Source organism: Pleurodeles waltl, chromosome 3_1 (genome assembly GCF_031143425.1).
Source record: "Pleurodeles waltl isolate 20211129_DDA chromosome 3_1, aPleWal1.hap1.20221129, whole genome shotgun sequence".
Lineage (NCBI taxonomy): Eukaryota > Metazoa > Chordata > Amphibia > Caudata > Salamandridae > Pleurodeles > Pleurodeles waltl.
In genome coordinates this window covers 1,100,847,737-1,100,919,825 of record NC_090440.1, presented here as the reverse complement: position 1 = coordinate 1,100,919,825, position 72,089 = coordinate 1,100,847,737, and the positions used below count along the sequence as shown (strand labels likewise).

Here is a 72,089-nt window from a genome sequence, read left to right as displayed (position 1 = left end):
TAACCCTTTTGTAGCTTGGCACAAAAGCAGTCAAGCCTAATTTACCAATCCCAGTCTTAATCCAATTCAGAAAAATAGAGTTATTATTTATAAACACAATTGACAGATGAAATCCAAGCAATAGAACTGGAGTTATGAATCTGTAGTTTATGGTGCAAAATAGTGCCTGAAGGATCAAAGAAGGAAACCGTGGGGATCTGTTCACGCAAGACCAGGGCAAAGACAAAAGTTAAGGCTGACTATAATGGAGAGCGGTCAGAGCCAAAAATCCATCAAAGCGGTGAGGGATATCCTGTCTGCCAAAATATGATCCCATTATTTCCTACGGGATTTATATCTGTCACCGTTGTTATGGAGTAACCCATTTGCCGAAATCTAAATCAGTCCTTCCATTATGACAAAGCTGCAAACTGTGACTAATGAGAGCTCCATGTAGCCTGATACATTCACTTAGAGGTACCTCTGAACAGGATTTGTGTGGAGGAGAAAAACATAGTGGGAGATACTGCAGAGTCCGAAGGACCGGCAATGCACCTTGGGCAGATTGGCTGACAGGTAGGCCCCAGTCTTCTGGCCTTTCGCCAGGCAGTTTGTGATGGGACATGTTCTAAGGGCTGAGTTTTAGGGTTAGGCAGGAGTAGCACCTCTAACATCACCTCCAAGGGTCCTGGACCTGGGGGCACTACTTTGAGGAGTTTGACTCATTACAGCAGAGGGCAGGTGCATGGTCAAGTTCTTTAGAGCTTGTTATGTCTCTGTAGCCCATGCAGGAGGCCAACTAACTTGTTTTTGGCGTTACCTCCGGTGGTTCTGGGCTTAAGAAGATGGTCCATTTCTCCTTCAAGCAGCAGGGCAGTCCTCTGGTGGCAGTATGCTAGTCTTCTTGGGGCCAGGCACTCATTATGAACTATTCCACAGGTCCAGAGGTGTACTGGAGTTGTGTTCTGAGTGTCCACTATTTATACTGATGCCAGCCTTTGAAGTAGGGGACATCCTAGGATACCTCCACAAGTAGTTATGGAAAGTCCTTCTCTTTCCCCTTCCAGGACTCCAAGAAGCCTTGTCTGACAAAAGGCTGGTGTCAGGTGTGCTGGAGGCTTGAAGTGTCAGCGGGGCAGGGGACAACTGGGCCCCAGCCACCTAGGAGGATGGCCTATTCTGCCTACACCTGGTTAGCCCTCTTTGTCTTACTGTTGGACAGGAATGCAGAAACGCAAACAGCAGAGCCATTCCTGGTCGTGCAACCTGTAGGAAAGTACCATCTTGCCTGGCATGTTACCCCCATTTTTCACTGTATATATGTTGTTTTAGTTGTATGTGTCACTGGGACCCTGCCAGCCAGGGCCCCAGTGCTCATAAGTGTGCCTAAATGTGTTTCCTGTGTTATGACTAACTGTCTCACTGAGGCTCTGCTATCCAGAACCTCAGTGGTTATGCTCTCTCATTTCTTTCAAATTGTCACTAACAGGCTAGTGACCAATTTTACCAATTTACATTGGCTTACTGGAACACCCTTATAATTCCCTAGTATATGGTACTGAGGTACACAGGGTATTGGGGTTCCAGCAGATCCCTATGGGCTGCAGCATTTCTTTTGCCACCCATAGGGAGCTCTGACAATTCTTACACAGGCCTGCCACTGCAGCCTGAGTGAAATAACGTCAACGTTATTTCACAGCCATTTTACACTGCACTTAAGTAACTTATAAGTCACCTATATGTCTAACCTTTACCTGGTAAAGGTTGGGTGCTAAGTTACTTAGTGTGTGGGCACCCTGGCACTAGCCAAGGTGCCCCCACATTGTTCAGGGCCAATTCCCCGGACTTTGTGAGTGCGGGGACACCATTACACGCGTGCACTACATATAGGTCACTACCTATGTGTAGCTTCACAATGGTAACTCCGAATATGGCTATGTAACATGTCTAAGATCATGGAATTGCCCCCTCTATGCCATCCTGGCATTGTTGGTGCAATACCATGATCCCACGGGTCTCTAGCACAGACCCTGGCCCTGCCAAACTGCCTTTCCCGGGGCTTCACTGCAGCTGCTGCTGCTGCCAACCCCTCAGACAGGTTTCTGCCCTCCTGGGGTCCAGCCAGGCTTGGCCCAGGATGGCAGAACAAAGGACTTCCTCTGAGAGAGGGTGTTACACCCTCTCCCTTTGGAAAATGGTGTGAATGCAGGGGAGGAGTTGCCTCCCCCAGCCTCTGGAAATGCTTTCATGGGCACACATGGTGCCCATTTCTGCATAAGCCAGTCTACACCGGTTCAGGGACCCCTCAGCCCTGCTCTGGTGCGAAACTGGACAAAGGGAAGGGGAGTGACCACTCCCCTGACCTGCACCTCCCCTGGGAGGTGCCCAGAGCTCCTCCAGTTTGCTCCAGACCTCTGCCATCTTGGAAACAGAGGTGCTGCTGGCACACTGGACTGCTCTGAGTGGCCAGTGCCAGCAGGTGATGTCAGAGACTCCTTCTGATAGGCTCCTTCAGGTGTTGCTAGCCTATCCTCTCTCCTAGGTAGCCAAACCCTCTTTTCTGGCTATTTAGGTTCTCTGTCTTTGGGGATTCCTTAGATAACGAATGCAAGAGCTCATCCGAGTTCCTCTGCATCTCTCTCTTCACCTTCTGCCAAGGAATCGACTGCTGACCGTGCTGGAAGCCTGCAAAACTGCAACAAAGTAGCAAAGACGACTTCTGCAACTCTGTAACGCTGATCCTGCCGCCTTCTCGACTGCTTTCCTGGTGGTGCATGCTGTGGGGGTAGTCTGCCTCCTCTCTGCACTAGAAGCTCCGAAGAAATCTCCCATGAGTCGACGGAATCGTCCCCCTGCAACCGCAGGCACCAAAGAACTGCATCACCGGTACCCTGGGTCTCCTCTCAGCACGACGAGCGAGGTCCCTTGAATCCAGCAACTCTGTCCAAGTGACTCCCACAGTCCAGTGACTCTTCAGTCCAAGTTTGGCGGAGGTAAGTCCTTGCCTCCCCACGCCAGACTGCATTGCTGAGAACCTCGACTTTTGCAGCTACTCCGGCCTCCGTGCACTTCTGGCAGAACTTCTTTGTGGACAGTCCAGCCTGGGTCCACAGCACTCTAACCTGCATTGCACGACCTCCTAAGTTGTCCTCCAGCGGCGTGGGACTCCTTTGTGCAACTTCGGGTGAGCACCGTTTCACTCCACTTTGTAGTGCCTGTTCCAGCACTTCTGTGGGTACTGCCTGCTTCTGAGAGAGCTCCTTGTCTTGCTCGATGCCCCCTCTGTCCTCAGACGCAATTGGTGACATCCTGGTCCCTCCTGGGCCACAGAAGCATCCAAAAACCCTAACTGCACGATTTGCAGCTAGCAAGGCTTGTTGGCAGTCTTTCTTCAGGAAAACACTTGTGCACGACTCTCCGCGGCGTGGGGGATCCATCCTCCAAAGGGGAAGTCTCTAGCCCTTGTCGTTCCTGGAGAACCTTCAGCTTCTACTGTCCAGTAGCAGCTTCTTTGCATCCACAGCTGGCATTTCCTGGGCATCTGCCCATCTCCGACTTGCTTGTGACTTTTGGACTTGGTCCCCTTCTTCCACAGGTACCCTCGACTGGAAATCCATCGTTGTTGCATTGCTGGTTTGTGTCTTTCCTGCAGAATTCCCCTATCACGACTTCTATGTCCTTTGGGGAACTTTAGTGCACTTTGCACTCACTTTTCAGGGTCTTGGGGTCAGCTATTTTTCTAACCCTAACTGTTTTCTTACAGTCCCAGCGACCCTCTACAAGGTCACATAGGTTTGGGGTCCATTTGTGGTTTGCATTCCACTTTTGGAGTATATGGTTTGTGTTGCCCCTATCCCTATGTGTCCCCATTGCATCCTATTCTAACTATACATTGTTTGCACTGTTTTCTAATACTATTACTGCATATTTTGGTATTGTGTACATATATCTTGTGTATATTTGCTATCCTCATACGGAGGGTACTCACTGAGATACTTTTGACATATTGTCATAAAAATAAAGTACCTTTATTTTTAGTATATCTGTGTATTGTGTTTTCTTATGATATTGTGCATATGACACTAGTGGTACTGTAGGAGCTTCACTCGTCTCCTAGTTCAGCCTAAGCTGCTCTGCTAAGCTACCATTATCTATCAGCCTATGCTGCTAGACACCCTATACACTAATAAGGGATAACTGGGCCTGGTGCAAGGTTCAAGTACCCCTTGGTACTCACTACAAGCCAGTCCAGCCTCCTACACAACCCATGATACTGGCAGGGTGCACCACACCAAATGGTTTGGGTTATAAAGTGCCAACTTTCAAAAAGTGGCATTTTCAGAATGTGGACATAAAATCTGAATTTAGCATTAAAGAGGATTTTATTTTATAATTTATTTGAGTCCAAATATGATGTTTCTTGCTGTTCCTAATGAAAAGTTAGCATTTATTCAATTTAAAAATGGAACCTAATGTTATCCAGTGGGAGAGAAAGGCTTTACAGTAAAGAAACACTAATTTAGGGTTTTTTCCATACCAGGACATGTAAAACTTAAATCTACATGTCCTGCTTTTTAAATATAAATTCACCCAGCCCTGTGGGCCTTTAAGGCTTCTTTAGACATGACATATATGTATTAAAATGATGTTTTAGGTCTGGGAAAGGGTGTATTTTGCCAGGTCGACTTGGCAGTTTATAACTGCACTACAGGATGCAATGGCAGGCCTGAGACAGACAAAGTACTACTTTAGTGGGTTGCACAATGAACATTGGAGGTCAACTGGTAGAAGTTAATTTACAGGCCCTGGTTAAATGCAGTACCCCTTAACAATGGTCAGTAAATAAAATGTGCCAATCAGCTGCATGTAAATTTGACCAGGTTTAATGGAGTGAGAATAAGCACTTTAGCACAGGTTATCAGTGGAAAGTGCACAGACTACTAATTTCAACAGAAATACATTCCGAAAACAGGAAGAGTGAAGGCAAAAAGTTAGGGAGAAGACCAAACAAGGATGTCAAGTCAAACAATAACAGAAGAAGAAGAAAAAATATCTGACTAAGAACAGCGCAATGGAACAAGTGATGCTGCACCAGCCTTTCTTTGGTTGTTCTTTATTTGCCAGGTATGCCCATGGTCAACACTGATTTTCTTTCATTGTGTAAATTAAGGGTCAGTTTTACAACAAACTGACGCAGTGTGGTGCTGCGCCAAAATTCAGCAGCGCCGCACTACGGCAGTTTTGAATTGCAGAGATGTGTCATATTTACGAGAATACAGCGCACCCCTGCGTTTCCCCCTGATCTAAATTTAGGGCCCGTATTTATACTTTTTTTAGCGCCGCATTTGCGCCGCTTTTTGACGCAAAACGGCGCAAACCTACAAAATACAATGGTATTTTGCAAGTTTGCGCCGTTTTTGCGTCAAAAAACGACGCAAATGCAGCGCAAAAAAAGTATAAATACGGGCCTAGATGCCTTGTGCCAACTCAGGCATCCTTGCAGCATTGTGCAAGGGTGTCTGTGTTGAGGGGAGTGATTGTTTCTGTGCAGAAAGGTGTCTCGTCCTGCCATCAGCAATCTATAATAGTGATTTGGCACTTCTATGTGTGCTGTAAAATGCAGCACACATAGGAGTGCCAAACGTAATTTTTGAATGATTATTTGTGTGCAGGAAGCTACAACTTCCTGCACATAAACAGTCATTCATGGCGGTTTCATTCTTTCTAAGTGTGCTGCAGAATGCAGCACACATAGAAAAAGCAAAAACGAGGAGAAATGAAAGCATGGGGTGGCGCTAGTTTTCGGCACTGCCACAGATTCACAGATTCTTGTAAATCTGCTGCACCATCAAAAGCAATGGGTGTTGCGATGGAACACCCCCAGCAACACCCATTACACACCCCTCTGCCACAGAAAATTGCGTCTAGCATATTTACAAGGTGGTGTTAAGCCACAAAAAGTGGCTTAGCACCACCTTGTATGTATGTGTAATGCAGAGCACCAAAGGAGCGTCACAAAAAGTGATGCTCCAATGGTAATATGGGGCTTGTATCTGTGCCCCTAAGTCTTTGTCCCATCTTATCTGCTGCTGGACAAATCACTCAGACTCACTCATGTGTTTTTTAAAAGGTCACATTTTTGATGTTACAGATTAAAGCTCACATATCCTTCTTTGTGTCTATGACTGACCTACGTCCTAAACCTACTAGATAGCTCACTGAAGGTGATGTACAGAAATCTGAGAATGTCACACACATTCTGTGTTTTATTTTACTTTCAGATTAATTGTTTTTTTATTTTTTTTATTTTGCATTGTAAATCAGTTGCCCTTTCTTTTTCTATTGTATTTTTGTAATTTAGTTATTATCATATAATCATACCCCTCTTGATTATACCATACATTTCCCTTCTTTGCAAACTGTTTTGATTCTCATGCAGGCCAATAAGCTCTCAATAATTTGGCTTTTCCCTTTCAATTCTTTTGATGCAGAAAAACACCTCAATACCATCTTGTCTTTAATATTACATGAAGCATTAACATAAGTTGCTGTTCTAACTGAAGGGGATGGGATGCATCTATTCAAATAACTCCTAGTACTTTTCCACATTAAGATAACATCAATAAAACCCACAGAGAGCTAAAATAACCAAATATTTAAATCCTGAAAAGGAACACAATAGCTGCTGTCTATATGGGAAAAGCAGAGTTGATTAACACCACTAACAATACACAGCTCCTCAAACATGACCTCCTATTTATTTGACAAATACCATCAACTTTTACTAAGAGGGTAAAACGATGTCCATCTTACAAAAACGTATCTCCTAAAGATTACAAAAGTACTCCTGAAAAAATGTATTTGTCATATCCTGAGAAAAGCTGAACACTGTCATTATTGAGCGAAAGTAGACTAGGCAGAAGTTACTATAGCCATTCTGGGTTCACAACTTGATTACTCTAACAGGTTATTTGTTGCAAGAGCAGAAAAATTGATCACCAAAGTTCAACAGACCCCAAACCAATCATCAAGCACAGTGGTATGGATAACAAGAACTTAGCATATATTTTGCTCACCTTGTGATGATCTACTCAATGGGTTCCAATTATCTCCTTTACTTGTGCATTTAGAGTACTGGTGCACACACACAGAGCATTGCATCAAGGAGACACGAAGAAGGGATTGTCAGGGTTCTGTCGCTCACTATGAATAGGCTCTTGAAATCAGATTGGCAAAGCTAGAATGGCATGTGTTTGGCCTTTTAAGAAGCCCAAGATGTATAACAAAAATATGCAGGCCACATTTACCCAACTGTGGTACAACCTTTCACTATCAGGTACATGTTAGAATAGGGTTCTGAAAAGTCGGTCCTGGAGAGCCGGGTCCATGCCAGATTTGAGCATATCCACATTTAGAAAAAAGATGTTTCAGAAATCTACATTTTTCTAAATGTGGATATGCTAAAATTCTGGCATGGATCCGGCTCTCCAGGACCGGCTATGCAGAACCTCATTTTAGAACATAAGCTTGTCAAGGAAAAAAAAAAAACTAAAAAACTAAATTTTTCCTCACTGGTGTCAGGACCATGGCTGCATATTCTTCTAACTTGACACTGGGTTACCATCAGGTATATCATAAATGAATTTGGATTTGGACTAACAACCAGCATTGTAGTGAACCTCACACCAATCATTTGTGACTGCAGTGTTGCCAACAAGGCCAAATAATCCTGCTGCCTTTTTATATGACATCCATTACTGCAGAGTAGAGTTAAGAGTTAATGCTTTGTCTAGACCCCAATGGTACTACACTGAAGTGTAGATCAAAGGTTTGCTGTAATAGTGGGGTGAAAAATCTGCACTGAAATTAGTATATGACAGTACACGTTTTTGGCCCGGAATTGGGACTAGCACAGGTAAAAAAAAATCCACTGCTGTTTCTGCATATTTCTCCCATTACTGGGTCATATTTCAACTACTTTTGGCAGGTGGAACTGTGTCCAGGTTTTACCATAGGATGTAATCCTTGGTGTGGTATGACAACACCACTTTTCATTTGGAACAAGATTGGTGTTCAATTCATTATAGGCCCCTGAATCGTTAAGTTATATTTAAATGTAATTCATTACTATCCCACCCTCATCACCACATACCCAGTAGCTTAAATTAAATAATTATCCTTAATGTAATATTAATACTGAAGTTAAGAAAATGATTATCAATAAAAAATATGTTATGTAATACCGCATATCCCAATCTTAATATTTAAACTATCATCTGTACAGGCATTCATTGTAAATAAATAGTGGTCTTTACACCAAAACATCTATAACCCTAAAATGTAGTAACATTTAATTAATTTAAAAAAAATGTAAAAACAGTTAACTAATTTTAATCTAACCTTAAAATGAACCTTAAAGCAACATTTACTAAACAGTTAATCCTGTTCGGTCGTAAATTGAATTATTAATTTTGTATTAATTTAATCTTACCCTCAATTCAATGAAATACTCTAAATATATTATGCTTGCAGTTAAGTAAATACATATAGTAGTAACCCTGGAGGGGCAATATATGGAAGTGTTACATCAATTTACTGGCATTGATGTAGTGACAGTTCTGACTCAATAAGAGTGTGTCATCAATGTAGTAGGTTTGTATTCCTTTAGGTTCGAGTTCTCCTAGCTTGCCCATAAAATCACTGCTTGTTTACAAGGAGGATAAATGGCTTAAGCAATGGAGGGTAAAGTGTGTTTTTTGCTCTTAGGGATGACTCAGCACGTCCATCCTTTCAGGGACACCAAAGTGAGAAGTAAATTCTATCTGAAAATAAATTATATTATAGAATGGTACTTTCATGAAGCAAAACCCCCATCCTCAAGGTAAATGAATGTGCTTCACATGGGAATTGTGTCCTGATGAAGGCATACCATGTTTTTGCAACTTTGCCAACTTTCTACTGCTGAAGTGTCTTCACCAGAATAACTATGGCCATATTGCACATAGTGCCCTGGGGGGTGCGACGGGCATGTGCAGCTGCTTTTGGCACCTCGTGAAACACTATAATATTACATAAGGGGCTGGAGATGCATTCGCAACCCTTTCTGTAATACTGACTGTTCAGCCACACATGTAATGTCAGTGCTATCCTGACATGCAAACACTTTGCATTTGCTGTTGCATAGTATTACCAATGTGTGAACGTAGAGCCAATCATGCCCTTAGGAGGCACACTAATAGTGTGCTACAAAAAGGTGGTACGCTGTCAGTGACCCACCTGAGTACAGCTCTCTCAGTAATCCAAAGGTGCTCCCATGAACACCCCAGAAATCGCCTTTCAGGCAGGTGCAGTCACTCACTGCACCCGCCTGCAACTTCTTGTATGTTCCAAATTCTTTTTAGATCTGGATGTACACAGCTTTAGCTGACATTTAAACCTCATATCAGATTTTCTTGGATTGCCATTGATTGAATGGACTGCCCATCAAGACTACAGCATTTTGTGTTTGTAATATTGTCTCAGTTGTAATCCTATTCACTTTTGATGCTGGAGCATCAAGTTGTCCTTGTGCTAAATTTTAGATGAGACATGTGTCACTGATATTGATATACTTACTTTACTGTTTTAGTTTGCTGTCATGATTATATTTTGTGAGATTTACAGTTCACTTGCTCACAAAGTAAAAACTGATTTAAAAAAACACACTTGTGGCAGAATTAGTAACACTTTTTGCTATGTTTGCTTCACAAACATGATGCAAACTGGTGTGAAGTGTAGAATTGGGATTTACTTTCCAGTGCAAAACTTTAAGGATGGGTCCCATTAATGGTACATGGGTATTGCCATGCATGTACCATTTTTTTAACACAGAACCGGATCTACTAAAAAAGGCAGATAGGGCTTTGTAACATAAATGTACACCTCCTCGAGGCAGGCATAATGTTGGAGAAAATGTATTTTTCTTTTCTCCAATCATTTTCAATGTTTCATGTGTGCCGTACTGCATAGCACACACATACTTGGATTCATGAGTCTAGAAATAGTATTGGTACTGGACGGATACCCTTCCAGAAATTAAACCTATGCATGGGAAAAAGACAGACATACCTGGAAGTTGAAACTCTTCTGGACCAGGCCGGAGGCATGCAGTAGGCACCCAGAGAGAAGTAAAAAGAAAGAATGAACAGGGTGCTAGAGAGGAAAGGGAGGCAGATATAGGAAAGAAAGGAAAGAAAAAACAAGAGTGGCAATACTTTCTTCCATAGCTCCATAGGAAATTCACGCAAGCACGAAAGGAAGAGGAGGCAGCCAAAGCTGAGTGGAGCAAGGAAGCACTAAAAAAGGGAGGTATCTGGAATGTGGGATCCCAACATGCAGGAGACTACAAACTGAACCTGCAGGAGACACCAGGGAAAATGACAAGCATTGCAGGATATATCGGACACTGCTGAAAGTTCTGGGAGTCAGAAATCAGCTCCCAAGAACCCTCCTGCACCATTAAGGGACAGGGTCTGTGCTTGGCCCGAGGTTCCCAGAGAAACGTTGACAACCAAGGTGGGTTCCTAGATATGAGGGCAATGAAGCAACATATAACCCAGGTCTGTAGGAGGCAGAAGGCAAGATCTCTAAGAGAGGAGATGCCCCAAAGGGACCAGCTCATAGAAATGCTCTTTGAAGGGGAATTTAGAACAACATAACCGAGAAAAAGTCTCTGTGAGCACAGTACTAAGAATAAACTTGCTGTTCTGAGTTAAAATGAAGTATATTTCCAGGAAACAGACCCTATAAACAGGAACGAGTCTCTAAGTGAAGCATGAGAAAAGGGAAATGGACGTTACCAGGCCCAAAAGTAGCAGTCCTGAGTGAAAGAGAAAAGAGAGAGAGAGAGAGAGAGAAAGAGAGAGAGAGACAAATCACCAATAACCACTACTTCTAGAGCGGGAGAAAGCCAAACATGAATAAGGAGAGAAAGCAATGAGCACGAAAAGAGCTGTGAGGACGAGATCTCAACAAGCCAGAAAAATAATATCAAGAAAGGGAGGAAACAAGAAGCAAGAGAAGTAGAAAGTAAGGAGAGAGATCAAACGCTACTTACCTGACACATATTTCTTGTTCCTCCAAGCCTCTGTATCCAGTTCATCTGAAAAGACCTAGAAAGAGGAAGAAGTCAAGGATTACGGACCAAGCCTCATCCGAAAAATTCCATCTGAATGTTTATAAACAATGTCCAGATATAAGAAAATGAAAGCAAAGAACTGAATTTTTTGTTTGCAAGGGGTTCAAAAAGCCCACCCTTCAAAAATAATTGAGTATACAAACAGCAAAATAAAACTATTAAAATCAATCATACGGCCTAGCTCACTGGTCTCTACAACCAAGCCCACAATACTATGCTAGGCATCACACAAACATCTTGCCCCATGGTACAAGTTTATTTGTGTGACACAAGAAGCATAAAGTGCACCAAAGCAGACGAGAGTACAATTGTGGCATATCGTAGATGTGGCACTGTTTTTCTCTCCCGTTTCACATAACACTAGTTGCTGGGGTGTGTTACATGAAGAACTAATAGATTTGACCCTAATAGTACAAACCAAAAGCAGAGTTTCTTGGTTTGGATTATTTCAATAGAAGGTTTCTTCAATACAAATCGCAGTATTTTATTATTTTCAAAACCATCAATTCCATCAATTACAACATTGAAGATGCGATGAGAATTTCCATTTTCTTTATTTTCAGTGTTTTTTGTTTATTTGTATAGACCAATGATATATAGCAACAAATGTCTTAAAACACTAGAAGATATTCACCGTGACTATTTCGTTGGGATTTCTCACAACATTGTTCATCCGCACACCGCCTCCCTTTTGCGATCCAACTCCATAGGTGCAGCTTTGTGCCATTTATTTCAAATGAAGACCATTTTGTTTTACACTCGGTCATGAACAAATGGCGTCTACAAGAAGAGACGCCTTGTTGGCGATGCGATCAAATTCACTAGGCTGAAACACACCAACTCTTATTGATGCTTTAAAGCTTCAGGGAATTTCTTGTCAATAACATTTTTGAACAATCTAAAAACTGGAATCGTGCAGAAAGCTAAATCTGAACACAGATTGTGGATTTCAGTTTTTTGTGCATAAACAATGCATTCATCCGTTGCAGGCAAGTCCCCCACATGTAGTACTCTTAAAATGACTACATACTCTTTTTCAGAATATGGGATACATGGCTTATCAATATTTATAGACAAACTTTGATAAAACTGCTTTTGATTAACCACAACAGAGGTACCTCTTCCACGAGAAATAGAAAAGTTTTGGAATGAGCAGCAAGGCAAACTAACCAGGTAAGTACTTCATTACAGTAAATATATGTACTTAATTGACCAAAAGTCTATGATCAAAAAGAAAGTGTGACACGTCTTTCAGTTTCTAGAGGACATCACACATTAGTCCCCAACTGTTAAACAAAAAGGACAGGGTGTAAGTTTCTTCTAGAGCCCTTCATACCTACTGCATCTCTTATAGGTTTGCAAGTATCTTTGGAGGGTTTTCAAATTTTTTACAAAAGGCAGGGATGCAGTTCCAAGTGGCTTTCACAGGTCTGTAACTTAATGCTACCCATTTAATGTAAAGCATTTCCCCAAACATTTAAAGCTGTAAAAACAGCTCTGCAAAAGCCAAGTTAATATACGTCTGTTTTCTGGGTGGCATACAGAACGAGACATAAAATGAGTCTCAACTACATATTCGACAGCGAGTTCTAGTTTGTGGGCTCAACAGTGCGACAATAATACACGATTTGAGATTCCAGCAATGCCATTACTATTGCCTGTTTTCCAAACATTGCTGCTGCTCCATCAACACACATGTCGGTGTGTCAGCTACTTCTGTTTCATGCCAGGGTAGGTGAAAAAAACAGGAATATCATTGAAATACTGTACTTTTTCTGTTTGAATGACATAAACCTAAAAAATCAAATACAAGTTGAAAACATGCCAAAGTTAGTTTAGAGTCGTTTAGATTATTGCCAAAGATATATAAAGTGCATTCATGTAGAATTGCTATACTGGAAAAGAGTATATAGCACTTTAAACAAACAGTTATTTACCCATCATCTCCTTGCCTTTACACAAACATATGTAAATGGGCAGTAATTTTCTCTGAGAAAGGTTGCAACCCTAAAAGAGCTGCACACGTCTTAAGCTTGGGGCCGTAGCAAAGCATGCATGGAAAGCCAACCTAAAAGGGCACCTGACAACCAATTATTTCATCTGTGTTCTGTGCTTCTCACATGCTCTACTACCAGTCTTGTTACACAGAAATACAAAGAAAAATAATGCTTGTGCTCATTTAGAACTGAACAGCCAGTCAAGACACACGATACCATGTTTTCGTAGGTTCACTCAGATATAAATAACTCCGAAGATATAATTGACAATTTAGTAGATAAAAAAAAATAACACCATGTCTATTTACTGACTCTGGGACCAGCAACTGCTTTGTTTCTGCATAGGCCACAAAACGGCCACTTGAAGCTGCTGTAAAAACTTAAATCCTTCTTGTATCATGTTCATATACTCCTATGCAATGTTCACGTTATGTAAAAAAATGGGGTCTTTGGTTGGTAGTCAGGTTACCCCCTGTCCAAGCAAGGACCCTCACTCTAGTCAGGGTAATAGAGAATCACCCTCAGCTAACCCGTGCTTACCCCTTTGGTAGCTTGGCACGAGCAGTAGGCTTAACTTCAGAGTGCTAGGTGTAAAGTATGTACACCAACAAACACAGTAACTTAATGAAAACACTACAAAATGACACAACACTGGTTTAGAAAAATAGAGAATATTTATCTAAACAAAACAAGCCCAAAACGACATAAATCCACCATACAAAAGTCAGGTTATCACTAAAAATACAAAAAGAGTCTTTGTGTAATTTTAAACACAACGCTAACGCTGTTAGCGTGAAAATGTACCTTGGGTGCATCAAAAATAATCCTGCACGGGTGAGTGAAAATGGGCTTGCGATGCGTCGATTCCCTCAAGCGTAAGACCTTGCGTCGTTTCTCATCAAATCGGGTCGGCGTGTGTTGTTTCTTCTCTCCGCAGGACAGCGATGTGTCGACCCAGTCAGCACTCTCAGGTGCAGGCAGGCCTTGTGTTGTTTTTACACGCCCAGCGGAGTTTGCGTCAGACAATCAAACACACAATGATCCGAATACCACGCAGCACGGGTTGCAATCTCACCAGGTTCCGTCAGCGGTGCTGCACATAGTTTCTCCAGCCGCGGGCATCGATCTTCTGGTCACGTTGCAGGCAAGCGTCTATTTTCATCTGCGAAGCCAGCGGCGCATCAATTTTTCACCCGCAGATCGGAGTTGCATCTATCTTTTCCCCGCACGGTGGCCATTGCGTGGATTTCTCACTCTTGGGCTGGTAGCTTCTCCTTTCAGGGTCCCAGGAACTAGATGGGCACCACTTGGCAGAGTAGGAGTCTCAGCAGAGGCTCCAGGTGCTGGCTGATAGAAGTCTTTGCTGTCTCTGAGACTTCAAATAACAGGAGGCAAGTACTAAATCAAGCCCTTGGAGAGTTCTTCACAAGATAGAAGACAACACAAAGTCCAGTCTTTGTCCTCTAGCACAGGCAGAAGCAGCAAATGCAGGATATCTCCACAAAGCACAGTCACAGGCAGGGCACCTCTCCTTCCTCAGCTCTTCAGCTCTTCTCCAGGCTGAGGTTCCTCCTAGTTTCCAGATATGTTATGAAGTCTGTGGTTTTGGGTGCCCTTCTTATACCCATTTTGCCCTTTGAAGTAGGTTTACTTCAAAGCAAAGTCTCTCTCGATTGTGAAACCCTGCCTTGATCAGGCCAGGCCCCAGACACACACAAGGGGGTTGGAGACTGCATTGTGTGAGGGCAGGTACATCTCTTTCAGGTGTGAGTGACCACTCTTCCCCTCCCTCCTAGCACAGATGGCTCATCAGGAAAAGTAAACTACACCCCAGCTCCTTTTGTGTCACTGTCTAGTGAGAGGTGCAACCAGCCCAACTGTCAAACTGACCCAGACAGGGAATACACAAACAGAAATGGTTTAAGCAAGAAAATGTTCACTTTCTAAAAGTGGCATTTTCCAACACACAATCTTGAAATCAACTTTCCTAAAAGATGTATTTTTAAATTGTGAGCTCAGAGACTCCAAACTCCACAGGTCTATCCGCTCCCAAAGGGAATCTACACCTTAATCTGATTTAAAGGTAGCCCCCATGTTAACCAATGAGAGGGACAGGCCTTGCTACAGTGAAAACGAATTTAGCAATATTTCCCTGTCAGGACATATAAAACACATTAATATATTTCCTACGTTAACCATACATTGCAACCTGCCCTTGGGGCTACCTGGGGCCTACCTTAGGGGTGTCTTACATGTAAGAAAAGGGAAGGTTAGGCCTGGCAAGTTGAATTTGCAGTTAAAACTGCACACCCAGGCACTGCAGTGGCAGGTCTGAGACATTATTACAGAGCTACTTAGGTGGGTGGCACAACCAGTGCTGCAGGTCCACTAGTAGCATTTGATTTACAGGCCCGGGCACCTCTAGTGCACTTTACTATGGACTTACTAGCAAATCAAATAAGCCAATCACGGATAAGCCAATTACATACATATTTTGTACAGGAGCACTTGCACTTTAGCACCGGTTAGCAGTGGCAAAGTACCCAGAGTAACAAAAACAACAAAAACAGAGTCCAGCACACATCAACAACCTGGGAAACGGAGGCAAAAAGTTAAGGGAGACCACGCCAAGGATGAATAGTCTAACAATGTATATTACCAAGAATGTACCAATAAGTTATAATCAAACATGGGCATTGTTTTATAGTAGTTTGGAGCTTCCTATGGCATTGAATGTGTTTCCTAGTTTTCTATTGAGAACCCTGCTCGGTTACAATTGTCTTTGATTCTTTTTCTTTGCTGTTTGCTATTTCGTTAAAAATTTTAATTGGACTTTAGACTTCCAAATGTGCCCTCTTTTACTTTTAACTGATGGTGCCTGTGGTGTTAGGAAACGCCTCAATAGAAAGAAAGAAGGGGAGAACTTGATCAAGCTTCACATGATGACCTAAGGTGCCAGAGGATGAGAGAAGTTTATCCTGGTGGACTCAGGTGGAGAACATCCCAGCACTAGACCTGTCAAAGTGGCTAAAATTATAAGAGTGAATTGAGCCAAAATTTCAGATAAAGTCTTACAGTGCTTTCTATTTCTGTTGCTTATTTGCATATCATACATTGTTTGGGGCTAATGTATTGCCAAAGAGGGTGCATACAAATGTCATCTGATAGGAGACAATGGGAGAATATTGAGAGAAAACGTTTTTGGGCAGGTAGGATTAGAATAAGGCCTAAAGAAAGGAAAATGAGTAACCCTGGATAGAGTAAGTGGGTTTTATAAGTAGTGCAGTAGCAGGGTGTTGCAAATGACAAAAGAAGCTCCTTGATAATAGAATAAGCTTTATTCACTCAAGGACTCCTCAATACGCCACCTTGCCGACCATCTCTTCACACACCACTCCTCTCAAGAGACCACTGCCAACATTCTAAATAAGCTTCGGAACAATCCAGTTGCAAAATAGGAAGGGGGAAGGGCATAGGAGGCAACAAGGGGAAGAACCATTATGTACAGTAGTATACAACAGAAGAAACCATACATAATGTTTATAAGGTGAAACCTTAATGTCTTAATATACAAATTAGTTATTGATAAGAAATGTATGAGACAAGACAGCTTGTGAAAAGGAACAATTACAACACAGGGGAATTAGGTATGAGTGCCAGGACCCAGGGAGGATACCCTTGATGGATGCACATGTGAGAGAAAGGGACCCTCTGATCTAGCTTCCCGACCCCCTTCACTAGACCCTAAAGGTGTTGACTGAAGGTTAATCAAAGGTAAGAACATCTTTGGGTATAAGTGCGCAATACCTTTCCTACCTCTTTCCAGAACATCTGTTAGAAGAAATATAACTGAAGCGAACCCCATCCCATTTTCTGTTCTCTTCCATACCTGCATTCTAGAGATCAGCTGCAGGTAGAAGGCTGCAGACCATTTCCCTGGTATGTGATTGTGAGTGAATCATATGAAAAGGAAATGGAGGGCAGACTGTCCAAATATAGTGAGCCTCCATCCTGCAATATGTAACAACAATATGGGAAAAACGAGTGCTATTATTTACACGAGTGGCTGGGACTCAATATTGAGGACAAGAAGAAGTCCTTTCTGGTGCGCTTTTGATATAGAATGATTAGGTAATGTGCAGAAGATGTTGAAAGACCCTAAGAATAGAATGGATGCTGAACAATAGCTGTTCTTTATACAATGGCATAAGGAAGCATACAGACACAAACATGAACCCCAAGTCTGAAATATGAATGATACTCTGGAAGAATTGGAATTTCACACAAGCCACCTTAGGGGCCAGGTTAGGGCTTGTACTCCAGTGGCTTGTCCTCCCCACTATATATTTCTCCAGACTACAGAACCACAAGACAAAGATATCAAAACCAGGAGGATTTGTTAAAAATGTTCCTCATGCCAACCAAAGGGGCTTGGCGTGCATCTGGTGATGTACCTGGAAAGAGAGCAGCTCCTCTGAGACCACGGGAAGTTGGAGCACAAGAGGATAATGTGTAGGCGATCACTGTGATGTAATTGGCTAGCAGTACAGCAACCAGGGGCAGGCTGATTCTGCTACTGTGGCTGGATCTAGAGCATGCATTTGTTCTGCTCTGGGTTGTGGATACCACTGAAAATGAAGTCCTATGTTTGCCCTCAAAATCTTGTGACAGACTGCAAAATGGTTGTATTGAAGGTGTTTCTCTTCTCCCCATCCAAGTAAACTGATGATGAGAGTCTATTTTCTTCCACCCTTCTCTCTATGAATGACTACCAAGCAGCCGGGGGTAGAGTATAGTTCCTGGTCTGATGGCTCTCTTCCAGTTTGATGAGCTTTAAGAAACAATTCCTAAAAATTTGGAATAATCCAAACCAGTTCCCAGAAGAACTACAGAGTGTATTTGAGTTATATGTAACTGACTTTACAGATGTGAATCAGTTATTGCTATCTGTACTACAGAATATGGTGGGAGAAAGACTGATGAAAAAAACACCATTGCCAAGAGTGCCACAGCAAACGTTGCAGAGTTGAGTGCTGTGAAGGATGCAATGTTGAATGCAATTACAGACGTATGCCTTACTAAAACGTACTGAACTAAAGTCTTGAATTGCAAGGAAATTAAGGGTGAGACACCTGGTGATTATTTGGACAGACATAGGAATGTGTTTTATAGGTATTTGGGCATAGCACATCTGACAGAGATGGCTAAGGAAGCTGTTGAGTCTCCTTTTGTACAAAGACTTTTAGCAAATGTTGAGAATAAGTTGACCATTATATGTATTGGATGGCAAACAAACAAACTAGCAGAATTGGTGACAGTTGCCACTGGGTAGCTTCACAGAAGAAAAGGAAAGAGAATGTTGAATCAAAATTAATGTCTTTGAATTCGCAAAATATGGAGCAAGCAATGAAATGGGTGGGGCAAGGAGCCTCACAAAATGGAGGAGGGCAAAGGAGGGCAGAGGAGGGCAAGGAGGTGCAAAAGTGGAAGAGAAAACAGAAGTATAAAAGGAGAGGCCCCAAGGGAAGAATACTCTTTGTTTGTTGTCTGCTAGGGCGTTTGAAATCAGATTGCTCAGTACTGGCTACAATGCACCAGGGTCTTGGACAAACATGAGTAACATCAAATTGTTCAGACTTTAACCCAAATTTTAGAACAGCCCAAGAGGTTCCAACTGTGTTATGTATACCTTAATACAAGTAGATCAGAAGGATGCTTATGTGAATAGTGGCATTAAAGGTAAATGCACCACTTGCCTTATTGACACAGGTACAAGCCGCTCGCCTATCACAATCTTTAAATTTCCTTCTTTACCTCTCTCGGGCATGTTAATTCATAACCTACTTATTTCCAATAAGGGAGTTCCCTATAATATTACTGACCCTCTGCTTAATTGTATAGGACCTATTAGTGCTAGCATTCCTTCCTGTTTAGTTCAACTTCTCCAAGAAACTTGGTAGGCATAGACACAGCACTTTATTTAGCATTTGGAAGAAGGGATTCTCAATTATAAACACATCAGATATCCTGACTTCGGAATTACAAGTGCCATAGGATAGAATGAACTTGTAAACAATTTGATGGGACATCCATCAGGTTTGTGATGGAGTACCTCATCTGCCAGACTCTAAATCAGGCCCTTATTGTGTAAATTAAATTGTAAAGTAATTTGTACCCCAGAAGGGGTATCCTCTTAGTATACCTCAATGAAAAACTAGTAAAGGGCTTGCATTATCCTATTATCCTGTGAAAGCTTCACTTGTTCTGATGAAGGTGACAAAGATGCAATGTCCCTTTATTTAACAGGATTACCTTCACAGGTACTGCCCACATTGTGGTTTGCAGCAGCCAATGATGTGAGATTCATCCTTTCTATGGCACCCATCAGGAGAAGGTCGTCCCTCAGGAGAAACTACTCAGAATACAGAAGTACCTCCTAAAACCTGAGGTGAAATTCACCCTGTAAACTCAAATTTGTTTAAGCAAGGCGTTTTAGTACCTATTCTTAGAAGATGTAATATACCAGTTCTCCTGATACTCAAGGCAGGTAAAGTCAACATGTACAGGTTCACCTGAAATCTGAGGGCTATTGACAATGTGGTAATCCCAAGATTCCCTGTCATCCCTATTCCCACTACCATCCTCTTTTGGATCCATACTAGCACCCTATGGTTCGCTCTGGTTGACCTTGGTTCTGTTTTCTTTTCAATCCCCATACATGAGGATAGTCAGAATCTCTTCTCTTCACAGTGTGGCACTCTTTTCTTTGGTGGGCCAACTCCTTCAAAGATTTACAGTCTCCCTCAATCTTGTCTTAGGTTCTAAAGAAGGGTTTGGGTATGTTGGTTCTCCTCCAGGGGTTTTCTATAATCCAATATGGAGTTGATTTATGATTGTCATCAGTTACTCCAGATCAGTACAATTACCGTACCTAATTGGCTAGGAAAAGTCACAAGGCTTTAAAAACAGTTCTTTCTTCCAGAGTGTGATACCTTGGTCATAAAGTTTGTATTGGCAAGCACCAGCTGTCTACTCAACAGGTTGAAGCAAGCCATTGATAAGTTACTCCATTCTGTAACTGATTCCAAGGTATGCACCTTTTCTGGGAAGGGTGTGGTAAAGCAGGACGTGGACTCAGATTTATGCTGAAATGACCAAAAAGTTGCAAGAGTGTGTTTGAAAAGACACACGTGAACCCTTTCAGTGGTCTAGTGAAGCCAAAAATGCATTTTTAAAAATTAAACAAGCATTCAATTCTGCACTCACTTTAGGTCTCCAAGATTACGCCAACTTTACAACTTTATATTCTCATGAATGAAATTAAGTTGCACTTGGGCTATTGGTACAGAGCCATATGGATCACTAAAAACTCACAGTGTATTATTATTATTATTCCGTTTTGGGCCCAGTTGTAGCTGGGCTCCCACCATGCTTACCATCTATTTCAGCTGCTGCAAATTTTGTTGAAGCTTCTGAAAATATTGCCTTAAGTTCCTCATTAACTGCTGCTGTGTCCCATTTATTTGTTGCACTCCTCCTCAGTACAAAAACTCAGCACCTCTCCACTGTTTGATTGCCTAAATATGAAATAATGTTGTTGTTTTCCTCTTATATTACTTTGATCCCCTGTCACACTTTGAAGTCTGCCTTTTAATGTCCACTAGTGAGCATGGATATCTACATGACTGTGTTCTAGCCAGTGCTCATATTATTAAAATCCTCTTTGATTTGACTGATATGCCCCTCCATTGACTATTAGTTAACGTATTTTGTGGATAGCTCATGTCTCAGAATGATGAAGGTACTGTAGTTGCTGGTTACTCTGTCTGCACATCTTGTAAATTGTGGAAAGCTTCCATTTACCCACTGTGAATACAGCTCAAGTCGCCGAGCTCGTTGGTTCATTTAAGCCTGCATCCTAGCTGTTACTTTATACAATGACTCAAAGTTTTAAGTGACGCATTAATTTATGTTCCTCTGGATGCAAAAAGGTTTCTTAACCTCAGCAGATCCTCCTGTTAAGAATGGACAGTATGTTCTGAAACTTTTAAAGTCTCAACCATTGCTAGAAATGTGACAGTGGTGAAGTGCATTACTCTACAGCCCCATCATGACATTGTTTTGAGCTTAATGTTCTGGCTGAATAATATGATAAGAATGCTTTATTGTCTAAAACGTTTGATGCCGCTATGTAGGTTATAGGAACAAATCCATTTCTTGTGCCAATTGCAGGAGCAAGCCTTTAAAAATGCAAACCTTTCTGGATCAAGGAGAAATGTAAAATAGACCCTGTAGTGGGATGAGAAAGAGAGCGTAGCATGTGGTTGCAGTAAAATGTCTACACACTTAACCATGCCTGGTTGTGTATAGAAGGTTTAGCAACACAAAAGGATGGACAGAGTGCTGAAACATTTGTTCTTTTGCTCATCATGCCACCCCAGTTGGGACCCAGCCATATGCAAATCAGTCTTGACCTTGTCCCCCATGGGAACAGTCCAGCCCAAACTGCCAGGCCATGTCCTCCATGCAATAGAAACAAGCACCCTAGGACTGGTTTTGGGATATCACCCCTCATCAGCCAGGCCATCTTGAATCCAGTGACACAGTGAGCAAGGGACCTACGTCTGGGCATACCTAGGCCATCCCTGCTACTCACACTCCATTTATGGGTGTCTGTGATTATGCAGATAGACAAAAATCAAATACCTAAATATTCAAATTATTCATATGTCCATGTTGTTGCACTTATGTTTCCTGGCTGGGTGGAAGCATACCCATGTGCAGATGCTATTACAGTAGCTAAGTGGTAACAAAGAGATTTTATCTGCTGGATCTGATCAAATACCTAAATATTCAAATTATTCATATGTCTATGTTGTTGCACTTATGTTTTCTGCCTGGGTGGATGCATATCCCTGTGGCTTTGCAAATGCTATTACAGTAGCTAAGTAGTTACTTTTTCTGCTTGATCTGTGTGCCAAGCCAAATAAGTAATGACTCTGGAACACACATTGGGGTTCATTACAATGTTGGCATTTCTATGACGGCCATGGTGGTGGTGGCGGTTGTACCGCCAACAGGCTGGTAGATAAGACCGCCAAATTATGACCATAGTGGTATTCCTAACATAATACAGCCAAACCACTGCCATCACCGTCACTGTGGTCAGATCACCACAGATGGCAGGAGGCACCTTCAGGCAGGAGGAGAGACACACCACGGGCAACACACACTACCAAAACACATACGAGCCCCAGACACACTGCACCAGCACTGTCAAACATAATATACAACACCACCAAACCACACAACTACACAACAACCGCAACACCTCAAATGAATCGTCAAAACGCCACAACTCATACCACCACCTGACAGTTCATGTATACAACTCAATGTTACAACACCAAAGCACCAAGACATACAATCACGCAGCCACACAACGAGGCATACGTCACACCACACAAACATACCGCACAATGGTTCCGACATACCAATCAGCACACAGATGCACACACACACTACAACCACACAAGGGAACACACAGCCCAAACCACAACAGCCAACACAACCATTCCACACAAAGCAACCTAAACGTATGTTCCACACACATACACGCCCAACACACTATACCAGCCATCACTATGGGAGAAATGCAGAGCACACAGCCACACAAGCAGCTCAGACACAACAGGTAGCAGAGCCACCACACACACATGACACACTCAGACACAGTATGAAGCAGGCAAGACCATACCAGCCATGAAAGGCAGGAAAAAGGTGATAACGTTGGAACCAGCAACTGGCTGACCCAGATGTATGTTAATAAATAGAGCAAAAAAACTTGAAGATACCATAATATTCAAATGTAATAGTCAGTAGGCCGGTCCCATAGTCCAAAGTGCAAAATGCGCAGCAGGCATGTCATACTTCCTCAACTTGGCTCCTGACTGCTAAATACCTCCACTGGTAGAGTCATGAAGGGGGCAGGCAAGTAGGCACCTCAGGGATTGGTGGGTGTTGGTGAAGGTTTTGGTGTAGGTTTGGGAGGGGGGTTTTGGACTTGGGTATGGGAGGTGGGGGCTTATGACGTGGCTTAGGGGAGGGCTGGGAACACTTAGGAGGGGTAGACTTCTTTGCATGGCAGGGGCATGGGTACTTGTAGGGGGGTAGGGGAGGACTTTGGAGGTGGTAGGGCTGGACTTGGGGAGGGATTGGGAGTTAATGGGGAGGGAGTGCTTGTACAAGGTGTTTTTGTGGATATTTTGGGTGCAGGTGCCAGGAGGAATGCTTGTGTGTGCTGGGTGTCTATTGGATGGGTGGGTGTGGGTGTTTAGGTATCCTGGGAGGAGCGGGTGGAGGGGTGACTGTCTATTGGGATGCTAACTGTAGGTATGGTGGATATGCTGCATGTTGTGTGTAGGTAGTTGTGGTGGCTGCGGATGTGGTGACTAGGGTGGATGTCTACCGGTCTGCTATTGTGGTGGCTGTGGTTAGGACTAGAGTTGTGGCTGGATCAGTGAAAGTTGGTGTGGCATCTGCTCGTGTGTCAGGCGTAGTGTCTGAAGATGGGGGAGTCAGTGCAGGTAGTGTCTGTCGGTGTGTCTGCAGGTGGGTGTTGCTTGTGTGCATGCTAGTGGTGAGTCTTGTGGTGCTTGTGTTTGACAGTGGTATCCTTAGCTGTTAATGTAGATGCATGCTTGTCTGTCTGTGTGCTCTGGCTGGGATGGGGAAAAGGGGTGTAGGAATGGGTTAAGCAAAATGAAGGGGTGATGGAAGACAAAGGGTGATTGGCTGTCATCAGTGCAGAGGTCAGAGGCAGAAAGGATCTCTGTGGGCCAGCCAGTGGGCCGTGAATGTCCTCCAGGTACACATTCCTCTGTTGTACTTGAGCTGCAAGTTCCTGGATGGCATTCACAGTGGTCCACTGACCCACAGAGATTGACCTCAGGAGCTTTCTCACTGACAGGGCTGACAGGGGCAGAGGTGCCTGCGGGGAAGGAGACACCCATCCACTTAGGTGAGTGGGCATGGACAACTGGGTAGGGAGCTACAAGAAGGGTGGAGGTAGTAAGGGGGGTGGTGGACAAAGGTGGTATTGGGGTGGTTTCAGATGGGTCCACCACGGCTAAGGAGTGTCCACTGGAGGAGGACTCCAATGTTGATGATGGTCTGGTCTCCCCATGGCACTTCCATCGCCCTCCAGGCCACTGGGTCCCTCGCTGTTGCTGGTCACAGCACTCCGGGTCCCATGGCCAGGAGCATCCCACTCACCTGTGCCCCATCTCATTCACCTGCCGATGCTGATACAAACAAATAGAGAGAGAGAGAGAGAGAGAGAGAGGGAGAGACAGAGAGTGACAGAAAGGCTCATCATATTCTTTTCAAACATACAGTGCTGTAGGTGAACAGGTCCAGTCTAGGCCATCTCAGTTGGCATGACACATATCTTATCCCATGTCACATCATGTTAATACTATCCACCACTTCAGGTCATCCCTCTCACCAACATCAAAATTTGGGTAATCAAGCACAACTGGATTAATCCATTTGCTCACCTGTAAAGCCATGTCTACATGCTACTCATGCCCTTACTGAAATAGCTATATCGTGCATATACCACATCTTATTTCTCCATATTCCCATCACCAATATAAAGAACAGGTGAGTTAACCATCACATCATGCATGTCCTGAAACTGCACCTGACCACTCCATCTACAATACTAATGTCCCATCAAAATATAGACTACCCAAATCACATCTCACACAGCACATGCCATATATATCACATTGCTGGCTGACCCCGTTACAAATTTGTCACCTGGGGTACCTGAACTGATCAACCCATAACAAGTGGCACTCCCATACAGACGGCAACTGAGGTGTAGAAACCATGTCTGGAGAACAGCCATGTTATGGCATTCACAAATTTACAGGGGAATATCAGCACACACCAAACACAGATACACCACATCACTTCATCATTGCATGTCCAACTACAATTGCCTACATATCACCCATTACACATTCATAGCCAATTACAGAGTATAGTGTCACAACAACTCCATAACAGGCTGCCACTATACAGGGAGTGCAGAATTATTAGGCAAGTTGTATTTTTGAGGATTAATTTTATTATTGAACAACAACCATGTTCTCAATGAACCCAAAAAACTAATTAATATCAAAGCTGAATATTTTTGGAAGTAGTTTTTAGTTTGTTTTTAGTTTTAGCTATGTTAGGGGGATATCTGTGTGTGCAGGTGACTATTACTGTGCATAATTATTAGGCAACTTAACAAAAAACAAATATATACCCATTTCAATTATTTATTATTACCAGTGAAACCAATATAACATCTCAACATTCACAAATATACATTTCTGACATTCAAAAACAAAACAAAAACAAATCAGTGACCAATATAGCCACCTTTCTTTGCAAGGACACTCAAAAGCCTGCCATCCATGGATTCTGTCAGTGTTTTGATCTGTTCACCATCAACATTGCGTGCAGCAGCAACCACAGCCTCCCAGACACTGTTCAGAGAGGTGTACTGTTTTCCCTCCTTGTAAATCTCACATTTGATGATGGACCACAGGTTCTCAATGGGGTTCAGATCAGGTGAACAAGGAGGCCATGTCATTAGATTTCCTTCTTTTATACCCTTTCTTGCCAGCCACGCTGTGGAGTACTTGGACGCGTGTGATGGAGCATTGTCCTGCATGAAAATCATGTTTTTCTTGAAGGATGCAGACTTCTTCCTGTACCACTGCTTGAAGAAGGTGTCTACCAGGAACTGGCAGTAGGACTGGGAGTTGAGCTTGACTCCATCCTCAACCCGAAAAGGCCCCACAAGCTCATCTTTGATGATACCAGCCCAAACCAGTACTCCACCTCCACCTTGCTGGCGTCTGAGTCGGACTGGAGCTCTCTGCTCTTTACCAATCCAGCCACGGGCCCATCCATCTGGCCCATCAAGACTCACTCTCATTTCATCAGTCCATAAAACCTTAGAAAATCAGTCTTGAGATATTTCTTGGCCCAGTCTTGACGTTTCAGCTTGTGTGTCTTGTTCAGTGGTGGTCGTCTTTCAGCCTTTCTTACCGTGGCCATGTCTCTGAGTATTGCACACCTTGTGCTTTTGGGCACTCCAGTGATGTTGCAGCTCTGAAATATGGCCAAACTGGTGGCAAGTGGCATCGTGGCAGCTGCACGCTTGACTTTTCTCAGTTCATTGGCAGTTATTTTGCGCCTTGGTTTTTCCACACGCTTCTTGCGACCCTGTTGACTATTTTGAATGAAACGCTTGATTGTTCGATGATCACGCTTCAGAAGCTTTGCAATTTTAAGAGTGCTGCATCCCTCTGCAAGATATCTCACTATTTTTTACTTTTCTGAGCCTGTCAAGACCTTCTTTTGACCCATTTTGCCAAAGGAAAGGAAGTTGCCTAATAATTATGCACACCTGATATAGGGTGTTGATGTCATTAGACCACACCCCTTCTCATTACAGAGATGCACATCACCTAATATGCTTAATTGGTAGTAGGCTTTCAAGCCTATACAGCTTGGAGTAAGACAACATGCATGAAGAGGATGATGTGGTCAAAATACTAATTTGCCTAATAATTCTGCACTCCCTGTAGACATCATAGGCCACCTACTATTCCACCTGACATGCAGCTCAAAGTACCAGCACATGGCAACATGACTACATCTACATGTTCCAAACTCCATACTACAGAAATATCACATGGAAATGACATGCACACATGATTTAAACATGGCCTAGCATGACTGCCAGTGCATTAAAGACATCTTCAAATACAACAATTACCTGCTTTCTATATAGTGGTACAACCAGACTATTACTTCATGATCACAAGAGTGATGCAATACATATTCCTCACCTGACGGGATACATCAGCTTGGCCAAGGGTAACTAGATTGTCCTACTCCACATGGTGTGACCCCAATTAACCAATGAAACATGATGTAGGAAGCACATTACCAAAGTTATAAAAGAATTGGTAGTCAATTTCCTAACATACCATTGACATCACATATTGTAAAAGGCTGACTCTGGCAAACCACTAACATTGACTATTATCCACCCATTGGGAATGAGATGAAATGCCCACATGTCAATCACATGGAAAAGCATTTGTATCAAGAATACCCAAAGCAAACACCTTAAATATAATGGAACATATTTATGGTTTTTGCCTCAAAACTTCGCTAATGCAGTTTTGTGGCAAAATCCTTGGTGCCGGCTTGGCGCTAAGAATAGGCCAGCACCTAAAAAAAAAAGATGCTAGCCGGGGGATGGCGGTAGAGTAAAAGGTGCTAGTGGGTCAGAAATGATGCTAGGCTGGTTAGCGGCAATAAATATGCAGCTAAACACCCCAAAATGACTCCTGTCTTAGTAAAGACAGGAGTCATGCCCACCACCCCAATGGCCAGCACATGGGACCAGTGTCCCCTGGGCAAGGCCATAAGATCCAGTGCCAGACAGGTGGCCCCATGTAAGTGGCACATTAAAAAAATAATAAAGTACTTACCTATACTTACCCAGAATGGGGGTCCCCCATCCTATGGTGTCCCTCTGGTGTGGGTGAGGGTGTTGCTAGGGCTTGGGGTGGGCATCTGTGGGCCCATTCCATGGTATTTGGCCATGGAAATGGGTCCACAGGTACCCTAACACCTAGTCTTACCGAGGTGTTAAATAATGGCACTAAGCAGGCATAGTGACATTATTTGGGTTCGCCTACTCCTTGTGTGCCGTTTCTGCACAGGAGTATAAATAAGGCGGAAGGGGGTTAGCATCAGATGGAAATGCCTACAGTGCATCTAAATAGTGTAAGGTAGTTTGCTGCATCCATAACATGACGCTATCTCCAATATTTTGAGACTAGACGGGTCTAGCGACAAAATATAAATATGGAGTTAGCTCAGCGCCATTTTAGCGTCAAAATTATTGGCGCTAAAATGGCACAAGTAAAGTATAAATATGCCCCAATGTTCCTTTGTTGCATACTTCACATGTCCCATTGTATGGAGATAAAGGGTCAATGGAGTTACATCCATAAACACAGATATGTACAGACCTAGACGGGCCATATTTGTGTTGTACATGAGATGGCAGCCTTATATATAGTCCATAGCTTTAGCAGTAAAAAGGTAATGTTGGGGGCCTGTACCCCAAATAAGTGACTAAACCTGTTGCTACAGCAGGTGATCAGCACAGATGGCAGTGATCAGACACCTCATAGCCACTTATGGACATGTGCAGATAGATGGTACGGGATAGGCTAAAAGGCTATGCTGAAACACCAGCTCACATGCATAGGAAGGGCAGGATGTGTAACACATGTGTCATTGACACTGGGCATGTCCAGATGCAGTCAGAATGATGTCATGATACATGCTTCCAAAACTCACATATAGCAAAACATGACGGATGCTCCATATCTCATACTCTGGCAAAGTGGTACCAACTGATTACCACTTGTCTAGAAACATTACTCAGCTACAACATTGTCACTTAAGGTACAGTGAGACAGTAAACAGCATTCAACCAGAGCAGAGTACCAGGTAACAGTCAGTACTTACCCCCATGTGGCTGCTGTGCTGCCCTCAAACGCCCATCCACCTCAGGGTAGGCCACCACCAAAATGCAGGCAATAGGGAGGGTCAGGGCCAGACTGACACCCCTCCCTCGTTGGGAAGACATCCCTAGCTGGGCCTCTGCCGTCTTCCAGGTCCAGTGTCTCAGGTCCTCCCACCGCTTGCAACAATGGGTGTTCCGCCAGCTGTGGACCCCCAGGGTCTGCACTTGCTTGGCAATGGCACGCCAGATCCCTTTCCTCTGATGGGCGTTCAGCTGCATGGATGACACAGACAAAAGGAGAAAGTAATAACATTAGTTCACACTACACAACTGTAAAAGCAAGTAGGAAATGTATCCATCCACCATGGCCACACATCTGTACTCTAAACCACATGCATGCATCTGCACCAACTAGAGTTCACATGGCCAATTGACCATCACACACAACCCACATCACACATGCTGGGGCACTTGACTCACCTGTTCCTCTGGTACCCCATATAGCTGTTCATACAGGGGTAGGACCTCCTCCATCAGCTTCTCCAGCTCTTCTTGTGTGAAGGCAGGGGCCCTGTCACCTGCAGGACGTGGCATGATGGCTCCCAGAGGCAGTACGCAGCAGCTCATGTAGTGGAGGTCTTCCCAGCAACAGTGCCTGGAGTCAAGTGAACAAGACTGTGGAAAATGGTGGTCAGGACCGACACGTACAGGACCGTCTCCGCCGGCAGTCACTGTAATTGGCCCAACTCCTCCATAGGTAGCAATATTGACCTACTACAAGTTACATTGTGGTTGTGACTGCCTACATCCATGATGACTTCACAGGCAGAATGAGGTCACTTCCAAGTGTCCAGAATGATAGGTCAGAGTCAACATCAGGGCAGTGCGCGCTCTACGGGCGATAAAAATGCAAAAACCCAGTCCTTATACAAGAGCATAATTCAGGCATTGTGGTTATATGCTGTTTGTTAACCTTTTGCATTGCAGAGTTTTACCTTGAAACCACTATCAATTATGTTTGCAAATAATGTTCATTTGCAAGGTTTTGATGCAGGCTTACAGAGTGTATCAGGGTGTGGTCCCTTTCTAGGACCTTCTAGAAGCTTTCCCTGCAGCATGACTGGGTGTGGTTTGTGGCCTGGGCCAGACTCTATATAAGGAAGCCAGCCCAGCTCCACGTGGTCACTATTCATAGGTCCCGGTGCAGAGCAGCAGCATTTCCCTGAGCTCCTGTTCCAGAGGGCTACCTTGACATTTCAGCCCTGCCCCGCATTCTCTTGGTGATCCTTGAGCAGGGTGGTAAGACAGAGGTCGGTCTGGGCCCCCAACCCCATTCTAAAAGACTCTTGAGTTTTGGGGCCTACTCGTGAAACTTTCGGGGTACGCCAATCATTGCTCTGATGCAAATCTTTGTGTTCGGATCGGCAAATCAATCAATCAATCACATTTATAAAGCGCGCTACTCACCCGTAAGGGTCTCAAGGCGCTGGGGGGGATGGGGAGGTCAGTGCTCGAAGAGCCAGGTCTTGAGCTGCCTTCTGAAGGAGAGGTGGTCCTGTATGGCGCGAAGATGGCTGGGAAGAGAGTTCCAGGTCTTCGCTGCCAGGAAAGAAAAGGATCTTCCTCCGGCGGTGGCTTTGCGGATGCGAGGTACGGCTGCCAGGGCTTGTCCGGTCGAGTGTAGGGTGCGCGGAGGAGTGGAGAAGGAGACGCGGTGGTTGATGAGTTTTGGTCCGAGGTTGTGCAGGGCTTTGTGTGCCTGGGTGAGGAGTCTGAAGGTGATCCTCTTGTTGACTGGTAGCCAGTGAAGTTTCTTCAGGTGTCCGGAGATGTGGTGGTGGCGGGGTATGTTCAGGATGAGTCGTGCGCAGCGTTCTGGATTCGTTGAAGTTTCCTCTGTAGCTTGATGGTGATGCCGGCGTACAGAGCGTTCCCATAGTCCAAGCGACTGGTGACGAGGGCGTGGGTGACGGTCTTCCTGGTGTCGGTGGGGATCCAGCGGAAGATCTTGCGGAGCATGCGGAGGGTGTTGAAGCATGCCGAGGTCACCGAGTTGACCTGTCTGGTCATGGAGAGGGAAGAGTCCAGGATGAAGCCGAGGTTGCGTGCGGAGTCGGTGTGTTGGGGAGTGCTGCCTAGGGCGGGAGGCCACCAGGAGTCGTCCCAGGCGGTTGGTGTAGGGCCGAGGATGAGGACCTCCGTCTTCTCTGTATTCAGTTTAAGCGGGCTGTCTGTCATCCAGTTCGCTACTTCCTTCATGCCTTCGTGTAGTCTGGCTCTTGCTGAGGTGTGGTTGTTGGTGAGGGATAAGATGAGCTGGGTGTCGTCGGCGTAGGATTGGTTGAGTCCGTGTTTTCGTGCGATGTTCGCCAAGGGGGTCATGTAGATGTTGAAGAGGGTGGGGCTGAGGGAGGATCCTTGGGGGACGCCGCAGATGATCTCCGTGGCTGTGGATCTGAAGGGGGGGAGGCGGACTCTCCGAGTTCTTCCGGAGAGGAAGGAGATGATCCATTCCAGGGCCTTGCCTCTGATGCCGGCGTTGCTGAGGCGGCGTATCAGGGTACGGTGGCATACCGTGTCGAAGGCTGCAGAGAGGTCCAGGAGGATGAGGGCCACAGTTTCTCCTTTGTCGGTCAGGGATCTGATGTCGTCCGTGGCTGCGATGAGGGCGGTCTCGGTGCTGTGATTAGCTCTGAAGCCGAACTGTGAGGGGTCGAGAGAGTCGTTGGTTTCCAGGGCGGTGGTGAGTTGAGCGTTGACGATTTTCTCAATCACTTTGGCGGGGAACGGTAGGAGCGAGATGGGCCGGAAGTTTTTGTGTTCGGTGGGGTCTGCTGTTGTTTTTTTTAGGAGGGCATTGATTTCGGCGTGTTTCCAGTTCTCCGTTGATGACGTCTCGGAGGTGGGGTGCGATGATGTTGTCGGCTTTGTTGAAGATGTGGTGCGGGCAGGGGTCGGATGGTGATCCTGAGTGGATGGAGTTCATGATGCGGGTGGTTTCCTCTGTGGTGGTTGGGTTCCAGGTGAGGATGGTGATGTTGTCGGTGGCAGGTTCCAGTGGTGGGTTTGTGTTGGTAGTGGTGAAGCTGTTGTAGATGTCGGTGATCTTGTGGTGGAAGAAGGCTGCAAGGGAGTCGCAGAGGTCCTGTGAGGGAGGGATGGAGTTGTTTTCTGCATCGGAGTTGGAGAGTTCTTTGACGATGCCAAATAGTTCCTTGCTGTTGTGGGCGTTGTTGTCTAGTCTGTTCTGGAAGGCTGATTTTCGTGCGGCGCGGAGGCGTTGGTGGTGTTGGCGGGTGGCGTTCTTGAGAGCAGACATGTTCTCTTCGGTCTGGTTGAGGCGCCAAGTCTTCTCGAGGGTGCGGCATTCTTTTTTGGAGTCCTTGAGGTCGGGGGTAAACCAGGAGTTTTTCTTGTGGTTGTTGGTGTTTGCTTGGGTCTTCAGGGGGGCCCGGAGGTTGGCGCAGTCGGAGATCCAGCTCGTGAGGTTGTTGGCGGCTTCGTTGGGGTCTGTGGTGCTGGTGGGTTGGTTCTGGGAGAGGGTCGATGTGAGTTGTTCCGTGGTGATTTGATTCAATTGTCTTCTTGGTGGTTGCTGGGTGTGGTGGCGCATGGTGGTCTTCTTGAAACTGAAGTGGACACAGCTGTGGTCCGACCAGGCGAGTACGGTGGTGTGGCTGAAAGAGATGTGTTTGCTTGAGGAGAAGATGGGGTCGAGCGTGTGTCCGGCGTAGTGGGTGGGGGTGTTGACTAGCTGTTTCAGTCCCAGGTTGGCGAGGTTGTCCAGTAAGGCGGTGGTGTTGTTGTCGGTGTGGTTCTCCAGGTGGAAGTTGAGGTCCCCTAGGAGGATGTAGTCGGTGGACGGGAGTGCATGTGGGCTGACGAAGTCTGCGATGTCTTCGCTGAAATTAGTGCGTGGTCCTGGTGGTCTGTACATGAGGGTGCCTCTGAGGGTGGTCTTGGGGTCGCTGTGGATTGCGAAGTGGAGGTGTTCGGCGTCGGGGAGTGAGTCGTCGACGTGGGTCGAGATACGGATGGAGTTTTTGTTTGCGATGGCAATGCCTTCTCCAGTGTGGTTGATGCGGTCTTTCCGGATGATTTTGTAGCCGTCGGGGATGGCTATTGCGATGACGGGTGCCGAGGAGGGGTTCATCCAGGTCTCGGTGAGGAAGGCGATGTCCGGGTTTGTTGAGTCGATGAGGTTCCACCGTTCGGTGGCGTGCCTGTGGACGGATCGGGTGTTGATCAGGATGCAGTCGAGGTTGTTTCCGTGGGAGTCGTTCTTGATGGGTGCGATATGTGTTCGTGGGCAGGTGAAGCGGCAGTTGCGGCAGGTGAAGGATCCGTGGGTCCGCTTCGGGGTGGCGCGGTAGCAGCCCGGCGGCCGGGGTTGAGGGCGGTGAGGGTGGTGGTGTCGTAGGTCAGGCGGTGGTGGAGGGTGGGGTGGGGGTCGTGGGGACCAGGGGTTCGGGCGCTGGGCGCGGTCCAGGCGCGGACGGGCGCAGACGGCCTTGCCTTAGGCGCCCCTGCTGCGCGCGGCCGCCATTTAAGGGGTAGCCGGGGAGGCGGAGTCAGCTGGGAGGCCGGAGGCGGGCGGGTAGGGAAAAAAAGCGGGAAAAAAAGTGGCGGGAGGTCTTGAGAACGGCGAGGAGGCCTGAAAAACGAAAAGTACCTCAAAAAGGTACGAAAAAGAGGAGAAAAACGGCAGAAGGACGAGGGGGACGGCGGGGGCACTCAGGCGAGCAGACACTCGGGAGACATGGAGTAAAGGGGAGCGCGATCACACACAGGCAGCAATCGGGGACAGACACTCGGGAAACAAGGAGAGAAGGGGAGCGCGATCACACACAGACAGGCACTCGGGAAGCAAGGATCACACACAGGCAGACAGCGAGGGGGAAGGCACACAGGATCTGGTGGCACTGTGAGGACAGGGGAGCGACCTACCCTGGGGTCAGGGGTCGCTACCACTGCCTCGCAGCGGCCGCCATTTAAGGGGTAGCCGGGGAAGCGGGGTCAGCTGGGAGGCGGGAGGCGGGCGGGTAGGGAAAAAAAGCGGGAAAAAAAGCAGCGGGAGGTCTTGAGAACGGCGAGGAGGCCTGAAAAACGAAAAGTACCTCAAAAAGGTACGAAAAAGAGGAGAAAAACGGCAGAAGGACGAGGGGGACGGCGGGGGCACTCAGGCGAGCAGACACTCGGGAGACATGGAGTAAAGGGGAGCGCGATCACACACAGGCAGCAATCGGGGACAGACACTCGGGAAACAAGGAGAGAAGGGGAGCGCGATCACACACAGACAGGCACTCGGGAAGCAAGGATCACACACAGGCAGACAGCGAGGGGGAAGGCACACAGGATCTGGTGGCACTGTGAGGACAGGGGAGCGACCTACCCTGGGGTCAGGGGTCGCTACCACTGCCTCGCAGCGGCCGCCATTTAAGGGGTAGCCGGGGAGGCGGGGTCAGCTGGGAGGCGGGCCCTTAGGGAAAAAAAGCGGCGGGAGGTCTTGAGAACGGCAAGGAGGCCTGAAAAACGAAAAGTACCTCAAAAAGGTACGAAAAAGAGGAGAAAAGCCGGCAGAAGGACGAGGGGGACGGCGGGGGCACTCAGGCGAGCAGACACTCGGGAGACACGGAGTAAAGGGGAGCGCGATCACACACAGGCAGCAATCGGGGACAGACACTCGGGAAACAAGGAGAGAAGGGGAGCGCGATCACACACAGACAGGCACTCGGGAAGCAAGGATCACACATAGGCAGACAGCGAGGGGGAAGGCACGCAGGATCTGGTGGCGCTGTGAGGACAGGGGAGCGACCTACCCTGGGAAAGGCTTGCACGATCATTTCATGCAATTGGCATATTCTTGTTTGAATCGGCAGTGTGCGCGATTCATTTCCCGCATTTAAACCTTGGTGTTCAGATCGCTGACAGAGGGCGCGATCATTTCATGGCATTTCCATATACTTGTTGGAATCAGCAGTGTACGTGATTCATTGCCCACATTTAAACCTTGGGGTTCAGATCGCTGACAGAGTGCACGGTCATTTCATGGCATTTACATGTACTTGTTGGAATCAGCAGTGTGTGTGATTGCTTTTCTGCATTTTAACCTTGATGTTCGGATCGCTAGCAGAGTGCGCGATCATTTCATGGCATTTGCATATTCTTGTTAGAATCGGCAGTGTGCGCGATTAATTTCCCGCATGTAAAACTTGGTGTTCAGATCGCTAACAGTGTGAGCGATCATTTCATGGTAATCAAAACATTGATGTGTAGTTTTCTTGAAGTGCACACATTTATCCAGGGCCTTTTTGATTTTCTGCAAAGATGCTAAATTCTAGAAGTTACATTCTTTGTGCACATTAAGGGGGTCATTCTGACCCTGGCGGCCGGTGGCCGCCAGGGCCACCGACCACGGGAGCACCGCCAACAGGCTGGCGGTGCTCCCACGAGCATTCTGACCGCGGTCAGAAGCGGCAAGTCGGCGGGCTCCCGCCGACTTACCGCTGCTCGGGGGAATCCTTCATGGCGGCGGAGCGCACTCCGCCGCCATGAGGATTCTGACAGCCCCTACCGCCATCCTGTTCATGGCGGGAAACCCGCCATGAACAGGATGGCGGTAGGGGGTGCCGCGGGGCCCCTGGGGGCCCCTGCCGTGCCCATGACAATGGCATGGGCACGGCAGGGGCCCCCGTAAGAGGGCCCCTACAAGTATTTCACTCTCTGCTTGGCAGACAGTGAAATACGCGACGGGTGCAAATGCACCCGTCGCACCTTCCCACTCCGCCGGCTCGATTACGAGCCGGCATCCTCGTGGGAAGGTCGTTTTCCCCTGGGCTGGCGGGCGGCCTTTTGGCGGCCGCCCGCCAGCCCAGGGGAAAACTTGAAATACCCGCCGCGGTCTTTTGACCACGGCGCGGTATTTTGGAGGGCGGAATTCTGGCGGGCGGCCTCCGCCCCCCGCCAGAATCAGAATCAGGCCCTAAGTCCCTAGTACAATTCCAATCATTTTCCAGGGAATGTTTCAGATTGCTTTTTGTCATCATGTACAGATGCAATGTTTGTTCTGAAACAGTATTCTAGAAGGTTCTTGTATTTCTAGACTGTATGTGATATTTCATGAAAAGCTCATATGAATCTTTGCATTAATCAGTCTTGATTTGTTCCAGGTACTCAGAGTTCTTTGAGGTCTAGTTAAAGTTACTTCTTAGATTACCCATGGTTATAGTAAGACAATGCTTAGGACCATAGTCTAGTGAAAGTCAATGTGATTATATTATGATATTGTGTTGTTTAACCTTTTGCTTCCAACAGTTCTCCTTCCCAGCTGTTCCCTTCCTAATCCCCTTTTCCCCACTTGGACTCTCTTAGGCTCTGTGATATTTCTATCAGAGTTTTGGAGCTGTCTTGTGGTGGATATGTTGGGGGCGTGCACAGGCCCGAGGATCTGGTCTCCCTGACAGTCAGGCTCCAGCCATTTTGTACACATATACTTGATGCATGGTCTTAAATAAGTGATTCTAGATTGATCTTAATTCTATGTGACCCAATGTAGTGTGTTGTAGTGCTACATAATGGGACCAACATATAAAAATTACCTGTTGAGCTTGTATATATGTGGCTAGGTCTTTGTAGCTACTCTGAGGTACACAGACGTCTGATAGTGATAGGTGAATTTAGTGACATATGTGTCATCATTGCAGTACTGTACAGCAACCCAAACATGTTCACATACATATGTGTCACATCTATCCGACTGACATTCCAGCAAATGAGCTGCAATGACGGTGTTTGATGTGCATTTCTGTTGTCTGTGATGTTAATGACAGTACTGCTCCACAGCCACTGCACGTGTAGGTGTCTGAAAGTATTCAGGGGGTCATTCTGACCCTGGCGGTCATTGACCGCCAGGGTCAACGACCACGAGAGCACCGCCAACAGGCTGGCGGTGCTCTCAAGGGCATTCTGACCGCGGCGGTTTGGCCGCGGTCAGAAAGGGAAAACCGGCGGTCTCAACTCTTTATTTAGATATCCTGCATGAGGGGAATGAGACAACCACAATTTTACCATCCACTGGTAGACCTGGCGTCCGTGCAGGACAGGCATGTCATCCAGACCTACCGTCTAAATTGCCAGACCATCATGGATCTATGTAGACAGTTAAAGCCAGATCTGATGCCAGGCAATCGCAATCCCCATTCCATATCACCCATCGTTCAAGTACTGTCAGTGCTACACTTCCTGACCACTGCCACATTCCAGCATACTGTCCCCTTAACAGCAGGGATGTCTCAGCCCATGTTCAGTCAGGTTTTGAGGGATGTACTGTGTGCTTTCTTCCAACACCTGGACAGCTACATCAGATTTCGCCAAAGAGCTGGTAAGACAAATGTGAAGGGTGACTTTTATCAGATCAGACTTATTCCCCATAGGGGCCACTGATGGCACCCCTGTATCCCTGGTCCCTTCCACTGTCAATGAACAGGTTTATAGGAAAAGGAAAAACTATCACTCCATAAATGTTCTGGTGGTATGTCTGGCAGACCAGTATATCTCCAAGTGACTGCCAAGTTTCCTGGATCAGTGCATGACTCCTATATTATACGAAACAGCAATGTCCCAATCACAATGGCACAACTACACACAGAAAGGGCCTGGCTGCTTGGTAAGTATGCATTTGTTATGTTACTAACTGCTATGTGCCCTGTCATCACAGTCTGCCCACACAATTGCAGTACCTCAATTGGTTTTGTCCTACCATTGTGTTCACAGGTGACTCTGGCTATCCAAGCCTTACTTGACTGTTGACACCTGCCATGCCAGGGGAATTACGCTTCAAGGAGTCCCACGGGAGGACAAGGCGCGTAATAGAGCGTACTTTTGGCCTCCTGAAGGCAAGATTCAGGTACCTTGACCTGTCTGGAGATGCCCTCTTCTACTTGCCCCACAAGGTTTGCCAAATCATCGCTGTCTGTTGCATGCGCCACAATCTAGCCATGAGGCGTCGGATACCATTACTAGCTGATGAGGGTGAGGCAGAGGTACATGTGCCTGAAAATGGTGATATAGAAAGTGATGAGTCGGAGGACGATGGAGCAGCTGACTGTAGGACTGAGATCATCTACCAGTACTTCCAGTGACAGACAGGTATGTGGGGAGAACCCTTTCATGTCTTGTCAGTGCACAATGAGAAGTGGATAGCTGACATTACACCTCCTGCCATTTGGGAAATGTGATGCTGTAATGATGTCCAGTGGCTGTGTGAGAGTTGTTGTAGCAGACAGTAGGATTGTTGGTAAATAGTATTAGTGGATCCGCCCTAACTTGTGTTGTGCAACTGATTCAAACATTCCATTCACTTCCCTCATGGACTGACCAGTTCAGAGCTGATCTTTATGTATTCACCTGTTGCCAGCTCCTCCCATCCACAGGTTATAGAGTGCAGTTCTGAGAGATGTTTAGGACAAATAGCTTGTTAACATGATATTATGAAGGCACTGACGCTTGTGCTGTATACGTAATATGTAGATGCTCATGATTTGGAGTCTCACTACAAAAGACACACAGTCAATTAGCTGTATATGTGCTTACTGTTAACTCATGCCTTCCATCTTGATGGTATTATCTGTCTTGCTTTATTTGCCGATGCCTCAATGATCTCTACCCTGGTGTTACTGTGGATTTCTATATCGTCCTGTGACAGCATTGGCATTTCTGTTGTCATGTGTGTCATGCTGAGGAGGCCTCCGTCTGATGGCCATTTTATTACCAGTCGGAATCAGGGGGCCATTGCCCCACACCACGTTTGTGTTGAAGGACATATGTTGTTGTACTATTAAACACACATGTAAAGTAGTTGTGTACATAAATAATTCATTGTGCATATCAGTATTGTGGTAATCCAAATCAAAGTTTACGACATGATAAACAGGTGATGAGTGGAGTCACGGGAGATGGATTGATCAGAGCAGCTGCTATGACATTTGGCCACACAGGTCCTGTGTTCTTACCCCATGGGAAAATTGAGTTAGGATTCAGAACAGTCAACAGGGTGTCTCAGAGGTGCACAACTGTGACAAATCAGGAGAGGTTCACTTCCTGGCAGTGAGTTTGGTCTTGGCATCTGCTGCAACCGGATGTCTGTATCGTTGTCCATGTTTGCAGGGGGTTCTTCTGCTACAGAAGGAGGGGTTTCTGAGGCTTGGGACTCCCCTGCCAGGGCCTCCATTCCACTAGCTACTGCTGATGTTGAAGGGGCAGACGTAACAGTGTTAGTAGAAGGGGCCAGATGGAGGATAGCTACGTCATGCCGGGTGGTGTTGATGTCCCTCAGCCCCTCTGCTATGGAGGCAATGGTGGCACTGTGTCCCTTACATTGCTGCATGGCCTTCTGGTAGTATTCCTTCTACAGCCTTTGATTTCCCCCAACAAGGTGATGATCTGGCCCATCCTGTCCTAAGACGATTGGTATGTTCCCAGACGTGGGAGATGGTATCCTGGTCTGTGGAGTCCCTTGGCTGCCCCATGCCCTGTCCATCAGCATCCCTTCCATGCCCCCTGGCACTAGGTACCTGTCCCCCTGGCATGGTGTGCCCACAGTGTTAGCAGGGGCATCATTGTCTGGGTTGTCAAGGTCAGACCCAGGACCCTGTACTGTGGGGCACACATTTGTTTGAACAGTTCTTGGGACACAGGTTTTAGGGTGCTTGCTTGGCTGTGATGTCTGTGCAACTGTGGTGGGGGGACTGATGAGGGCAGGGTGAGGCTGGGAGTCATCGACTGCCCAGATGACTCGGATGGCCAAGATAGGTCGTCACTGTCCAGACATCCATGCGTGTTGTCCTCAATGAGGCCTTCATTCTGTGGAGGGCTGGCAATGTCTGGTATTCTCAACATTGTGGCAGTGGCAGGGTTACCTGTGCATGGAGTGAGACACAGAGCAGTTAAGAAAGTTTGTTTGGTATCCTCTTTGTGTGATACAGACAATGGCTTAGCATGAATCCTAGCAATAACAATGACAGTTGCTTCACAGCGTAGCTTGGTGGTACATAGGAAATTGTGTCAAGAGTGCCATACTCCATGTTCTCTGCTGTCATCAATGTGTGGTACATATGGCACTGCAGATGGGTTTCTGTAACTATTTGATACTTGACATGAAAGACAGACTCTGGTACCTAGTGTGTAGTCAGGCTTGGTAGCAGTGTCACATAATGGCTGAACATTGGCCCATGATGTTCCATAGGGAACAGAGTATGTGGGTATGCAGGGCTCTGGATCTTTTTTGTGTGCATGGAGTCTGGCATCTTACTTCCCAACCCATGGTCACTCCATTACAGGCTTAGGGATATGGATGAGTATCCAATTTGAATGGTTACAGGGTTGTTGCTGTGTTTTGCCTTACTTGCCATTGTTGTGTGCCATTGCATTGCTGTCATTGCCATGTACTGATCCTCAGTCATACATTCTAGATTGTGTAGATTGTATAATAATAATACATGTATGAAAGTGCACATTGCAGGATTTCGCATAGATGGTATGGTGCATTGTGGGAGTCGTGGTAATGAGCTTAAGCTGTGGTATCCCTACCATTGCCAATGGACAAGTGGGTAATAGGGCTGTGTGAGGTGGTAGCATGCAGGAGAAGGGCATTGGGTGATAGGTAGATAGGTACAGTGGCAAAATCCGTGACTTGTGGGGTATTTAGGTGTGAGGAAGCATGCAGGAAACAACAATTTTGTGACATCGATGTTATGGGTACTTACCAGACTCCAGCCCCCATGTATTCCAGTAAGGCCCTTGCAACGGAATGTGTGTGGTGATCATGTGTGTTGTGTTTGTTTCTTAGATGTGTGATGCGTGTGATGTGTGTGCCTAGGTGTCCGGTTGCTCCCTCTGTGTATGTGCCTTCTCTCAGTATATCTGTATGGCGTTTTAGTTGCAAAGGATTGTGGGTTGTGTGGGGGAGTGTTATATGGTGGTGTGTGGAGGTGTGTCAGATGTGTGGTATTCAAACTGTCCAATGTGGTGTTGTGTTCTGTCAGTGATGGTGTCTGACTGCAGTAGCTCGCACCGCTAATGGTTTTCCACGATGGAAGTACTGCTGTGCTGATTTGAGGATAGTAATCTGGTAGACAGATTTGTGTCAGGCTGGCAGTGCTGGTGCTGGGACCGCCCCTTCTCCACCCTCCATTATCCTGGTGGTTTCAGATATTTGGCTGTTTTTTGGCAGGCTTCATGGTTGGGATTGTAATACTGCGTTCGGACGACCACCATCATGGTGGTCTTTTGGCGCCCGCCACCCCGTTGGTCTTGCCTAAAGATCGCCAATGTGGTCCATTGTGACTTCATTAGCACAGGCTGTTTGTAAAACCCTAGGAGAAGACCATCTGAATCACTGCACCTGCCACCCAGAGTCCCCATGGAAAGTAAAGAGGAACAATAGAGCCTTTAAGAGCAAGATAGCAAAGATACACTGGGAGGCACTTTTAAAATGTCCGCATACCCTGCCATTAGCTTTATAGCAAACCCTTCCCAGAAGACAAAATTGATCCCATAGGAAATAGTTGTGGGCTGACCCATGATTCTGCCTTCAAATCCACCTGTCTCTTCTTACAAGCTGTATTTACATTTAAATAAAGATGCTGTGTTACAATATTGTCAAACACATTCAATGTCTCTTCAGTTTCCATCCTGAAGTGCAAGCCACATTACCTTATTGTTCGACTGAGGCATTCCCATCAACCTGGTGAGTGGGGCTATTTGTGAATGTACTAGCAGAAGGCTGCACTTATACCTCACTGCTGGGAACCATATAAGATCTTGCTCCTCACAAACACAGCTGTTAAGTATCATGGTCTGGTGATTTTGATGCACTATTCCACCTGCAAGTGAGTTGGTCCTCCTTCAGACAATGGTACTTCTGCTGCGGCTTCAGGGAGTGTGCTTGAATCAAGATCTGGAACTGACCCTGTTGTGGCCCCATCATCTGTCCTTCATGTCCACCTACCTTCTTCATCTGCTTCCACAGCCGCACATAACTACCCCGTCAGCCTTTCATCACAACTACTTCCTCCAGGGTAAGCATCCTTCTCCTTCAGGATACTGGATTCCCCTCTGGGTTTGTCCTGCTATATTCTTTGCAGCTTGTACACTTGACTGGTCATGAGATAGATTCTTGGTGCTGAATGGAGCATTTCCAAGACCAAACTAAATTGAATCTTTGCTTGCTACGTGTTGCTGCTGGAAAAGAACACACAGAGCATTCATTCTTCCACCTACTTGATTTGCACACACATACCTGCTGACATGGGAGAGAGCTTTCCTTTGATCAGATTGCCCATCAGTTTTTAAGGAAACTTTCCTTCATCTTTTCCATTTAGGCCATGGACTGCCAGATTGTACCAGCATCTCACAATCTTCCTTCCAGATGTGACTTGTTTTACAGTAACTGAACCAGGGTTTATTTGAGATCACCAAGGAACAAATGTCTCTTGTGTCTTTGTTGGACATAACAATTTTCATTTATTGGTGTTGAACCTTCCTTTTGAATTACCTTCTTTTGAGCATCGCCTTCACCATGCGCTGTTATTTCTCAAATATCACCCACAAGGAGGTCATGCTTATTTCTTTTCCAGGTTATACATTTAATATTGCCTACCCTTAGTTTAAACTGGGACTTGCTTACCTGGATACATAATTTCTCCTCTAAGAAACTTTGAAGATCATCCTTTAGAGCAAGGAAGGAGTAGACAAGCTGATTGAATCACCTCTTGGTTCTTTTCTTCTTTAATTCCCATGTAATGAATGACTGATGCATTAGGTAAGAGAAATGGAGAAACTGAAGAAGAAATAGCACACTCATCCACTGTTGCCATATTTTATAGATGCCATTCCACACCACAGACCAGAAATGGGATTTCTGAACCCACTAGCACCAAAAACATAGGGCATGATTAAGAGTTTGGAGGTCTTGGTACTGCTACATCAGAATCACTGCTGCAGCGTTGAGGGTCTGACCGCCGTATTACGATGTATGTGGTCACAGAGACGAAAGACCACTGAGGTCCCACCACAACCGCCAGCCTCTTGCCGCCTGTATCAATGCCGGTATCAGGCTACAGTGGTTAATAGCTGGAGTCCTGCTTCTGTTCCGGCCGGGGGTATTACACTGAGGCTTACCGCCAAGCTGACTGTGGTGGGAAGACCTCCATACTCAACCTGGCAGAAGCTAGAGAATTAAAGTAAGTACTCACTTTATGTTCAGTTTCCACTCCTCTTCATGTCAAGTAGCCCCTCGTCAAGATCCTCTCTTTGCTGCAGACACTTGTCCATGAAGGAAATCCACACCATTGGGATTTCATCACTGATATAATGGCTGTGGACCCATGCTGTTGGATAAGATATGTTTTCCATAGGTGAGATACATATGTGTGTATTATTAGACTTGCTTCATACACAGACATATGTATGTATTTGCACTGTGAAACAATACCTTCAAAAAGAGAGGTTCCTAGCATGACGGTCCACCTCCGTGGGAAGACCGCCGCCGCAAGCCTGTAGTCACAATAAAAACATTGTAATACATCAGGTGGAAGATCGCTGGCTCAATGGTCTTCTTGGACCCACCTCTGCGGCAGTACAACAGCCTGAGACAGAAAAACACAGTGAACTGCAAACACTCCACCACCTACACAGCATTACTTGAGTAAGATGCTTTCTAGGTAATAGTAAGCCCTAGTGGAATATCCAAACCCCCTTACATTGTGTATAGACACACTCAAGAGCATTAGGAAACCAGGTTTATATTTTTAATTATTCTGAACAGAAGAACCATTGTTCAGTAAAGCACCAACAGCTGCATATGAAAGTCAGCAGATAAGTATGGGTGTGCCAAATTCAAGTGATTTACTTTCATGTAATTAAGAGTAATTATTTGAGGAATGTGAGAGATGGCCTCCTGGGGCCAGGACTTCAAGGCCCAGCAGTACCTGGGGTAAGGGAGGAGTGTCAGAGAGCTGGAGTGTGCTTCATGAATCCTGCCTTTTACCTGCAGTGTGAGATGCAACAGGAGACCTCCTGGGACCAGGACTTGAAGGCCCAGCAGTGCCTGAGGCAGGGGAGGAGTGTCAGAGTGCTGGCGTGCACTTCATAAATCCTGCCTTTTCCCCGCACCTCTTGATGCAGATAGGATGTGCCTGGGTATGTGCCCCAGTAAAGACCGGGTGAAGAGTGGGACTGCCTGTGACCATCCACAGCAGGTTGAGGCAGGGCAGGGCCATCCCTTTTGCATTTGGGACCCTATACATCAGTCTAATTTCTGAATTTGGTGAAAGGAGATAGGCCTTTTATCTCTTTTCCTTCCTTTGTTTCCTAATATTGGTTTAACTAGAGGATGGGGTAAAACAGATCCATACTAAATAAAACTGAAGAGGCAAGGAGCATAGGAAAATGTCCTGCTCCCCTCACAGCTTCATACTTAACATCAGCTATGGGAGCAATAAATACTGAGTTGACTTTGGTGGAGGATCATATTGATATCAGACATCTCCTATGGTTTGGTGGAGAGTCATCACACACATTTACAGTCTCTGACCCAAAATAACCACTTATTGTTCCACAAATGCCTCACTGACAGCTAGCTGTTTACATTACTCTGTGCCAGAACAAGTAACCCCACCATTAGAAAGGGCTCCCTATTTCATTTGCACGTTCCTCCACAATGTACCCCATGTGTCAATATTTTAGTGGGGGCTCCCTCCCTGGAAGACGGGCCCATGAGAATATGCTTGAGTTAAAATTTAAAGCTGCTCATTTATTAAGAAAGATACAGGCTAGTCAAATTTTAAGGCTGACAAAATTATAGTAGCTCGTAGATTAGACTGGAGAGGACATGCACTCAAATCGATAAAGGGCGATTGTGCAGTGGTCAATTTAAAAAATCCTGGAATGGTAAGTGCCTTGTTAAAGCGCCTGGAACATCTGTCAACTCAACAGGACTGGATGAGAGCTCTGGATTTGGGTTTCCTTTATCAACTTCCTTTCTAGCCAATCTGCACAACAAAAGATACTCCTAAACCCACTTTTGTCCCCGTTGTTTCAGAACACTCTGTTGGCCACTTGCTCTACAAAATCACTTTGTCCCATTATCTGGCCTGGAAGAAGTTGAATGACTGGATCCTACTTTAGGCCCTGATTTACTCCTTATATTTCCTACTAGTATCTCAAAGGAAGAAAACAGTCATCAAAATGAGGCAGCTAAATCAGGCTCTAAGTCGGTGTCCTTGGAGGTGGAGGATACAGGCCATCAAAATAGTAAATCTCTTTAACATCTCCACCTTAACCTCCCAATGAAAAGTTTTATAGAACTTTGTAAAAGAAGTCGGACACAAACCATATTAAAGAAATAGTCAACATGGATAAGTGATTCAGCATTCTCACGTGGAACATTGCAGGCATAAACAAGAAACAAACAGACAAGGATTTGTTGATAACGATGTCCGCCCTTGATGAGATATGCTGTCAAGAGACCTGGACGACTAAAGGTTTTATTTAGATGGTTTTCTATCATTTTGTACCCCAACCCAGCCCTCTACATCAGGCAGAATGAAGAGGGCCTTGCTGTCTTGATCTAGCTCAAACCTTCAAATATTGAGGCAGAAATCACCACCTCTGACTCATGTTTTCACATCCTGAAATTGTCTATTGCTGTTTTTATGATATTTGGGCAATTAATTTTTATTTTCACTTTTTTAGTGCACAGTCTGTTGATATTATTAACGATCTAAAATCATTTATCTCATCTTATGTGTATAAAAGCCATGAACAGGTAGCTTTAATTTGGACTGGTGATCTTAATTTGACCAGCTGTCCTTTAAGAGGAGGTTGTGTCTCTAGAACAACTAATTTGCAATGGATATTTATGAGGAGTAAGCAGTATACCACCCAACTTTTACAGGAAGAGGAAGGGGTAGTATTTTTGACTTCATATGGATATCATCCGACCTAGCCCCAGGAGTTACAGATTCATATGTTTTAACGGTCATTTTTAGTGATCATATGCCTGTAAATGTGAATTTAGATTGCCCTTCGCTTAGTAAAGTCTTACAAAAAGTAGCAAAGAGCCATTATATTTTTCCAACAAGGGATTAAGGATCAACTGGAATAGTGTAGATCTGGAATGTTTTTTTAAGGAGTTATTTTTGGGAAGCGAGGAGGAGGTTAAATGTTGCTTATCCGAAGAAGCAACACCCAAGGAGAGTATAATCGGCTTTGAAGCCATATGTAGAACAATGTGCTCCATGTTGAGAGCCAAACAACACCAAAGGAAACTACCCCACCAGACGTGGTTAAACCCTTCACCTCTGCCTAAAGATGCTCTAAGCCACCTCATAACTTGTTACAAATATTGCCTTACAAAGTATTGACGACATTGGAGTAGCCAGATTATGTTAGGACTATCCTGCATGAGCAAAAGGAGGAAATCAGAAAGAAGTCATGGGAAGATCTAGAATCTGATCAGTGGGTGCTTCTTTTTCCAAAATTTTCTGTCATGAAAGTAATGCCTTTGTCGAGTCTGATCAAATAGATACACATTATTTTACCCTAAATAATGCACCTATTTTGAGTGAATCTATTGATGTAAAATATATTTTTAATGCTTTTCGAGTTATCTGGCGGGCAAAAGCCCAGATCCAGACAGCTTCGCAGTTGATGTTTTTAGTCAAAACCCACATTTTTGGGTACCATTTGTAACAAATGTTTTCCGTGCAGCTATAAAGGGGGAGATACAAAGCTCATGGAGCAAATCTACTATTGTCCCAATTGTCAGAAAGGGAGATTGAAACATCCCAACTTGCTATCACCCTATATCCCTCTTGGATTAATCCACCAAAATATTAGGAAGGTTTATTCTTCAAAAACTGGAAGCCCGGGTAAAAACAAATACATTCTTTTCAGATGTTCATTTAGATTTCCTCACCAGTCCAGGCACAACAGAACACTCCTTAAACCTTTCTCTAATAGATAGGAATTATGTCAAGGCCAGGAGAGGGTCATTACCAATGGCATTCATAGACTTTTCCTGTGAATTTGACCTGGTAGATGGAGGGAAATTATGGGACTTGATGACCAGGACAGGCATGGAGGCACCTCTCTTATATCTCCTTAGACGTTTACACTCTGATGCTGCTACAAAAATCCGGTATGTCGCAAATGGCAGATGTACTCCATTAATCAGGACAGGTCAGGGTTTGAGACAGGGTTGTACCTTAGCACCATATTTATTTATTTTCTATATAAATGCTGTGGACTCAGTTCCAATTCTCCTCTATGCTGATGATGTGGGTTTAATTGCTCAAACAGCCAATGGCTTCCAGATTTTATTGAATTTTTTAAATGATTGAATGGGTAATTTTAACTTAAAAATAAATTATCAGAAATCCTTTATTATGACTGTTGGTCCGAAAAATACCCGTTCCGGCAAGTTCCACATTGGTAGTTTCACCATATCTGAAGTCCACATTTCTAATCACATATATCAAATCAAATCATGGATTTATAGAGCACTACTTCTTACCTGTAAGGGTCTCAAGATGCTGAGGGGGTTTGTCTTCTGTGCTTCAACAAAGAGCCATGTTTTAGGATCCTTTCTGAATTTTGGTAACAATGGTGACTGCCTGAGGTGCAGGGGCAGGGTGTTCCAGCTCTTTGCCGTGAGGTAGACAAAGGATCTTCCTCTAGCCAAGATCTTCTGTATGCGTGCTCTGGTGACTGGTGCCTGTTGAAACGAGAGCGGAGAGGTCTGGTGGGGGAGTAGAAGGTGATGCAGTGGTTGAGCTAGGTGTGTCCTAGCTTGTAGACAAGGGGTTTGAAGGTAATTCTTTTTTTGATATGAAACCAGTGGAGGTCTCCTAGGTGCCTGGCAATGTGTTTGTGGTGGAGGACATCCAGGATGGGTCTGGTGGAGACGTTTTTGATGTGCTGTAGTTTCTTCAGGTTCTTCAGGGTGGTGCTGGCATATAGCGCATTGCACTAGTCAAGTCTGTTGGTAACCAGGGCATGGGTTGCAGTTCTGCCACAGTCCTTCGGGGTCCATCTATAGATCTTCTGGAGAAGTGGGAGTGTGTGAAAACATGAGGATTCGACTGAGTTGACTTGGCGGGTCATGGTGAGTGATGAGTCCAGTAGGAAGCCGAAGTTGTGTGCACAGTTTGTTGGGCTAGGGGGTGCCGAGAGTGGGTGGCCACCAGGAGTTGCCCCAGGCTGCTGTGAAGGGTCTTAGGATGAGGATATCAGTCTTGTCAGAGTTGAGCTTGAGGCAGCTCGCCTTCATCCAGGCAGCGACAGCTTCTATCCCATTGTGGGAATTCTTCTTGGCAGTTGTGGGGTTTTCGGTCAGTGAGATGTTCAGCTGGGTGTCGTCAGCATAGGAGACGATGTTCAGCCCATGGTTCCTGTAGGAATGTACCATCCTTCTTGGCATGTTACCCCCAATTTCTACCTGTTTGTCAGTATGTTTTTACTGTCTCACTGGGATCCTTCTAGTTAGGGCATTGGGGTTCTAGGAGATCCTTATGGGCTGCAGCATTTCTTTTGCCACCCATAAGGAGCTCATACAAACACTCCTTCAGGACTGCCACTGCAGCCTGAGTGAAATAGTACACACACTATTGGACAGACAATTTCACTGCACCAGGTAACTTATAAGTCATCCATATGTCCAACCTTCAGTTACAGAAGGCTAGGTGCAAGGTTACTTTGTGTGAGGGCACCTTTGCTCTAGCAAAGGTGCCCCCATGTTGTCCACGACCAATTCCCGGACTTCGTGAGTACAGGGATACCATGATAAGCGTGCACTACATATATGTAGCTTCACAATGGTAACTCTGAATATGGCCATGTGAGGTGTCTAAGATTGAGAAATTGTACCCCCAATCCAATTCTGGTATTGAGGGGGGCAATTCCATGCACCATGGAGGCTCCACCATGGACCCCCAGTACTGCCAAACCAGCTCTCTGAGGTTTTCATTGCAGCCCCAGCTGCTGCCACCTCACAAACAGGTTTCTGTCTTCCTGGAGATTGAGCAGCTGAATCCCAGGAAGGCAGAACAATGCATTTCCTTTAAGAGAGTGCTGTTACACCCTCTCCCATTGGGACTAGGTGTTACAGGCATGGGAGGTGTATCCTCCCAGAGCCTCTGGAAATGCTTGCCCTCCTTGCATAATCCAGTCTACACCAGTTCAGGGACCCCCAGTCCCTGCTCTGGCACGAAACTGGACAAAGGAAAGGGGAGTGACTACTCCCCTGTCCATCACCACCCCAGCGGTGGTGCCCAGAGCTCCTCCAGAGTGCTCCTAGCATTAGCCATCTTGGATTCCAAAGTGTAGGGACCCTCTGAGAGCATCTGACTAGCCAGCGCTAGCAGGTGACGTCAGAGACCCCTCCTGATAGGTGCATACCTGGGTAGATAACCAATCTCCCTCTCAGGGCTATTTGGGGACTCTCCTCTGGGTGTTTCCTCAGATTTGGTTTGCAAGACTCCACCAGGATTCCTCTGCATCCTCTGCTTCAGCTTCTGACCGTCAGATCAACTGCAGACTGCTCCAGGACTGCTGTGACTACAACAAAGTATCCAGGAAGGCTACTGTGACCCTGCAAGTTCGGCACCAGCCAGCAACTGCAACAGTTTCCACGTTGTGCATGCTCTGAGGACTGCCTGTCTTCATTCTGCACCAAATGGACCAAAGGAATCTCCAGTGGAGTGACGAAGTAACTTCCCTGCTTCAACAGGCACATCTCTGCAATGACAACCGGTACTCTTGGACTCCTCTCCTATCAACAAGCTTGATCCCTGGAACACAGGTGGTGGACTGAAGTGATCCTGACTGTCCAAAGGTCCAGCTGTCCAAATTTGGTGGAGGTAATGGCTTGCCTCCCTGTGCCAGACAATACCCTTGTGCACCACGTGTTCTGCAGCTCCTTGGGCTTCTGTGCACTTCTTCCAAAATACCTTCTTGCACAGCGTAGCCCATGTCCCCAGCACTCTATCCTGCAACGCTCAGCTCCCTGAGTTGTTCTCTGGCGGTGTGGGATGACCGCATTCTTCAACTCCTTTATCCTCATGTTCTGGGATTCCTGTGGGTGCTGCCTGGTCTTCTGAAAGCTCTCTACAGTGCTGAGAGCCCCCTCCGACTCCTCAGTCCAGGTTGAGGCACCCAGGTAGCACCTTTTCCCACCAACCACAACATTTGCATGAGCCAAGGCATGTTGGCGGAATCCAATGATGAAAACCAGCCTGCATCCAACAACTCGACATGGGACATTTCTTGTACCAAGCAGGAACCCGCAGCTGTCTTCTTTGGTACATTTCTGACTTCTTCACTTTTCACTTTTCACCTTCATCCGGGTTAGCAGGGGCTCCTGTTCTTCTTGGACTCTTCATCGACTTCTGGACTTTGTTTCCTCTCTCTTCAGGTCTTCAGGTCCAGGAATCCATCATTGGTTTCTTGCAGTCTTGCTTGGTTTTTTCATAATCCTTTACCAGGGCTCCTAGTGTGTTCTGAGGAAACTTGCTGTACTTTACTCCTGCTTTCCTGGGCTCTGGGGTGGGGCAATTTACTTACCTTTGGTGTTTTCCTACACTCCCAACACCCGTCTACACACTACACTTGCCTAGGTGGGAACCAACATTTGCATTCCATTATTTTGGTATATGTTTGTGTTGCCTCTATGCCCATTGCAATCTATTGTGTTTTTCACTGTTTGCAATATTTTCTGACTGTGTACTTATTTGATTTTGGTTCTTAGTGTATGAATTGTGTATAATACTTACCTCCAGTACGAGTATTGCCTCTAAGATATTTATGGCCTTGTGACACTAAAATAAAGTACCTTTATTTTTGGTAACACTGAATATTGTCTTTCTTGTGTATCAGTACTGTGTGACTATAGTGGTATTACAAGAGCTTTGCATGTCTCCTAGTTCACCCTTGACTGCTCTGCTACAGCTACCCCTAGACAGCCTAAGCTGCTAGACACTGCCTACATTTCACTAAGGTGTATCACTGAACCTGGTATAAGGTGTAAGTACCTCTGGTACCCACCACAAACCAGGCCAGCTTCTCACAGTCCCTGACGATGGATGCGAGGGGGGCCATGTAGATGTTGATGAGTGTGGGGCTCAGGGAAGAGCCCTGTGGAACTCCACAGCTGATCTCCCTAGGTTCTGACGGGGAAGGCTGGAGTCTGACTCTCTGTGTTCTGCCAGACAGGAAGGAGCATATCTATTGGAGGGCCTTTCCACAGATGATCGCTGTGTGGAGTCGGGAGCTGAGGGTGAGGTGCAAAACCATGTCAAAGGCAGCCGATGGGTCCAGTAGGATGAGGGCTGCTGTATGGCCACAGTCGAGAAGCAAGCAGATGTTATCTGTGATGGCAAGGAGTGCGGTCTCCATGCTGCGATTGCTCCTGAACAAGATTTGGAGATGTCCAGGATGTTGTTGTCCTCGATGTGCTTATGGAGCTGTGTGTTGATTGCCTTTTCGATGACCTAGGCTGGGAAAGGCAGCAGAGAGATGGGGTGGTAGTTCTTGAGGTCCAGGGGGTTGGCTGTGGGTTCCTTCAGGAGCAGGCAGATCTCGGCATGCAAGCTGTATCTATGGAACAGTTGAGAGTGTTGCGGAGCTCGGGTGTGAGTCCGTAGGGGTCCGTAGGGGCTCCGAAGTAGATGCTGCTCATGATAGAGCAGGTCTAGCCTGTGGTGAGGGTGGTCCAGCGGTCCAGGATCTGTGACAGTTTGGAGGGTCGGAGCTGGGGGGTTGTTGGTGGGCTCTGAGGATCTTGGGGTCCAAAGTTTGATTTTTCGGTGGAAGAAGTTGGCTAGCCTGTCACAGGGGTCTTGAGATGGATGAATGTTTGCTGTTTCCGATTGGGGTTTGCCGAACTCTTTGACCATGGTGAAGAAAGAGCTCTTTGGTGTTCTGAGCGGTGGCCCTCATATGGTTCTGCAGGGTGGCTTTCCTGGTGGCTCTGATAAGGTGGTGATGGGATTTTTTGGCGGCTTTGAAGGCCTTGAAGTCTTCCTGGGATTTTCCTGTTTTTCCATCTTTCCTTTATCAGTCTGCAGGTTCGTCTGCAGTCCTAGAGTGTGGGGGAGAACCAGCTAGCTTTCTTAAGGTGGAGTTCAGCTGAGGTCTTACAGAGAGGTGCTAAGATGTTGACGCATTTAGAGATCCATTAGTGGAAGTTCCGTGCTGAGGTGTTGGCATCTGTGGTGAGGAGCGGGGGACACTTTCTGAGAGAGTTGGTGAGCTGTTCCTCGGTGACCTGGTTCCATTTTCTCTTTGGGTCTCAGTGTGCAGAGGTGGATGGTTGTTATGGTGAAATGAATGCATTGGTGGTCAGTCCAGTGCAGTGTGGAGGTGTTGTCAACGGTGATGTTGCTGGTGGAAAAGATGGCATTGAGTGTGTGTCTAGCAATGTGTGTTTTGGTGAGTGATCTGTTGCTTTAGTCCTTTGTGGCGAGGTTCTCGAGCAGGGAAGCGGTGTTAGTGTAATTGCTGTTTTCTATATGGTATTTGAGGTCGCTGAGGAGGAAGTAGTTTGTGGAGGCAAGGCCTGGGGAGAAATGATGCGAACGATGGTGGTGCTCAAGGCTGGGCGAGGGGCAGGTGGCCTGTAGATGAGGGTGTCAGGAAGGTAGACTTGGGGGTAGTGTGTATCTGGAAATGGATGTGATCCATGAGGAAAGAGTGTTCTTCCGCATTGGTTGTCAGGCGGAGGGTGGATTTGTGTACGATGGCCAGGCCGACGCCTGGGCGAGAAGGTCAGTCTTTGCGGACATAGGGATCATTTTTGAATCCAACCTCAAAAAGGATGTTACTGACTCAGAGGGCCCATAATTATTCGGGGAAATTGAAACAATCTTCAAATTTATCAGCAAACCAGGTCATGAGCCCATAAAAGAGATGATTGTACTATACAGAAGCAATTGTCTCTCTGTTGGTCTACATGGAGCAGGAGTGTGGGGCTATGTACAACCATAAATCTTGCAAAAGCTGGAAATACTTTTTTATGTAGGGTGATGAAAATCCCAAGAGTACAGAGAGTTACATCACTCAGTCAGAATTGGGGCTTCTGTTTCTGGAGGATGCGGTGAGAGTTGAACCCCTGCTCTTATGGTTAACGATCTGGCATAAACCTGAGTAAGCCTGAACTAATTCCATGGATAGTCTGTGCTAGGCAAGCTTTTTCCACACTTGGGACCCCTAATTTCTATCACCACGTAAATGATTGTGTAAACTATACAAAACCATAGTTAAAAGACCATTCTTTTAAACAGTGCCAAACTGTTAGGCTTGCAAGAGTTTTACAGTTGACTACAGCGGTAAACTTTCTATCACTTTTTACTATGTAGGGTTAGGAACCTTATTGATCATGAATATCCAATCCAGTCTATAGATTTTATCTCACACATTTTAGTTTGAGCACTATGCAGTTTCTGAAAGCCTTTCCACAGAAAGGGTCTTAGTTTGCATTATCCTGTTGCCTCTGTGATCGTGTTTCATTACAGTCTACTGACCATTTCTTCCTTTTCTTGTAATCTTTATAAAATCCCTAGAAGACAATTCTTAGGTCCTACAATGAAAACAAAATTATTTTACATCTTATATGTCAGGCCTCCATTACCTCCAGAACCTAGAAAATTAGCTTACCTGCCATGCAAGGATTAGTTTTATTAGATGGTCATTAAAAATGAGAACTATGTCATTCTTGATGAATATCTCCAGGGCTTAATTCTCTAAAATCATGTACCAAGGATGGTTTCCTAGAATGAAACACTAAAACATTCTCAGTTGTGTTTTTATATACATTTTAATATTTGATTATATTTTATATGTTTTAGTCTTGTTCAATTTGTACTAATGCAATATATATTTTTTATGGAAAACAGTTGAATAAAACATATTTGTATTATGTGAATTTCAAATCTGTCATTTTGAGTTATATTTGAGGGTGAAATACCTCCTGTTAATTTTAGATGCATGGGCACATTTAAACAAAAGCCCGGCAAACAGCAACTGCTCACATTCCATTGTTCCAGTTCATTCATGGTAAATGTTTACTGTGAACTAAGTGATCTCTATAAATTTTTACTGGAAATGATGTGTGATTGTGTGAGTTGGCACAGTGGCATCATTTTTGAATTTTTAGTTAACATTAAACAAATTACACTAGCATAATTTACATTTCACAGAGGCCTACAGTAAGCTGAATGAAGGCTGGATATGCCTTGTCTGTAGCCCCTAGCAAGGAAAGGCGATTATGGCTCTCCATAACCCTTAGACTCTGAACTTTTTGACCAAGCACCTCTTTATTTCAGAACACTCTGTTCAAGTTTATATATTCTGTTTGTACACTGCTGTACATTTTCAAACTAAATAACCTTCTAATATTTCACTTACTTTCTTTCCATGAATCCTTGCTTCTTATTTATGAACAATAAATAAGAAGTTGTGGTATCAGCTTCTAGAAAGTCTGCAAAGTCAGGGCAGAGAGTTCCATATGGTAAAGTATCTATTCTTTACTATAGGGAGATTTCTCCAATCTGGGTTGAGATGTCCGCATGTTAAAGTATTTGGAAATATTGCCTTAACTTTACCTTTGGGAAGTTTCCACAGTTGGGAGGAGGATCTCTGCATATCAAGTATAGGGAAAAGTAAAAACGTTTTTTAAACATGGAAAAAGTTTGTTAGAACATTTTTCATGTAAAATATTAAGGTAAAGTAATTTTATATATTTAATTTTATTGTATCAAAACAAATAATGCTACAACACTTTTAATTATTAACTACATTTTGATTCAAAAATTCAATTATTTGAATTATATTAAATTGTATTAAAATTATATTACAGAAGGTTTAATTTAACAACAAATTACCATCTGAAATTAAACATTAATAAATATTAAATGTGATGTGTTCAAATATTAAAAAGTGATTTACTTATATTAATTGTTGCATGAACTTTTAAAAGCATAAACACTATCATTGTATTGAATAATTGAAATAAAATGTGTACGGTATTTATATATATTCAAATTAAATTGTATGTATTTATATTTTTAAGCATTTGAAATAATTTAATTTCAATTATCATTATCTCCTAAGTGGTTCACATTTTAGTTCTGCCTCCATTATTTCCTATCTGAAGGTGTTGCAGCACCAGGGTTTGACCATGTGTGCTGCTAGACTTAGGGCCTAATTATGAAGTTGGAGGTCAGACTGCCAGACCCCCATGTTGGTGGTCCTGAAAAGCCTTCAATGTTGACAGCCTTTCATACCATCCTATTATGGGTTTTACAGGCAGGACTGCCGACTGCCAAGAAAAAAGGCAGACTGCCCAGAGCGCGGTGGTCTGAAAATAGGTGGTCTGGCCTCCAGAGCCATCAGCACTGCGACCAACCATATTACAAGCACACAGTCATTGGGGCGGTTCCTTCATGGTGGTCAGCCAATGGCAATATGGACCATGGTGGTTCACAGTCAACAAAGTAATAGAAAACTGCACATTGGATGAATCTGAAAACAAAACAGCTGACACACATTGCCACTGTGGACACACCTGTGAAGAACACTATAAACCACATACCTTTGTAGAATACAATCCTTTGCATTTACACAGCAAGACACAGGAGCCAGAGTTTCTTTTTTCCACAGAGTACATATATGAGGCACCCCTTTTTTACCACCCCATGGAACATCCTGCACATACTTTTGTCTATTCACACCCTTTTGCACTTCCCCTGTTCAGTAAGTCACTGTCACCCGTTGTTTATTGTTCCATCATGTCACATTCTAAAATTCCCCATTTTTCAGAAGAGTCATGGTAGATGAAATCAAAAGAGTAGAGCCACAAATGTTTGGATCACAAGTCCAGCATACTCCTTTCAGTAGGAAAATCAAAATGCTACACAGAATCGTTGACAAACTGAATGTTGTAAGCACCACCCTGAGCAGAAAAGGAAGACATAAGGAAGAGGTGGAACAACCTCAGGGGCAAGGTCCGTTCCCTGGTCTCGGGGCACCAGCTGCAGGCTAAGAAGACTAGGGATGGCCCTCCGAGTACCCCAATGCATCTATTTCCCTCAGAGGAGAAGGTCATGGCCATCCTGCACCCTGTGGACTTGACAGGAATACCTGGGGCAGTGGAGCCTGGTTAGTCACAACACAAGAAATATTACCTAAATGCAATGTCATGCATGCACATAGCTCACCTTTGCCAGTGCCTTGTACATGTACCCACAAACATTCAATACCCAGAGTATCTGAGTTTTAATGCTGTCAATCTGTATTGCTGGACCAAACAACGCAGCTATTAAGGTCCATCACATGACATTTGTCCAAATGGGGCATGTAAGTCTTTCAATATACAATATTAATCCCAAGACTCATTGTATGTCTCAATAGGTAAATGTATGCCCAAACCTAAATGTAATCTGCATGCAGATATATAATACTCAACATTTGTATAGTGTGTGTAGTATAGGGTTACCTCACTATAAATCCCAGGAGGCACTGTTTATCTACCTCCACACACAACACCAGTGTTCAGTTGTCCACATAGTCATGACTGGTAACTTTCAATTGACGTTTACTTACTTGGGAGGATACCATTTGTCAAGTGTGGAAAGTAGAGGTAGTGACATGACTGCTATGGCCAGGAAACCCTGTTTCTATACCTCCAACCATCTCCTCAGTGTACACTTGCCCAGATACACCTGTTTGGTAACTGTTTGGTAACTCTCAATTAAAGTGTACTCACCTGGGAGGATACCACCTGTATAGTGTGTGTAGTAGAGAGAGTTACCTGACTGCAACTCCCAGGAGGCACTGTTTCCCTAACTTCAAACACCACACCAGTGTGAAACGAGATAACATTTGTATAGTGTGTATAGTACATGGAGTGACATGACTGTAACTCCAACCACCAGCACAGTGGTCACATGCCCTTATACATCTGTTTCTTAACTCTCAATTGAAGTGGACTCACCTGGGAGGATAACTTTTGTATAGTGGGCTTAGCAAAGGGGCTGACCTGACTGCAGCTCCCGGGAGGCTCTGTTACTGAGACTCCAAACATCAGACCAGTGTGCTTTTGTCTAAATACCCATTTTGTAATCTCTCAATTGAAGTGTACTCACCCTGGGGGGATACCATTTTAATACTGTGTGTAGTATAGGGAGTGAAATGACTGCTAAGGCTAGAAGGCCCTGTATCTAGAATTCCAACCACCAGCCCAGCATTCACTTGTCCAAATACCCCTATTCCTCAACTCACCTGGGAGGATACCATTTGTATATTGTGTGTAGTAGAGAAGTAGAGAGAGTGTTTTTACTGCAACTCACAGAAGGCATTATGGGGGTGATTCTGAGACTGGCGGGCGGCGGAGGCCGCCCGCCAGTCTTCCCCCGACAAAATACCGCTCCGCGGTCACAAGACCGCTGAGGGTATTTTGAGATTTGCCCTGGGCTGGCGGGCGGCCGCCAAAAGGCCGCCCGCCAGCCCAGGGCAAATCTACCTTCCCACGAGGACGCCGGCTCCGAATGGAGATGGTGTAGTGGGAAGGTGCGACGGGTGCAGTTGCACCCGTCACGTATTTCAGTGTCTGCTTTGCAGACACTGAAATACTTTGTGGGGCCCTCTTACGGGTGCCCCTGCAGTGCCCATGCAATTGGCATGGGCACTGCAGGGGACCCCAGGGGCCCCGCGGCACCCCCTACCGCCATCCTGTTCCTGGCGGGAGACCCGCCAGGAACAGGATGGCGGTAGGGGGTGTCAGAATCCCCATGGCGGCGGAGCGCGCTCCGCCGCCATGGAGGATTCTCCAGAGCAGCGGAAAGTCGGCGGGAGACCGCCGACTTTCTGTTTCTGACTGCGGCTGAACCGCCGCGGTCAGAATGCTCGACGGAGCACCGCCAGCCTGTTGGCGGTGCTCCCGTGGTCGGTGACCCTGGCGGTCACCGACTGCCAGGGTCAGAATGACCCCCTATGTCTCTAACTCCAAACACCAGACCAGGGTACACTTGTCCAAAGACCCCTTTTGGTTACTCCCAATTAAAGTTTACTCACCTTGGAGGATACTATTTGACAAGTGTGTCAAGTAGAGGGAGTAACCTGACTGGAACTTCCAGGAGGCACTGTTTCTCTAACTCCAAACACCAGGCCAGTGTTCATTTGTCCAAATACATCTGTTTGACAACTCACAATTAAAGTGTACTTACCTGGGAGGATACCATTTGCTAAGTGTTGGGAAGTAAATGGAGTGACAAGACTGCAAAACCCAATGGGCCCTGTTACTCTACCAGTGTCAGGAAAACTATTGCCAACATTGTTAAGTTCTTCCCTCAGCAAAAACGATTCCCCTTTTCCTTGTACCCACGTTGGTTGCAGCAGCATCCTCAAACCTGGTGGCTCTTGCGGAGCTTGTTCTTAGAACTAACTTCTTCAGGTTTAACTGCCACTCAAGATGGTGGCCGCAAATCCATGTGAAGTCAGCGCTCTAGTGTTTCTACCTTAGTCTTGTGCTGAAGCTTCCTTCCAGCTGCTTCTTTCTGGGAGCCCTGCACTTCAACTGTCATCCTAAGGAGGATGAGCAGTGTTCCTGAGGCGCTTCTTTGCATAGAGAATTCTTCCAGTTTTGAGTAATACATTCTTTCTCTTGTTACGGTGTGCACACCAGCTACTTTTTCCCTTTTAAAGAAGCTGAAATTTGTCCTTCTTCCAACAACTAGCTATCGGCTTTCTGAGGAGAATTTGTTTTGGCTTAACAGAACGTCAAACAACTGCAGTAAGGAATGGTATGATTTCCAGACTTGCCAATATATATATATATATATATATATATATATATATATATATATATATATATATATATAAATATATATGTATATATACTGGAAGATGCAGGGTCACAAGAAAACAACAGCCAGCCAGGGCAAAAATCTGGATCCCAAAGGATACAAAGAGCCACAAGAAAATGTAATATCCAAGAAAGAAGTGACTCAAACAGATGATCTCATTAAAGAACAAAAATATATTTCTACTACAACGTTTCAGCTTCCGCCTTCCTCAGGTAGTACAAGATGGTTTGCTCAGTGGCTGCACAGCTGACACTGGTGGATTTTCAAAAGCATCATGAGTGAAGATTCCAATTGGAATGTGGAATCAATGCAGTCCTGAGAACTCTTCAGATATGCAGAAATCAAGTGGTATTGTCAGTGATGTTCAGTCCATCTGGATGCAGAGATTTTAAACGGTACATCCAGAAATTTTCTCTGATGTCCAGTAGTTCTTCCTTTAAAACATGCTCCACAGGGAAAATCTTCAAATCTGATAGTAAATGGTCCACAAGGTTAAAATGGTTGGCTACAGGCTGGTCAAGTTTCTTGTTAATTATTGCCGATTTGTGGTTCCTGAATCGTGTACGGAGGTCATTCACAGTTTGACCTACATATTGTTTTTTACAGCTTTGACGTTGGCACTGAATCACATAAATAATGCATCTAGAGCAACGGTACTCAAAGTACGGCCCGCGGGCCGCCAGCGGCCCCACGGACCTAACTTGGCGGCCCGCGAGACGCACACCAAACGCAATAAACAATGGCCGCCGTATGTAAACATAGAGGAGGGCCGCGGGAGCATGCTCCCGCGGCCCTCCTCTATGTTTACAAACGGCGGCCATTGTTTATTGCGTTGCCCTGACAATCGTGGAAGCCAAAGCCCCATAAAAGTCAGCGCTTGCAGCTAACTTTTACGGGGCTTTGGTCGTCTGCTTGCTGTCACCGGCTCCACGTCTGCTGCCCGCCTGCCTGCCTGCTGTTCCAGATTTGTGGCATCTTTACAGTGCTTTGAGTCAGGTAAGGCTCTTTGGTTATTTATTTATTTGTTTTTAATGTAGTGTGTGTTACTGGGGTAGGCGTGTGAGCAGATTGCGCTGTGTGTGTGCGCTGTGTGTGTGTGTTACTGGGGTGGGGTGAGAGCAGATGGTGCTGTGTGTGTGCGCGCTGTGTGTGTTACTGGGGTAGGGGTGAGAGCAGATGGCGCTGTATGTGTGCGCGCTGTGTGTGTTACTGGGGTAGGGGTGAGAGCAGATGGCGCTGTATGTGTGCGCGCTGTGTGTGTTACTGGGGTAGGGGTGAGAGCAGATGGCGCTGTGTGTGTGCGCGCTGTGTGTGTTACTGGGGTAGGGGTGAGAGCAGATGGCGCTGTGTGCAGATGGCGCTGTGTGTGTTACTGGGGAAGGGGGGAGAGCAGATGGCGCTGTATGTGTGCGTGCTGTGTGTGTTACTGGGGTAGGGGTGAGAGCAGATGGCGCTGTGTGCAGATGGCGCTGTGTGTGTTACTGGGGTAGGGGGGAGAGCAGATGGCGCTGTATGTGTGCGTGCTGTGTGTGTTACTGGGGTAGGGGTGAGAGCAGATGGCGCTGTGTGCAGATGGCGCTGTGTGTGTTACTGGGGTAGGGGTGAGAGCAGATGGCGCTGTGTGCAGATGGCGCTGTGTGCAGATGGCGCTGTGTGTGTTACTGGGGTAGGGGTGAGAGCATATGGCGCTGTGTGTGTGCGCGCTGTGTGTGTTACTGGGGTAGGGGTGAGAGCAGATGGCGCTGTGTGCAGATGGCGCTGTGTGTGTTACTGGGGTAGGGGTGAGAGCAGATGGCGCTGTGTGTGTGCGCGCTGTGTGTGTTACTGGGGTAGGGGTGAGAGCAGATGGCGCTGTGTGCAGATGGCGCTGTGTGTGTTACTGGGGTAGGGGTGGGAGCAGATGGCGCTGGGTGTGTTACTGGGGTAGGGGTGGGAGCAGATGGCGCTGTGTGCAGATGGCGCAGTGTGTGTTACTGGGGTAGGGGTGAGAGCAGATGGCGCTGTGTGTGTGCGCGCTGTGTGTGTTACTGGGGTAGGGGTGAGAGCAGATGGCGCTGTGTGCAGATGGCGCTGTGTGTGTTACTGGGGTAAGGGTGGGAGCAGATGGCGCTGTGTGTGTTACTGGGGTAGGGGTGGGAGCAGATGGCGCTGTGTGCAGATGGCGCAGTGTGTGTTACTGGGGTAGGGGTGAGAGCAGATGGCGCTGTGTGTGTGCGCGCTGTGTGTGTTACTGGGGTAGGGGTGAGAGCAGATGGCGCTGTGTGCAGATGGCGCTGTGTGTGTTACTGGGGTAGGGGTGAGAGCAGATGGCGCTGTGTGTGTTACTGGGGTAGGGGTGAGAGCAGATGGCGCTGTGTGTGTTACTGGGGTAGGGGTGGGAGCAGATGGCACTGTGTGCAGATGGCGCAGTGTGTGTTACTGGGGTAGGGGTGAGAGCAGATGGCGCTGTGTGCAGATGGTGCAGTGTGTGTTACTGGGGTAGGGGTGAGAGCAGATGGCGCTGTGTGTGTTACTGGGGTAGGGGTGAGAGCAGATGGCGCTGTGTGTGTGCGCGCTGTGTGTGTTACTGGGGTAGGGGTGAGAGCAGATGGCGCCGTATGTGTGCGCGCTGTGTGTGTTACTGGGGTAGGGGTGAGAGCAGATGGCGCTGTATGTGTGCGCGCTGTGTGTGTTACTGGGGTAGGGGCATTGTTTTGAAAAAGGGGGTGGGGTGGTTGTTCCCCCTCTAAGCCCCGCCCCCTCTAAGCCCCGCCCCCCGCTGTCACTTCAGTGCGGCCCTCGGCCGCAAACCATACTGCAATTTTGGCCCCCGAGAAAAAGTTTGTGAGTACCCATGATCTAGAGCGACATGTAAGATGCTGTCTTATTCCATAGGTCCTTTTTGTAACAGAGCTAGTTACTGATGATGTTTGTAAAAGGTATTCACATGTGATGCACCTTTTGGAATCACAGCAATGAACTCCTGCATTTGTTACAGCTTGCTTAAGTTCAGCTCTCACAATAAGTGATCGTAAATTGGGAGCTCTGCGGTAAGCTTCAGAGGGGATTACGACCGCTGCGGTAGCGCCGCGGTCACACCGCCGGGGCAGGCGGTTTCCCGCCACATTTGCCCCGGCGGTGATAATCGAGGATAAACAGGGTATTACGAGTCCCCCTACCGCCAGCCTTTTCCTGGCGGTTTGAACCGCCAGGAAAAGGCTGGCGGTACGGGGAGTGGCGGGGCCCCTGTGGCCACTGGCATGGGCAGTGCAGGGGCCCCCTGACAGGGCCCCACGCAGCTTTTCAGTGTCTGCATAGCAGACAGTGAAAAGCGCGATGGGTGCAACTGCACCCGTCGCACGGCCGCAACACCCCCGGCTCTGTTTCCACCCGCCGGCCCAGCGGGGCAGGCGGCAATGTTGTAATGACCCCCAAGATGTCATTTTCAGACCATCCTCCAAGTGCTGAGGATCTGCACATTTCAGCAGCTGTTGGAGCCAAAATGAAGTGGTATGCTTTACACATGTAATGTCAATACACCCAATACCATGGTCACTTGCCACAAAAGGAATAACTGCAACGGTCTCTGCTTACTGCAACTCTAAACCATTGGAGGAAGATATCACAATAGAACCAGTAACAGTGTACGCTTTACATCAACTGGTCGAGCTGCCACTGGGCACACACAGGCCACAGAACAGACCGCACTATCCCCTGGATGAAGCTCTCAGTGAAGAAGATTCTCCTGGAAAACGAGGACGGTTCTGGTCCTTATGGGTAACCTGGTCAGACTGCAGCAGTGAGTCTCACTTTGCCCACATCAACACCTCCCAGCACCATTTTCTTAACATCACAGGCAACCCCAGCCTGTGACCTGAGCACAGTGTCTACCATCTCATGCTCCCAGCCCAGGATCCTGAGTTGTAGCTCAAAACTTTGGATGATGGGGTTCCAGTAACAAGTTGGATAGGTCACCCTGTGGCTAGGGCACAGGCCCATGGGAGTAGGGTACGTGGGAGAAATGCTTTGGGCAAGCATGGTGAGGTCACTGGGGCTGCTGTCGGCCAGGACACCATCAGCCACGTTTTGGGGGTCCATCAGGAGTCCCAAGGCATGATGGGCCAGGTGTTCACTGAACTCCTGCAAAAAAGCACAGTTACAGAGGGACATGTACAGAGACATGCAGGAGCAGCTAGAGGCCCACAATCAAACATGACCTCCCTAACCGGGGTGTTGAGGTACATTCACACTACCCTGAACATGGCTTTTTAACAACAGTTCACCCCTACCTATAGCTCATCAGCACCAGGCACATCTACATTGGTGCCAGCCACTGGAAGGGAGGCCCTGCAGAGGAAGAACCAGCCCCAGAGACCCCTGCCTGTGTAGTACCAGATCCTACCCCCCACGCAAGCAAAGAATTCAGGAGGTGCAGATGGCAAAAAAACCACCATTGCCAGCAAGTGATCTCTTCCTAAAGGATCTTTTTTGTGTACCACACATTCACTCTGTTGACTGATCCTCAACCACCCACCAGTTTCAACAGGAGGAGCATTCGGGACTTTGGACTCCCAATGTTGTGGCATTTACTCCAATTATTTTATTCACCATGACTGACCACTTCACTTTACATTTTTGTTTCTAAATGTCCACAATTTATTTTCTATATTGACATTGTTATAAATTCACCTACCACAAACTCATTGTCTGCTTAATTTTCACATTTAGCTATGTAGAGTTGTAAGACCACATGAACCATATAATGAAGATAAAAGCTACAGTGATATATTACAGGTACACAGTGTCCAGCTCAGGATTACAACCATTACACAGCAACATATTAGTACAAGTATCTGGTGAAACCAAAATGCTTATTACAGTGTTCAGCACATAGGCTGTCAATGTGTCTGGATTTTTAAAATCAAGAATGAGTGGCTCCTACTGAGTAAATGACCATATTTCAAAGTACAGACCCCCCAGACAACGGAAGAAAAGGATTTGTCAGACATTGTTCTGTAGAATAGGCAAACATTAAAGTGGTTAATGTGAGCAGCTTCAGCCTTCTCACAAACCACACCAAAGTAATGCAACATCACATTGTCCAAGAAACAGACAAAGGGCAGTACAATTGTGCCTGATCACAGGGACATCATAATCCATTTCCCATGCATCTGGTGGTATGACACAAATATATGGTAGTGTTGTGGCACAGGCACTGTGGACTGCAATGATGAAACATATCTACATCTATATGCAGGTGATACAAAAAGAGTTTTTAGCCAATGTGAAGGGAAAATGCCTTGGTCAAAAGCTAGGACTACATATTTCCAGACCACATGATGATACATGATGCACCAGGCGCACCACAAGAAACGAAACAAGTGCAATGTGCCTTTCTGTACCTCCACTCAAACACTGTGCAAACTGTCATGGTACATGTCTCATACATTCAAACTCTGTGACCAACCTTACCTGGAACAATCCATGTCCACTTTGTAAGTCAGAACAGCATCAGATACCTGCCAGTGTCACAACTCTGAATGCCCACATGAAGATACCACAGTGTAGGTACCTGTACAAAGCACAAACAAGGACTACAGGCTTGAAACCATATCTATGACTTGAGGTACATAGCAAACAACTGGAAAACAAAATGCATTGCAAGGAAACTGACACAAACAAATTAATATAATCAAAGTGGGGATGTGTCAAAAGCTATCTTATCAAGCAGCCATTGGCTGAATATTGCAGAGTATCATCTCCCTAGCTGTTTCTAAAACACTCAACTCCACACATTCTCACAACTACAGTTCATTGTACAGTCACAGTCATTACATCACATGACATACTTACACTCATGAAAAGTAGCTGTTGATGAGATCTTCCCACAAGTCTGCTCCTTCCTCTTCACCACTTGGCATTTCAGGAGTCTCATTCAATGGCACTGCAGGCTCCCCCTCCTCTGGGATGTATGGTATATTCCTATGCAGAGCGATGTTGTGGAACATGCCACAGTTCTCTGACACACTTTCCCAGGTGAATCAAGGAGGGCTCCACCGGTCCGGTCCAGACTGCAAAATCTAGCCTTCAAGAGCATGAAAGCCCACTTCACTGGCCACTGTGTTCTTCCATGGGCCGTATTGAAGTAGACCTCCCCTGGTATAGTTGGATTCCTCAGCAGCATCAACAACCAAGGACAGTTTGGATATGTGGAGTCCCCTGTCAAGGAATGGGACATAAGTGCAACAATGAGTCACTCACTTCATGATTGTAGTACCTGACATTGCACACACACAATCAACCAGCCAGGCCCTCTCTGGGTGCAGTTGTGACATCAGCTGGGGTATAGTACTGTTTATCATTCTGAAGGAATCATTGGCTGATCCTGGGTGATGGGCACAGACATGTGAGATGTAGAGGTCAGCCAAACAGACAACTTGCATGCTCTTGTTGGGGGAACTGTTGTAGCTGTCACTGTGTTTCAACACTGCTGACAAGAAATCCTCCACACCAGACTGAACATAGGTTGGGACATAACAGCAGACAGGGCCACTGTAGGTTGGAATGACCCTGCAGCTAGGAAGTGCAATACTGACATGACGTGTACATTGTGTGGTATGCAAGCTGGATAACTAATAGCTGGAATCAGATCTGGCTCCAACTGATGGCATAAGTCCACTAGTGTTTGCCTATCCAGGTGGTATGAAAATAACTTGCCATTGCTCCATGGTCTGAAGGTCTGGCAGTGGACAGTAGACAGGAGATTGTGGAATCCTCGATTTCCCAGAGTATCTATATGTGACAAGACATGATTTGGAATATTAGTCAGTGTGTCCACAGCAACATACATGTTGCATGCCAAACATATCATGTGACAAAACATTCCTGATTGGATAGACATGACACACAGTACACATCACAGCTGGCAACTATACAAGGGTCACATGTGACCTTATGGTTGTCAACACGTGCCCACAACATTTATTTTGACAAAGCTCAGAGATATGCTAAACAATTGCACCTTGAAATGTGACTGTATATTTTGAATGCCAAAAAGTCAATCAGCAGTGGTGGACTGTGCACCGCCATCAAATGGCATCTGTGCCTTGCAACACACTACATTGGTGGCTTTTTTAGAAGGATCTATATGACAAGACGTAATAAGGATGTTTTTGACGAAACACATATATTGTATGTGTCACACAGTTTCCAAAGCTAAATACAGCATTTCAGGCCACCAATATGGCGGATGCCTAAATTACTCCACTGGATATTAGGAACCGCCCGTGACCGCTGATGGAAGTTGTCAGGGTGGTAGGCAGTTCCAACCATGGCAGACACAGCCATAGGCTAATGTTGCCTGTAGCGGTCGCAGCCCAATAGTTGTGGCCGCCAGCAAAACTGTAGTCTGGAATCCATATCCTGACTCACTCTGCCCTTCAGGTTGCCACACACACCACATGCCAAATTGCTGATGGCCACATTATACACTGCCACACATGGAAGTGATGGAAAAGGAGTGGCATGTAGGTTCTGTATACTCAGCCTGCAGACACCAGTGCCTGTCAAATGTATCCCCCAGTATGGGACATATACCAGGCTGGGGTAGAGTCACTATGGCTATGCAACTGTGGCACTGTGCTCACTCACTGTACACCAGCAGATCCTGGAATGTAGACAATACAAAAGTGGAGAAGTGTGGCATAGTGGTTAGGGCGGAAGACCCTGGTGCAGAGATCTGGCCCAGGACCAGGGTTCAATTCCCACCTTGGCGGGTCTTGGGCTCAATTCCCTTGGACCAGATAGTTGTTGCCTCATCTAATTAATGGGTCCCACTCTGTAACTCTGGGCAATAGCTTGCTTAATCTCCACAACGGCCCTCACAGCGCTTGCATGCCTGGCTTCACCCTGGGGCTGTCCAGGAGTGGGCGCCTCACAGGGAAAACCCAGGAAAGGTTCCACAGCTGTATGCGTACAGCGCCTTGAGACCCTAATGGGTCAGTAGTGCGCTATACAAGTGTGAAGTTTACAGTTTATGATGCTCTAGTGGCAAAACCTGCCCTGAATGCATCAGTCCATTGACTAAATTAGGAATTGGTGCTGAGGTACATCCCTGAAGTAGTCCATGTGTGCAAAATGCATCATTGTCAATGTGTGTTGTTGACTCATTACAGGTCCCTTACTCCCACAACTCTGTTGTCACATTCACATAAGTCATATTTGTCCTGTACAATCTTATTGCACGAATGACTGTCCGACAGTGCAGACAGTGCATTCATTCCTGGAGGCCATGATATATGAGTCAGTACCTTGAGCACAAAGCAGTAATTGTATAGTGCATACCTTTCTATGTTGGATGCCATCTGTGTAATAGACACATATGTCCAAAGGAGTGTGTTGTGGTACATGCAGGTACCACAGAATCCTCCCCCTGAGGTGGCATGAGCCTGCATTTGGTGGGCCACTTGTCCAAACATGCAAAAGGAAGACACCTTTTGTACTCACCATGCCAGACCCTTCATTTTTACTCAAGTGTAAGGATGAAGTCTGTACAATGGCAGTTGCCTGTTGGGACTATATGCAGTGTGTCAATCACCCAGAGTGTGCAAGTGTCGGTCCATTCAGGCCTAGAGAGTTAACCCTTTAGAAGCCACATATGTGTGTATCACAGTACATGTTGCTGGAGCATGGGCTGCCTGATGTCAGTAGTCCTGCTTAGTCATTGTAGGCCCATAGCAGGGTAGAGGGAGAGTCTGCAGATGGATATACATGTCTGTAGTCATGTCCCTTATTGGCTTGTGTCCTTTACACGTGTGGTGTGTTAACTATTTGAAAATGCCAAACTTTGTCTTTCTGACATGTGTGTGACTCAACCATTTGTGCACAAACTTGTGATTGCAATCTCTTTATTTAACTTTTGCATCTATGCAGGCAAACGCCCATCAGAAGAAGGAGATATGGAGAGCCATCGCCCAGAAGGTGCGGGCCTTGGGGGTCCACAGCTGGTGGAGCTCCCACTGTCCCAAGAAGTGAAAGGACCTGATACGTTGGGCCTGGAACATCACAGTGGTCCAGCTGAGGCTGTCCTCCCTGCGTGGGCGGGGCGCATGACGGACCATGACCCCCCCTAATGGCCGGCATTCTGGCAGTCGCCTACCCAGACTTTGATGGGCATTTAAGGGGAGCACAGCAGCCACAAGGGGGGTGAGTATAGGGCATATTCCTGCCTGTCACATTGCCAAATGAATGTGTTATGTACTGACAACTCCCCCTGACTATTAGGAATGTGCCATGTGTGACATAGTAGATGAGTGACTGGCGGTCATCCCCCAACCTTTGGCCTGCCTCCCTCAACTTTTCTGACAATGATTTTGCTGGTTTTAGGACTCTGCCACTTTACCACTGCTAACCAGTGTTAAAGAGCATATGCTCTCTTCCTTAAACATGGTAGCGTTGGTTAATTCCCAATTGGCATATTTGACTTACTTGCACGCTCCTATTTAAATGCACTACATGTGCCCATGGCCTGTAAATTGAATGCTACTAGTGGGCCTGCAGCACTGGTTGTGCCCCCCATATAAGTAGCCCTTTAACCATGTCTCAGGCCTGCCATTGCAAGGACTAAGGGTGCAGTTTCACTGTCACTTTGACTTGACATTTAAAAGTGCTTGCCAAGCCTAAACTCCCCTTTTTCTACATATGAGTCGCCCCTAAGGTAGGCCCTAGGTAACCCATAGGGCAGGGTACTAAGTAGTTGTTGGAAAATGGGTTATTGGTAGGGCAGGTGGGTACCTACACCTAGCAACAAGCCACAAACCTCCACATAAGTACAGTTAGGTCTCAGTAAATTAATCCCAGCTCTACCCTTGGTAGCTTGGCATCGAGCGTCAAGGCTTAACTTAGGAGACAAAGTGTAAAGCATTCAAATATCACAAAACAGTAATTAAATAAAACACAGGAAACAGTTTAAAAATCCAAAACCAATTTATAAAAATAGCTTATATTTTTATCTTTAAAATGACACAAAAACGATTAAAATCGGTTCAGGGGAACCGGAGATATGAATTTTTAAAGTATTATTATTTTCTAGCGCTTAGAAACAAAAAGCGCCAATCGGGTCATCTGGTTGCACCAGGACCGAGGCAAAGTCAAACTTTCAGGCCGACCGCGATGGAGCCCTGCTCGGCTACAAGTCGCGGGAGGCCTCGGTTAAAAAGTTACCTTCTGACTTAGTCTCTTTTTTGATGTTTTTCTTCCCCGGGACGAACCTGCCAGTTGGATCCGACCTCCTGGAGCCCTTGTCCGGATACGCGAAGTCGGTTTCCTCGGTGGTGATTTTTACCTTCGGACTTAGTCGTTTTTTCGAGATGAAAATCCTTCGACCGGGGTAAACCTGGATCTTGATCCGACGTCCGTGGAGCCCTTCTCGGATACGATGGCTGGAAGGTCCCGGTCAACTTTTTACGTTCGGACTTAGTCTCTTTTTTGGATGTTTTTCTTTACCGGGACGAACCACGAAGTCAGGCCGGGTCACGGTTGAGGCAAGCCGGCTAGAATTTCCGCGGCGGGTCGGTCCCTCTCTGGAGCTTTTTTCCAAAAATTCTCAAATCTTTTCCAAACTTCTGGGGCTTCACCCAGATGTTCTTTTAAGGTTCTTTTGGGGTCCACAGCTCACCCCAAGGGTCCAGAAGTTCTGTGATGGTCCTTGGGGGGTGCGGACTTCAACTCCCAGAATGCACCTGGCGCAAACTCCTTTTTGGCCACTGGACAGTGGTCAGCTGGTCGCTTTCTTCAGGAGTTGGTTCAGGGGACTCTGGTTTAGCAATTTTTCACCTGTAGCAAACAGGGAGTCCCTCCTTGAACCAGTTGAAGCCAGGCAAAGTCCTTCTTGTGGTGAAGCCCAAGTGTGCAGCTGGTGCAGTCCTTCTGAGTGCAGGTTCCAGGTGCAGGCCAGGGGTCCAGCAGGGCAGTCCTTCTTCTCCTTAAGTTCCTTTCTTGTTGAATTCTGGAGGGGATCTGAGGTGTGGGTGCAGGTCTGCCAGTTTTATCCTTGCTCCTGGGTGAAAAGCAGGGGGGCCCTGGTTCTCCAATCAGGGACAGGGTCGTCCCCCTGTGATGACCACTTCCTGGGAAGTGTGGCAAAAATCCATCCCAGAAGGCAACAGTCTCTAAAAATCCAAAATGGATGAATCTGATTTTTGGAGGAGAGATCTGGCTGAGCCCACCCACTGGTGTGGCTAAAAATCATAAACACACCCCTCTCCTGCCCTCTCCTAATCTAATCAAGGGGGCACCTAGCTGTCTGGGGTTGCAGGATGTGGGGGTGTTGCTGGGTGCTCCAGATGTCCTTCTCTGCCTTTGAAGACCAGTTTGGCAGCCCTCCCCCTTCCTGCCTCACCATCTGCTGAGGGGAGATTCTCTCCCCCAAGCACATTCCTTTGTGTGAAGCCAGGCCACTTCACACATCATTAAAGTAGCCTGGCAGAAGCTGCTGCAGGCTGGCCAATCAGAGCACAGCAGCAAAAACAATGCAGAGCTGAAATTGGCAACTTTTTAGGTAAAGTCTAAACTTTTTACCTGCACTAGTTATATTAAATCCAACAACTGGAAGTTGTGGGATTTATTATAACAATCAATTTGATACCAAATTCTTGGTATGTAACATTTAAGGAGACTTTAAAATTTAAAATAAAGTCTGCCCATTCTAGCCTATGAAGGCCATTTACTTCAATGAGGGAAAAACGAATTTGGCTGTTTTTACCTCACCAGGGCTTATAAATCTATTTTTATAAAGTCCCTGCTTATAGTTACATGGCACCCAGCCCTAGTGGCACATAGGGCACACCTTAGGGGTGACTTATATGTAAAAATAAGGTAGTTTAAGACTTTGGAAGTACCTTTAATTCCAAAGTCGAATTTGCATATAACTTTAATTTAAAAGCAGCCAGCAAGGCAGGCTTGCTTTTAAAATGACACTGGGCACCTCAGCAATGCACCTAGGTGTGCACCACCTATGCTGTGGTCCCTAAACCTACATGCCCTACCATATACTAGGGACTTATAGGTAGGTTAACTTAGCCAATTATAATTAGCCTAATTTGCATATCCATTTTACACAGAGCACTGGCCCTGGGACTGGTAAGCAGTACCCAGGGCACAGCCAAGAGTCAGTAACCACCAGTACCTATCCAGAAAGAGTGGGGGTGATCAGGCAAAAAAAAAGGACTTTCCTACACTACCCCCCCCAAGATGAAAGGTGATGGGTACTAACCTACACCCTGGTAGTCCTCATCAGCTAAGTGGAAAAACCTGGAAAAGCCATCTGCATTGGCATGAGCAGTCCCAGGTCTGTGCTCCACTGTGAAGTCCATCCCCTGTAGGGAAATGGACCACCTTAACAGTTTTGGGTTCTCCCCCCTCATCTGCATCAACCATCTGAGAGGTCTGTGGTCAGTTTGTACACGGAAGTGAGTGCCAAACAAGTAAGGCCTCAACTTCTTCAGGGACCAAACCACAGCAAAGGCCTCCCTCTCAATGGCACTCCATTTTTTCTCTCTGGGGAGTAGTCGCCTGCTGATGAAGGCAACTGGGTGATCATGGCCCTCTTCATTAACTTGTGCTAACACTGCCCCAATCCCTTCCTCTGAAGCATCTGTTTGCACTACAAATTCCTTGCTATAGTCAGGGGCCAGTAACACTGGTGCTGAACACATAGCCTGTTTTAGGGTGTCAAAAGCTTTCTGACACTCTGGGGTCCAAATGACCTTCTTGGGCTGTTTCTTGGAGGTAAGCTCAGTTAGAGGGGCCACTATGGTCCCAAAATTTTGAACAAACCTCCTGTAATACCCAGTCAGGCCAAGAAAGGCCCTGACCTGAGTCTGGGTTTTTGGAGCCTCCCAATCCAGGATAGTCTGGATCTTGGGCTGGAGAGGTTGTACATGGCCTCCACCAACAAGGTGGCCCAGGTACACAACAGAACTTTGCCCTATCTGGCACTTGCTTGCCTTGATAGTCAGGCCTGCTTGAAGCAGGGCCTGAAGCACTTCCTTCAGGTGGACCAGGTGGTCCCTCCAGGTGGAACTAAATACAGCTATATCATCCAGATAAGCTGCACTAAAAGATTCCAACCCAGACAGGACTCTATTCACCAACCGTTGGAAGGTGGCAGGAGCATTTTTCATCCCGAAGGGCATCACCTTGAACTGAAAGTGGCCCTCTGGTGTGGAAAATGCTGACCTCTCCTTAGCTCATGGACTTAAGGCAATCTGCCAATATCCTGAGGTCAGATCAAATGTGCTCAGGAATTTGGCAGCCCCCAACCTGTCAATGAGCTCATCAGCTCTAGGTATGGGGTGAGCATCAGTCCTAGTGACTGCATTTAGACCTCTGTAGTCCACACAGAATCTTAATTCTTTCTTCCCACC

At 46.0% G+C, this 72,089-nt stretch overlaps 1 long non-coding RNA gene across 1 annotated transcript; it reads right to left on the bottom strand.

Annotated features, from left to right (window-relative positions):
• Nucleotides 1-38,465: 38,465 nt before the first annotated feature.
• Nucleotides 38,466-69,693, bottom strand: LOC138283315 (uncharacterized). Its single transcript, XR_011201184.1, has 6 exons — nucleotides 68,887-69,693; nucleotides 64,519-64,884; nucleotides 64,138-64,237; nucleotides 43,260-43,413; nucleotides 43,021-43,155; nucleotides 38,466-39,684 (listed from the first exon to the last, which is right to left on the bottom strand). It is a non-coding gene; the product is annotated as an uncharacterized lncRNA (long non-coding RNA).
• Between the last annotated feature and the right edge of the window lie 2,396 nt (nucleotides 69,694-72,089).